The 60,005-nt window shown below is 50.8% G+C and overlaps 4 protein-coding genes and 1 pseudogene across 6 annotated transcripts in view; 2 read left to right on the top strand and 3 right to left on the bottom strand.

Annotated features, from left to right (window-relative positions):
- Positions 1 to 7,558, top strand: part of YBX1 (Y-box binding protein 1) — a 21,207-nt gene extending 13,649 nt beyond the window's left edge. Inside the window, exons 4-8 of one of the 2 annotated variants that reach the window (XM_026498342.4) lie at positions 1,413 to 1,502; positions 1,802 to 2,104; positions 2,374 to 2,456; positions 6,164 to 6,429; positions 7,172 to 7,558. In XM_026498342.4, coding sequence (XP_026354127.1) covers positions 1,413 to 1,502; positions 1,802 to 2,104; positions 2,374 to 2,456; positions 6,164 to 6,398 — 711 coding nt within the window. In that variant the 3' untranslated portion in view covers positions 6,399 to 6,429; positions 7,172 to 7,558. The remainder of the gene's footprint in view (positions 1 to 1,412; positions 1,503 to 1,801; positions 2,105 to 2,373; positions 2,457 to 6,163; positions 6,430 to 7,171) is intronic. The other variant, XM_026498343.4, reaches the window with a different exon arrangement.
- Positions 7,559 to 9,258: 1,700 nt separating this feature from the next.
- LOC113254868 (U6 spliceosomal RNA) lies at positions 9,259 to 9,358 on the bottom strand (annotated as a pseudogene).
- A 14,541-nt stretch (positions 9,359 to 23,899) lies between these two features.
- Positions 23,900 to 32,966, bottom strand: CLDN19 (claudin 19). The gene is made up of 5 exons (XM_026498341.4): positions 28,033 to 32,966; positions 26,671 to 26,835; positions 26,476 to 26,560; positions 24,702 to 24,854; positions 23,900 to 24,037 (listed from the first exon to the last, which is right to left on the bottom strand). Exons 1-5 carry the CDS (start codon positions 28,253 to 28,255, stop codon positions 23,989 to 23,991), a joined length of 675 nt encoding a protein of 224 aa, XP_026354126.1. The 5' UTR covers positions 28,256 to 32,966; the 3' UTR covers positions 23,900 to 23,988.
- A 92-nt stretch (positions 32,967 to 33,058) lies between these two features.
- P3H1 (prolyl 3-hydroxylase 1) lies at positions 33,059 to 50,183 on the bottom strand. Its single transcript, XM_048220482.2, has 15 exons — positions 49,664 to 50,183; positions 46,648 to 46,800; positions 45,082 to 45,271; positions 44,687 to 44,818; positions 43,853 to 43,992; positions 39,546 to 39,635; positions 39,210 to 39,262; positions 38,911 to 39,032; positions 37,278 to 37,405; positions 37,030 to 37,125; positions 36,517 to 36,667; positions 34,718 to 34,835; positions 34,284 to 34,359; positions 33,927 to 34,067; positions 33,059 to 33,544 (listed from the first exon to the last, which is right to left on the bottom strand). The coding sequence occupies exons 1-15, from the start codon at positions 50,126 to 50,128 to the stop codon at positions 33,389 to 33,391; spliced, it is 2,211 nt and encodes a 736-aa protein (XP_048076439.1). The 5' UTR covers positions 50,129 to 50,183; the 3' UTR covers positions 33,059 to 33,388.
- Positions 50,184 to 50,440: 257 nt separating this feature from the next.
- Positions 50,441 to 58,556, top strand: CUNH1orf50 (chromosome unknown C1orf50 homolog). 2 transcript variants are annotated; one of them, XM_026498334.4, is made up of 5 exons: positions 50,441 to 50,546; positions 50,675 to 50,790; positions 55,215 to 55,301; positions 55,817 to 55,948; positions 57,461 to 58,556. In XM_026498334.4, the coding sequence occupies exons 1-5, from the start codon at positions 50,477 to 50,479 to the stop codon at positions 57,656 to 57,658; spliced, it is 603 nt and encodes a 200-aa protein (XP_026354119.1). In that variant the 5' UTR covers positions 50,441 to 50,476; the 3' UTR covers positions 57,659 to 58,556. The 2 variants fall into 2 exon arrangements, with proteins under 2 accessions (XP_026354119.1, XP_026354120.1); XM_026498335.4 differs by lacking the exon at positions 55,817 to 55,948.
- The last annotated feature ends 1,449 nt before the right edge of the window (positions 58,557 to 60,005 follow it).

The following is a 60,005-nucleotide window of genomic DNA, read 5'->3' as shown; positions in this document are numbered from 1 at the left end:
AAAATTGAATGCCAACTCCTTTGTGTTCCTTACTTCTGCATGTTCAAAGGAATGCACATTTAGGAACAGGAGACAGCAAGGCTGGTCAGTCTTGTTACTTGTCAGCAGCACAGAAGGGTTTGGGGAGATTGGGGTGTTCTGAAGATGCTGACTGAAATAAGTTTTGAGATTGTAATTATCCATACTTCTGCTATCCCCTATGACTGCAGGTAATTGAGAGTTGGCTATATATGGAAGGTATGAAAACTTTGTGAGAGTTTAGATGACAGATGAGATCAATTATTTGGCTGAACGCATGTCACCCACTTGGTACTGACCCACAGGTGTCACCAATATGCTTTCCTCTTTATTTTGGAAGTGGTTCAACATTTAGTTGTTTCTTGGGACTTTGGATGCTCAGGTCTTAGTGTATCAAGGAGACTGCAGTTCTGGGCAACTTAGCTTAATTGGCTTCAGCTTTGTTGGTTGTCCTGCCTCCTATGGAATGGAAATGCATGAGTGATCCTGTAATGGATACCGCTGTGATGTAGAATGAACATGGTATTTGGAGTCCCAAGACCTGGATTTAGAAAAGTCCGTACTGTGCCACTTGAGCTGTGTGACCTTGGGCAAGTCACCTAACTTTTAAAAGCCTGTTTGTAAAAAAGGAGTAATAATACCTCATGTCATTTGTCGTAATGAGATTGACAAGTTAATGCATGGGAGAACTTTACTGTATTACACTCAAAACGTGAGGTGTTATTCTTCCCCTTTTACTTAGTGGTAGCAGTCTAGAGAACAAGTAACAATGTGAGATTTATTGTATTCTGAGGAGGTAATGACCTACTATCCCATGTGGTCAGATAATGTTAAGAGTGGCGCACGGTCAATACATGTGAATTGCATTTCCATTGAAGTATTACCATGGACCAGTTGGAAGGGATTTTGGTTGACATTTGTAACTGAGTTTGATATGGTTGACACAGGGACAAAGTTGGTTTGGTCAACTTTGAAGCATGCAAAACTAAACTCGCCTGTCATCTAAACTGGCCCTGTGTGGGGCTAGCTTCTACTATTAAGTGCAGTCTTTGGGGGATAGATGGATATCCTCATTTTGTTAAAGCTACATATGATGCTTTTTTGCAAAAGGCATTTTTAAAAAATACATATTGTTGTGTCTTGAGTGTTAAATTATTTGTTTTAGTTTGGAAAATAGTGGTAAAATGCTGGGGCCTTGTAAGATTAGAGCATTTCGGTTGAGGTTGGGGGTAGCATTGGTCCCTGTTTTCCTAAACTTATTGACAGTTTGGTGTTATTTAAAGCTAATTTTAAGTGTATATCCAAGCTAAAATGATATTGACTCTGGTACATTTTGAATGAAAAAGCACATTATTCTCCCCTGTTAATCTATTTTTGGAATGTGATATTACTAGACTGCCATAAAGAAGAATAACCCCAGGAAGTACCTTCGCAGTGTAGGAGATGGAGAGACTGTGGAGTTTGATGTTGTTGAAGGAGAAAAGGTGAGGATGCTTTTTGTGTCAAGGTTTGACTTCAGTATGGAAATGTTTTGGAGATCTCATCCGTTAGGATGGTGGCTCTAATGTGGATGGATGGGTCAGGTGACCACATGAACACAGGCGCATCAAGCCTAATGTGCTGGCTGCAGTTAGAGGGCAATCTCTTCAGAACAGTGAGGAACTGATTCTTAATCATTTCTATGCACCCCTGGCCACAGAGACCCTTTTTTATTTGTTTCGTGAAAACTTTGTGAAGTGTACTTAATTCTGTTGTCACTGTCAATATATGATGGCTTTTGTAGGGTGCGGAGGCAGCAAATGTGACAGGCCCTGGTGGAGTTCCAGTGCAAGGCAGTAAATACGCAGCAGACCGTAACCATTATAGACGCTATCCACGTCGCAGGGGTCCTCCACGCAATTACCAGCAGAATTACCAGAATAGTGAGAGTGGGGAAAAGAACGAGGGATCGGAAAGTGCTCCCGAAGGCCAGGCCCAACAGCGCCGGCCCTACCGCAGGCGACGGTTCCCACCTTACTACATGCGGAGACCCTATGGGCGTCGACCACAGTATTCCAACCCTCCCGTGCAGGGAGAAGTGATGGAAGTAAGTTCACCAAAAAGTAAAAGAATCAACAGTATGCGATAACTTTAAATAGGACTGCATTTTAAGCATTTTCTGGGTGTCTTCCCATGTATTGGAGCAATTAATCTTAATGGGAAGCATTTGTTTTTTATTTCTAAAAGATTAATTTATAGTGTAATAATAGTTGCTTGATTGATTGATTGATTTTTAACTCCTGTGTGCAGACTTTGGCTTTGTCTGATTGGGTTTTTACTCTGTTACTGATTCAGTCAGCTTGGTTTTCTTTTCAGGGTGCTGACAACCAGGGTGCAGGAGAACAAGGTAGACCAGTGAGACAGAATGTGTATCGGGGTTATAGACCACGATTCCGCAGGTATGGTTTGTATTAAATTTCTCGAGCACATGCTAGGACTCAGCAGCATCATGCTTCTCCTGCAGCCTTTTGGAGTCATTTTATTTATTAACACTTAACATTTTCTTTCGTCAGATGCCAAAGAGGTGAACCCGAATTGAGTTATCTTTGAGAATGTGTTCTTTGCTGGCACTGGTTAAAAACAGCTTGTATAGATGAGGTCTACTTATACAGTTGTGGGTTCTGTCCTTCCCCCCCCCCCCCCATGAGGTTATGGAATTTCAGTTTTTCTGTCCTTGAACAGGTAAGAGAATAGTATACATGTTTAAGACCTGCTTCATCGGGAGGGAGAAAGGTAAAGGTAAGCATTGCCCTTAAAGCATTAGGAGTATGTGAACTGTACCTTAATCATAAATGAAGAATCTATGGTGTCACCTCTGAGATGGCATAATTTTCCATTAATCACGTCTCAATTTAGGGATTTTTTTAATCACCCCTAAGTTGCAAAATGAAATCACTCCGGTAAAGTATGGTGAAGAGTTCCATGAGCCAGATGTGTTTAGTATATAAATGTGTGGTATATTTGAGGCAGTATACCCAGTCTGTCCCACAGTGGTTGGACAGAATGGCGTAATAGCTATTTTTTTAAGGGTCTTTTTATATTAAAGTGTTGAGTCTCCAGATGTGATTCCTAAAACTGTTAAGTTGTATACTTAAGGCAATACAGTGTGTAATAACTTTTAACTAATCACTTATGTAAGAGCTTTAACTCTGCGTTTCCAATTAAGTTGTAAGAAATTCCTTACTGTAGAAGTATCCAAAATGCAATATAAAAGTCTTCAAGATACATTGTGACTCTATGAGAGAGGTTTCTGGACACACACACCCATGTTTAAAATACTTAAAGGAAGATGGAGCAGTGAAACTTTAGGAACTAGCTGAGATTACACTATACATCAGTATATATGCATTGAGAGTTTTGTCATAGCCAGTGTCTATATTTTATTCTTTTCTCATTTCCACTGATGGTGTGTTGTGTCCTGAGTTTTTATTTCATGAAAATGGCCTGGAGTTCCAGCCCTGGTCCATTAAAATCTCCACCAGGAGATTGTGTTGCCATGTGCTGGATGTTGGAGATCATTGGGTTTTCTGTGTTGAGTGGGGGAGATGAGTTTTGATGCTGACGGATGAGCTTTGTTGATCCCGAACTGAAGTATTGTTCAAACTAGTTTGAAACCTAGACAAAGATAACTCGTTGAAACATTCCAAATAATACAACATCATTTTTTATAGTGATTGGTGTTTTTAAAATTGGTCCAAAATAGGCTATCATGGCAGTCTATACATTATATCCATGGGTGCCAACAGCAGAAAATTTGGTTTACCTTTTTGTTAAACTATAAGGCTGATTAAATGTTTTGTCTAGCTTCATTGGTGTCTTTAACAAATAGCACGTGAATTTTTGTTAAGTGCTTCAGTTTTGTTGTTTGTCTTTTAAGTTAGACGTAATAGTCTCATTTGAATGGATAGGTTGACAGTGCTAGATACAAAGCATAAGGGAGGAATGGTGTTAAAAGTATTTTTGTTTGAGAAACAGCATATTTGTAGGCTGAAAATGGTAGCAGAAGACAGTTGGCAGAGGGGCGCCTGGGTGGCTCAGTCATTAAGCGTCTGCCTTCGGCTCAGGGCGTGATCCTGGTGTTCTGGGATCGAGCCCCGCATTGGGCTCTTCCGCTGGGAGCCTGCTTCTTCCTCTCCCACTCCCCCTACTTGTGTTCCCTCTCTTGCTGGCTGTCTCTGTGTCAAATAAATAAAATCTTCAAAAAAAAAAAAAAAAAACAGTTGGCAGAAAGCAACTGCTAGAATTGTCTTCAGATAGGATAGGATTTTGTCCTTAAGTGAGTGGTGGACCTTTTGCTAAGAATCCTGGGTGTTTTGTGTGTAAGAAGCCAGAGTTTGTGGGCATTGGTGTGCTAGTGGAGTCAGAAGGGGAGGGAGAGGTAAGAGAACAGGTGTGGGGAATTTGGGACAAAGATGGGGAATGATCTCTAGAAGAGCAATAAGGGAAATCAAACAATAGAATAACGATCACAAGGTCCACCCAGTGTGGCTGTATTTTCCAGCCATTTTTTTAGCGGCAGGCTCAGATTGAGCAGAGTTGGAATAGTCCAGCATTTGTCCATCCAAATGAAAGATCCTGGGGTTGGGATTGGTCATAATTAATGGTGGGCTTTATACTTGGGTAAGAAGGGAGAAAAATACTAAGGGAGAATAAAGTGATAGGATCACTGGATTATAAGCCCTAATGGAAGTAGAGAATGGGAGAACAAGAAGGAATTAAATTTAGGAGAATAAGAAAAAGAGTGTTGGGAGAGTGGAATGCTTAAAATCGGGAGAACCCAGGTGGAAAACAACTGGATAGGAGGTAAAGAATTTAAATGCCCAGGTTGTTTGGGGTTGTTAGGATAACTACAACAGGAAGAGGATAGTAAATGGAACATAGCCTAACGTAAGATTTGAAAAGCTTGGGAGTTTTAGAAGGTAATGGGGAAAATTGACTTAGAAGCCACAATGGTGGGGTGAAGAATTCACACTTGAAGGCTTCAGGGAAAAGCATTTATAGTCACTAGCAGAAGCAGTTCTAATCTTTTCCTTGGTGATAGAAATCTTGATACTTTCTTTGGTCCTGATATCTTTAATTTCAGGCTGTTGAACATAATACTGCTAGAATGTAGATTTGAACTTTTTTCTAAGTGTACAACTCTGGATTTTAGCATTCACAGTTAAGTAACCATTACCACTATCTCTAATTCCAGACATTTTCACTCCCCCACCCTGAGCCAGAAAAATACCCTTGTATCCATTAACAGTCACTCATTTCCCTGTACCCCAGACCCTGGCTACTACCAGTCTACTTTTTCATGGGTGAATCAGAGTCCATTGCATGGATGTCCTATTTTGTTTCTTCGTTAGTCAGCTAATGGGCACTTGGATTGTTCCCACATTTTTGTTATTGGTAATCATGAAGTGGATACTTCTTGGGTGTATAGACCTCTGAGTGGAGTTGCTGGGTCACATAGTGACTCCTTAACATTTTGAGGAATTGCCAGGCTGCTTTCCAAAGCTGCTGCACTGTTGTTATAATCCCACCAGCAATATATGAGGGTTCCAATTTTCCATATCCTCACCAACACTGGTGGTTTTCTGATCTTTTGATTAGGCCATCTTGGTATGAAGTGGTCTCTTCGTTTTGATTTGCATTTCCTTAATGACTAATGGTTGCTGTGTATTTTGATTTATAGAGAGAGAGCGTCTTTTCTTTGTTTTTGGTATCCTGCCTTTTTAGCAAGTGCTCATCTGTCTGTAAAAGATTAGTGACACTTGTTCCCAAACATGGTTACCATGAAGACCATTTAAAATGACATCAGAGTGTGTGGTGGTGTGCCACTTCTAGTCATTTCGTGATTAATTTTTTAATAGGTTATGCTGTGAGTAAAAGTTCAGTGGTCCGTTAAAACCAGTTTAAAATGCTCATCTTCTAGTTTACACTTCCAAATCTTGCAGTCATCCCCATTCAGTTTGTGAAATAGGAACCAAGTTTGTGTTTTTCATTTTTTGATAAATAGGCTAGATACGTTGTTTAGTGGACTGACCCAAGCGAGAACACTGGTGGGTGGCTTAAAGAATGAAGGTTTTGTTGTTGCAACTTTGCACAATATTCATTCCAGGGGTCCTCCTCGCCAAAGACAGCCTAGAGAGGATGGCAATGAGGAAGATAAGGAAAATCAAGGAGATGAGACCCAAGGTCAGCAGCCACCTCAACGTCGGTACCGCCGCAACTTCAATTACCGACGCAGACGCCCAGAAAACCCTAAACCACAAGATGGCAAAGAGACAAAAGCAGCCGATCCACCAGCTGAGAATTCGTCCGCTCCCGAGGCTGAGCAGGGCGGGGCTGAGTAAATGCCGGCTTACCATCTCTACCATCATCCGGGTAAGTAGGCGTAGGTGGCCTTCTGGCCTCTGAGCGGTCGTGAGTGGTGTCTGTTTCCAGGTTCATCAGGTAAGATGAGCCATTGTTATTTAGGGTGTCTTTCAGCCATGGTCCTCTTCAAATAACCTAAAATCCAGTTTGAGTAATAGCAAGTGTCAAGGCCATACTTGGCCTATCTAAATATTTCTTGAATTAGAGCCTTTTTTGTCACCTGTTCTGAATGAAATCTGTGATTTCACCAGTCTTGGTATAACTTCACCCTCAGAAGTATGATGATTACATTGTGTTTATTTTCACGAAGAGATGGGGTAACTTACTAGATTTAATAACCTGCATGGTAATGAGCAATGTAGTCTCTTTGGGGGAAGTGGCAGCTTTGACATTATATCATTTCTAAAGTTAAGGGATACCTTTGCATTCAGCTTTTTACTTGATACGGAGAAGCATGTAATTGTCTCTGTTTGGCTCTGGGATTGTCATTTCCAGCCAGTGATATTTTCGGGTTTTTCTCCTCTATTATTTTCTGGGTGGCAAAAGGTCATCCAGAGCCTAGCAGCAGCCGTTCTTGTCACAGCATTATCCACCCATGTTGGAAATCAGTGTCTTGGAATAAAGAAATAGATTCGTGAATGCCTTCCCTACTTAGCTGATGTGGTCTGGAGCAGTTTGCTGTATACTAAAAGAACATTGGAGCCAGTTGTGCAAGATAATCTTAAATTTTTTTATTTTTATTTTTTTACAGTTTAGTCATCCAACACGAAGAAATGAAGATGAAATTCCAGCAATAAGAAATGAACAAAAGATTGGAGCTGAAGACCTTAAGTGCTTGCTTTTTGCCCATTGACCAGATAAATAGAACTATCTGCATTATCTATGCAGCATGGGGTTTTTATTATTTTTACCTAAAGACGTCTCTTTTTGGTAATGACAAACGTGTTTTTTAAGAAAAAAAAAAAAAGCCTGGTTTTTCTCAATACACCTTTAAAGGTTTTTAAATTGTTTCATATCTGGTCAAGTTGAGATTTTTAAGAACCTCATTTTTAATTTGTAATAAAAGTTTACAACTTGATTTTTTCAAAAAAGTCAACAAACGGCAAGCACCCGTTAATAAAGGTCTTAAATAATTGTCTTTGTGTATATTTCTGTCTTGTTTTGATTTTAGTTTGTAAGTCCTTAAGCTGGCCATAGGACCCTTAGCTTAAACCTAGCTACAAATAGATGGTACTCACTGGATTACTTGGAAATTTCCTAATAATGTGTAATTCTTAAAGTGACATACCTATGGGCTCACCCTAAACGTGAGAAAACATTTACTATGATAATTTGGCCGTGTAAGTTTTTGCTGAGAGACAGTGGTAAAGGGGAGAGGGCATGCTCTAGCGTGTACTAACTGGATTCTAATCCCTGCAAGCCACTTACTTCTGCCCTTGTGGAAGCGTCCTTCAGCGTGCTACAGAGCCTGATTGGGCTCCGTATACAGGCTCACTCCTGTGTGTGGTTCATCCGAGATGGTGACAACAAATGGAATGCCTGTAGGAAGACTTGGTAAAGAATATGGAGGAGGGTAAAAATAATTTTGTGGTCTTGACTCCCTTCTAACCTAAACCTGTTCTGGTTATTCTTGTGCTATGTGTTGCTAGACGTTCATGTGGGATCATCCTGGCCAGTTTTGGGGCCCAGGGGGAACAGTGGTGGGGATTTAGAGAACTTCCAGGAGTCTTGCAGTTCTGTGTATGTCCAGGTGGTGGTGCCCCTTTCCTGAACGAGCTCAGAATTCACAGCCGAGATTGCATTGCACTGGTACCTTTAATTCTGAGGGACTGGTGAATGAGATGGGAAAATAATGGTCAAGTAAGCTAGTGTCTTGCAAACTCCTCTTACGAACTTGGGGCCAATTTTTTTTTTTTGCCTTTTATGAAGGTACTCTGTGCTGGCAAGAGTACAGTGGAACAGGCTTGAATACTATTGATGGTATGTATTTTTTTACAATTGCATACCTAGGATATGCATGTATCCTGGAAATAACAGCATTGGTTAAATATCCAATACAGGTATTCCTCACTTTTCAAAAGTTTGCATTATCCCATATCACTTTCCTTTTAGGAGAGACCTACATTGTTTTTGCTAACCAAGAAATTCGAAGAGCATTTTCACTTTTATGAAAATAGCATTCGGTGTTTGTTTTGCTGCAGTGAACTATTTACAGAAGCAATGCACTCACTGAGCAGCAAGAGTGGGGCCACCAAGCTCCTTCCCTAAGAAGTAACACTCATCAAGTTGCCGTAGTTTGGAACTGGGTAAGCATCTGTGCTCTTTTTGAATTCAAGTTAGTGTAGTATTGGTTTCAGGAGCAGAATTTAGTGATTCATCACGCATAGTAAATACCCAGTGCTCCCCCCCCCCCCCCAGCAAGTTGCCTCCTTAATGCCTATCACCCATTTAGCCCACCCTCCCTCTAGCAACCCTCAATTTTCTATATTTAAGAATCTTAACAGTGGTTTGCCTCCCTCTCGTTTTTTTCTTTCCTTTCACTTGCGTTCATCTGTTTTGTTTCTTAAATTACACATATGCAGGAAATACTTGTCTTTCTCTGATTTATTTTGCTTAGTATAATATACTCTAGTTCATCCATGTTGCAGGTGACAAGATTTCATTCTTGATCGCCAAGTAATACTCCATTGTGTGTGTGTGTATATACATAACACACCTTTATCCATTCATCTGGACATTTGGACTCTTTCCATAATTTGGCTTTTGATAGTGCTGGTATAAACATTGGGGTGCATGTGCCCCTTCAAATCAGGATTTTTTTAATCCTTTGGATAAGTAAAAAATATGGAACATTTCATGAATTTGCATATCATTGTGCAGGGGCCATGCTAATATTCACTTATTCCAATTTTAGTATGTGTGCTGCCAAAGGAAGCGCTCTCTATCGTACATCCATTAGCAAAGATATCCCAAAGTACCAGAAGCCTTAAGAGATTATTGTTTGTTTCTGAGAACACTTAAGTCTTTCCATATAAGTTAGTGGTGATTGCTGCTTCACTACGCTGTTCAGCTTACAGAGGGTTCCGTAGGAATGCGGTGCTTTCAGAGAGCAGGGGAGACCTATAGTGTTAAATGTGATTTTGCAAACCGCAGCAAGGAAGAAAATTTCTTGCAGTACAGTCTTGATGCCAGTATTGCAAACAAAACAACCTATGCATTTTTTCATGTGTTTTGTGTTGCCCAGCATTTTTATGAATGCCTTCATCATGTGTAAGGATTAGATAGCCTGAGTCTCTAAGGGAACCCAGAGAATGCATTCTTTCTGCGGCTAGGCTGCAGAGAAAGAACCTGGCCTGGCAGTCACGTGGTGCAAGCGTGAGACCTGGGAGAAGTCAGCACTTTGCTACAGGGGAGGGTGGATGCGGTGTTTTGCCAAAGCAGCAGCAGCAGGTTCCTCATCAGATCACTCCGCCTTAGTTCTTGACACTTAGCTTTGAGCCTGGTGCTCCAGCCGTAACAATTGCAAGTATCTCATCCCTTTATAAAAATATGTGGCTGTAACAGGAAGCACAGGAGAGTAGTAAGAAATTAGGTACCATGTGTCAGGCATGTGGTATGTTCTATTCAAAATGAGGAACAAGGCAAGGATGCTTGTCGTGATTTCTGTTAAAAACCTTGTACTAAAGGGCCTAGGCAGTGCATGGAGATGGAAATACGTAAAGGTTGGAAAGGAAACAGTGGCAGGCAGCATGGATGATACCGGTAACAAAAAACTTGCAGTCAGTTTAAGGATGGATAATGTGTGACTAAATGGCTAAAACTTGTTTATGTATAATAGTAAAATATTTTTACTTCGGGGCAGCTGGGTGGCTCAGATGGAACCGGTTAAGCGTCTGCCTTCAGCTCAGGTCATGATCTCCAGGTCCCGGGATCAAGCCCTGTGTCAGGCTCCCAGCTCGGTGGGGAGTCTGCTTCTCCCTCTCCTGCCTCCCCACCCTGCTTGTGCTCTCTCTGTCTCTTTCTCTTAAATAAAATGAATAAATGAATAAATCTTTTTTTTAGAAAATGTATTCAGAACTGTACCATTTGGGGGGTGCCTGGCTGACTCACTTGGCAGAATGTGTAACTCTTTTGATTTCTGAGTTGTGAGTTCAAGCCCAGGTTAAGTGTAGAGATTACTCAATAATAAAGGGTTTTTTTTTTTAATTTTTATTTGAGCGAGAGCATGGGCAGGGGGAGAGGGGGAGGGGCAAGTAGACCTCTCACTGAGCACAGAGCCCGACATGGGGCTCAATCCCAGGACCCCTGAGATGACCTGGACCGAAGGGCAGACACTTAACCGTCTGAGCTACTCAGGCACCCCATTTAATAATAAAATCTTATGTACCGTTTTCAAAATCTGGGCAGAAGCAAAACTATTAAAACGTATTAAGAGAAAATGGAGCTTTTCATGTTAATGGATATTGAGGCTTGTCAATTTGTTCAAATTAAGTTCAGTAAAAATTGAAAGGTTTGCGGGTTTTTGTTTTGGGGTTTTTTTTTTGATGGATCTTAGAAAAGAGAGAAGAGATATTAGCGGTTTGATGAAAGAAAAATGTAGGGGCGTCTAGCTGGCTAAGTCGGTGGAGTGTGTGACTCTTCATCTCGGGTTGTGAGTTTGAGCCCCATGTTGGGTGTAGAGATTACTGAAAGACTTTAAAAAAAAGAAGAAAATGTAAAATAATTGTCTTGGAGAATGGGAAAACAAATGTACCAGGGAAATAGAATTGCTGGGAAGTAGAGCGTTGGGTTTAACCAGGACTTTGCCAGCTAAATTCAACAGAAGAAAAGTGCAAAGGTATTAAAAGTGGGTACAAAGTTACAGATGACAGTAATATTCCCAACATCCTCTCCCTCATTCCCAGAGCCAGGCGTGGATCCTGATGAGCCAAAGCCAATAAGAGCGTAACATTCTCTGCTGAATGGAGTTGGTGCGTTCCACGTTGACTTGGAGTAAAAGTATTAACTTAGGGAGCTGGGAGAAGGTGAAGTGTGGTGCGCCCAGACATGCTTAACCTTGAGATGTGCAGTGACTGGTAATGACAAAGTTTTTAGGTGATGGTCATGTAGGTGGAAGATGGGAGGAGAAAGAAAACATTACTGGAAGTGAAAATGTCAAGAACAGACCATGATGTTCAAAGGATTTCTGTGGGTGTTGGAAGTTGCTGCAAGTGACAGTAGGAGGTAGTGGGCATGAGAAGCGGGTGCTGGTGATGCTGGAGTTAAAAGTCTGAAACATGCTGCTGGATAGTGGATTTAGTCTAAAAGCACAGGCTTCAAGGAAGGTTGAGCTTTTGAGGGCTTAATGGAGGAGGAAGATGGTTTAGAAGAGGCAGTGGTTTGATCTAGAGGAAACTTAGCCCACCACCAGGAACCCTGCTGCTTCAGGTGTCAGGGAAGAAAAGAAGCCTCTGAAAGGACTCCCAGGGAAGTCTGTTCTAGAGGCAAGTCTGCTTAGATGCAGAGTAAGAAAGTGAATGCACATGTTCTGAGAAGAGTCCGGCGAGGCTGGGCACAGAGGTGCAGACGGCACAGTGAAAGGTTTGGGGAGGGAGCAAACCTGGGTCAGATCTGGAGTTGAAGGGAGCGAATTGGGGAGCTTGAACATTGAGAGAGACAGCTAAATCAGAAAGTGTCACACAGGACAGGTGTAGTGCTGAGGTTCTGCTGGTGGAAAGGTTAGCCCGACCCTCCAGGGGTTAGGTTGACCTGGGGCTGGGAAGCGGCAGTCTGATAAGGAGCTCTGCCTCTCCCCCTTCTCTGAGTGGTGCTTCAGGTAGAGGAGGGCTTGGTATGTACCTTCAGTCCGGCCGCCTGTTTATGGGCTACAAACAAGAGTGAGTAGACTGTTACCTTGTACCATCTTCACATCTTGAGTGACGTGCTAACCCCTCTTCTAGGTTGGGGCACCGTCCTGCGCTTTAATTCCTCTGGGCTGAGGAGCTGATAGGGAACCTGGATTATCTTTAGAATGATTTTCATTTTAGAAATAATACTTTGGGGGGAAAAAACAGTTGGACCAGAAAAGAAGTGGCCAATGTGGGCATTGTTGCGGAAGTCCAGTTAAAAGATGAAACCCGTATCCTAGATCTGGCAGGAGGAAAGAAGGTCAAGTTGGAGATGTTTGCAGAAACGGAATTGATCTAGATGACTAGCTGAATGTGGGGTGAGGAAGAGGGGAGAACCCAGCATGACTGCAGAACGCTGATGGAGAGGGTGCCGTTGCTGGGCTAGAGAATGCACAGAGGGGAGGGGTCTTTTCAGTTTGAAATACATGGTGTTTGAGGTGCTACGGGGAGTTTGTTTGGGAAGCCGACTTGGAACTAAGGAGTGAGGTGTAGGGTGAGGTGAATGCTTGACACCCAGGTGGCTTTTGAAAGCTGCGGTCGTGGATGAAATCCCATCACTCAAGGAGCATCTGTGAACAGAGGGTAGAGGCCCAAACTTCTGGAATAAGACCAAGGATGTAAAAGTGATGGCCAGAAAGAGAAGTGAGAAGTCAGAAAGGGAGGACATCGCAGAATCCTAGAGCACAAAATAGGAAATGATTCATTTGGCATCAAAACCAAGAGGTCCAAGAAGGTGACGGTGGGAAAATGTCCACCGGGCTCAGCAGCAAGGGGACCGCTAGCGAGAGCAGCAGTGGAAGTGGAGGGGGCCCCAGGCCGCAGCAGCAGCAGGGTGAGGGCTGATGCTCCCACAGCCCTCCATCCCAGTAACAGCCAGCCCAGCCTCCTAGGTCCCAGCCAGAACCCTAAGAGCCCATCCTGACTTCATCTTTTTTTCTCACACTCCACATCCAGTGAGTCTGCAAATGCTGTTGATTCTGCCTTTGGAACATCCAGAACCTACTTCTCACCACCTCCCCCAACATGGGTCTAGGCCTCCACATCTCACCTGAATCATCAGTCTCCTAGATCAACTCCCTGCTGCCTTCCTTCCCATCCTCCACCTCTCTGCTGTCGTCAGTTTTCAATGTAGCGGCCAGGGTCACTCGAGTAGAAGCCTCCAGAGGCTTCTAGTCTCACTGAAGCAGAAGCCAGCTTCCTACAGGAAGCTTCACAGTGTACCCTGACCTGTCTCCCATTTTCTCTGCTCTACGCCTGGTTCACTCCGACCTCACAAGCTGCGTTTTCCAGACATACCCCAATCTCAAGGCTTTCCCCTCTTGATAGGAAGACTGTGTCCCCCAGTGAAACAAATGGCTCTCTCTCAGCTCTTTCAGGTCTTTAACTAGGAAGGCCTTCCATGACCACTGTTTAAAAGAGCAGAACCTCCCCATGGCCTCATCTCCCATCCTCTTTACCCTGCTTGATTTTTCTCCAGTGCGTATCCTCACCTGCTAGTTCTGTATTTCTTGGTCTACTCTTCGTGTTTGAGATTTTTGTTTTGTTCACTGCTGCTGTTCCCGGCATCTGCAGCAGAGCTAAAAGAGGAAAGTAAAAGCTCAAAAAATATGTTGAAATGGGATGAGGAAAGTGAAGTCTGCCTCTGGAAGGGCAGGTTTGTTAGTGTGACCAGGTAATTTACATATTAGCCAGATAGGATGCTCTGGTTGTCAGTTACGCTGGAGCCGAGGGGACTACCTTGGGCAACAGGGGAGTTCTGGTCACTCTAAAGATAGATTGGAGGGAAGGGTTTTTTAGGACAGAACATGTTTAGAAGAGGGAAAGAGGAGCGAAGCAAGAAGAGAGCTTTAGGATTATAAAACCTGTGTAACAAAGGGCCTCATTTTATCATGTGCATAAAATGTAATTTTCATAAGTCACTTGAGACACTGGGAGTAGTTGGGAGTCAAAAACCTGAGTTCGAGTTCTGTCAATGAGACTTGACCTTCCAGAGCCTTGGGGTGGGGCCGCCCCAGAAAAGGCAGCACTGAACTCCAAAGTAGCTCTTAAAGGAAGGTCTGTAGGACCGTCTACAGGAAACGGACAGGCTTTCTTGGATCCCGCCTTCAAACTGCTAAGGCCAGATGCTTGGGAAGAGCCTCAGAATGAGCATTTTGTATCTTTAGCAATAACAAAAATTATTTCTTGAAGTTCTTGTGAGGATTAGGTGAGACCTGACGTTTGGTTAGTGCTCAGTAAATGTCTTATTATTACTGGAATATTGTAAGGACCAACTGAGATAATAGTCGTGAACACTGTAAACTGAAGTGATGGGGAGCCTGCTTCTCGCTCTGCCTGCTGCTACCCTTGCTTGTGCTCGCTCTCCCTGACAGATAAATAAAATCTTAAAAAAAAAAGTGCTAAGAAAAAACCATAAACCAAAAATCCTATGTCTGGAAAATCACAAAAATAAATTCTGTATGATTCTACTTAACGTGAGGTACTTAGATTAGTCAAACCAGAAGCAGAGAATAGAATGGTGGAAATGGGGAGTTATCATTTAATGGATATATAGAGTTTCAGTTTTGTAAGAAAAAATTCTGGAGAGTAATGGGAGTGATGGTTGCACAGCAGTATTAATGTACTTAATGTCACTGGACTGTATGCTTTAAAGTGGTTAAGATGGAAAATTTTATGTATATTTTACCACATTAAAAAAAATTGGGGAAAAATGATGGGAAAGATGTTGAATAAAGATGTAAGAAAGAAAGAGTACATAGGAAACAAAACATTTTAGGGGCTTGTAGTGACTGTCAGTTTTTTATAAAAGAGAATTTAGATGGCCTGTCCAAGGAAGGGAAACTAGTAGAAACAACTGATATTTAAAGGCCATTTTATGAGGCTTTGTCATCTGTACATCATCTTTCCCATTTTTGTAAAAATGTCATATAACAAGGTTCATGTGCTCATAATTCTTGGAATGCATATTTAAATTAAAACCTTTGGGGCGCCTGGGTGGCTCAGTCAGTTAAGCATCTGCCTTCAGCTCGGGTCAGGATCTCAGGGTCCTGGGATGGAGCCCCAAGTCGGGCTCTCTGCTCATCAGGGAGCCTGCTTCCTCTCCCTCTGCCGCTCGCCCTGCTTGTGCTCGCTCACTCTCTCCCTCTGTCTCGCAAATAAATAAGATTTTAAACAAATTAATTAAAAACTTTGATGGGGCACCTGGGTGGCTAGTCGGTTAAGCCTCTGCCTTAGGCTCAGGTCATGATCCTACAGTCCCGGGATCAAGTCTCGCGTCGGGCTCCCTGTGCAGCAGAGAGCCTGCTTCTCCTCATGTGTGTGCTCTTTTCAAATAAATAAATAAAGCTTTAAAAAAAAACAAGAACTTTTAGGGACTCCTGGCTGGCTTAGTTGGTGGATCATGTGACTCTTGATCTTGCGGTTGTGAGTTTGAGCCCCACATTGGTTGTAGAGATTACTAAAAAAAATTTTTTTTTAATTTACACTTTAAAAAATGAGGTGACGGTTTTACACCAATTCTGGTACATATTTTGACATCTAATAATTCTTTTGTTAATTTGGATTGGTCATGAACAATCACTTTCACAGAAGAAAAAATAAAAATGTTCTACTTTAAGTTATAAGGTTTAAATGTGCTCTAAAATGATACAATAGCCTTTGGAAAGATGACTCTTGGCTTCCACTTGTAGTAACGTTGGTTCAAGTCTTCTGCTGAAGACAATATTTTCTAAAATCTTTCTAAAAGCAACAAAACACAGGGGTTGCCAGGCTGGGTCCAGGAAGAGGATGGTAATGGAGGAAAGTTAGTCCGATGCTCAGGGCTACTGTTTCCCTGGATATGTTTGCAAATCTGGAAGAGGCCCCTCAGGCTGAGTGCTGATCTGCACGTGTGTTTGCTGGTCTGGAAGAGGCAGTTGTGCTGGGCTGGAGGGAAAAACTTACAAAGTGCAGCCCCACCAACCGTGGGGACCCTTGTAAACTATGTTATGCTTTGAGTTGGGGGCCTCGAACGGTTGTACCATGGTAGCTAACTAGACCAACCGTCACAGATTGCAGCCTTCCTTGGAGTCACGTGGGGACCCAGAAATCTCAAGTCCTGAACTTGGATAAATGTGGTCCAGGAGAGCTAGTGCCCCCGGCGCGCGCTAAAGCAAATAAGCCTTGGCCTTAAATGATTTGTGCACGTGTTTAACATGCCACCTCGGGACCATACTCACAGATAACTAGGCTGACAAGGAGACGAGGAGCCGTGATGAACAAGGTTGAAACAGACAATCCAAAGGGCCCCCAGGAACCCCAGATGCTAAAGATAACACGCAGAATGCGAGGCAATTATGTTTGCAGTTACCTTTATGCAAGGAGAAGCTTGAAAATTTTAGGTGTTATGAGCTGAATTGTGTCACTCTCCCACCCAAATTCATATATTGAAATCCTAACCTCCAATACCTCAAAATGGGACTATTTGTACGTAGGGTATTTAAAGAGGTAATGAAGGTTACATGAGGTCATCGAGGTAGGGTTTAAGCCAACATGACTGGTGTCCTTATAAAACATGGACAGATACACCGCTGAAGGACCACTGAAGACACAAGAAGACAGCCTTCTACGAGCTCAGGAGAGAAGCCTCAAGATGAAACTACCTCTGCTGACCCCTAGATCTTGGACTTGTGGCCTTCAGGGATGTGAGGAAGTACATTCCTGTTGTTTCATCCACCCAGTCTGTGGTACTTTGTCACAGCAGTGCTAGCAAACTAATAAAGAAGGGAACCTGAAGCTATAATTGACCCAGCAGATTTTTTTTTTAATCAGGTGGGAATCTGAAAACAAAAATAATACCTCAGAGAAATCAATGGATATATTTGGAAGCAGATTAAACACAACTGAAGATAAAATTAGTTAACTGGGAGATAGTTGAAGGAAACCACTCATAATGAAGTACAGAGAATTTAAAAATTGGAAAACAGAAGAAAAGCTAAGAGAGAATATAGTAAGAAAATCAAGCAGACTATAATTAGAGCCACAGGAGAAAGGAAAAGGAGGACTGAAGAGAGAATGGCTGAGATTTACGCAGAACTGATTAGAGGGAAGGAGACACCAAAAGAGTCAAGAAGCCCAAAAACTTACATAAAAAATCCACATCTAAACACAATTTTTAGAAGACAAGAGAGGAGTTTGGGGAGAAAGATTACTTTGAAAGGAAGGACATTAAAGCTGACACTTGATTTCACAACAGAAAGAACGGTTGCCATAAAACCGTAGAATGATATCTTCAGTGACCTCAGAGAAAATAACTGCCAGCCTACGGTTCCTATACACAGTAGCATAGAAAGGTGAGAAAAAGACATTTTGAGATGAAAATGGGGAGCATCAACAAGCGAGCAGCAGACTTGCACTAATGAGCAAAGAAAATGATCCTATTGGAATTTTAGGAGATACGAAAGCAATGAAAAAGAAAGACTTAAGTCCCAAACAGACTGCCTACTTCTGAGGTAAGTAGAAGGAATTGCTGCCTGCCACCAGCAGAAAGTAGCAAACCCTTTCAGGACCAGGATCTTTTTCTTTTTTAAAGATTTTATTTATTTGAGACAGAGATCGAGAGAGAGAATGAGTGGGGGGAGGGGCGGGGGGAAGAAGCAGACTCCCCACTGAGCAGGGAGCCTGACTCGGGGCTCGATCCCAGGACCCCGGGATCATGACTTGAGCCAAAGGCAGACGCTTAACTGACTGAGCCCCCCAGTCCACCCCCTCAGGACTAGGATCTTGCATTGATACAAAACAGAAATTTGTGCCTGGTGGGAGGGCAGGAAACTCACTGCCACCCAAGACCCACCACCATTACATGCAGAGGGCAGATGCTATGTGGGGAGGACAAAGCCCTACCCCTGAGGCTCAGGTGCACAGGACCTGCCTACAACTAAGGCTGGAGCAGGAGAAAGGAGAAAACTCTCCTGCCACCAACATAAGGCTTGCATCATAATGGCAAGCTACTGCTGGGGAAGGGGCAGGAGTTTGGAGAGGGAGTCCCGCTGTGGTGCAGGATGCAGGGACTGTTGAATGCCGAGGTGCTCCCAAACCCCCTGGATTCCAGGTCTAGACCAGGCACAAGGTAACAGCAGCCCACTCAGAAAGGAGGCCAAGCTTCGATGTGCTTATCATATCAAGGACAGAGCAGAGGAAAGAATTCATGAACTTGATGACAGGTCAGTAGAAATCAATCCAACTGAAACAGGAAAACACGGAAACAATAAAACAGGGCAGAATATTTAAGAGCTGTGCCACAGTATCAGGCATGTAGCAGGTGAGGACAGGAAATACGGCAGAAGCACTGGAAAAATAACAGCTGAAGGCTTTCCAAAATCAATATAAGATAACAAACCACAGATCCAGGAAGCTCCGAACACTCACCCCCAAAGAGAATAGAGAGAAAACAACATACGCAGGCACTTCATGGTCAAACTTCTGAAAACCAATGATGGAGGAAGTCTGGAAAACACTGAGAGAAAACAAAGGACAAACAACAACAAAAAGAATTAAGCAGGCTTTTCATTTAAAATTATGTAAGCTAGAAGACACTAGGATGACCTCTATAAAGGACTGAAAAGGGGAGAGTCATCCCAGAACTCTATACCCAGCGAAAACATCTTTTAAAAATGGCGAGGGGCGCCTGGGTGGCACAGCGGTTGGGCGTCTGCCTTCGGCTCAGGGCGTGATCCCGGCGTTCTGGGATCGAGCCCCACATTGGGCTCCTCCGCTATGAGCCTGGTTCTTCCTCTCCCACTCCCCCTGCTTGTGTTCCCTCTCTCGCTGGCTGTCTCTATCTCTGTTGAATAAATAAATAAAATCTTTAAAAAAAAAAAAAAGGCAAAATAACGATTTCTGCTTGTGTCCACCAGAGGTGAGTCCCAAGCTTTCCCCTCCACCGCCGTCTTGAAAATCGTCTGTCTGCCTGGGGTTTCAAGTGCCTTCTGAGAAAATCAGTGTCTCCATGTTCTAGCTTTTGCTTAGACTTTAAAAACAAAACAAAACCTCTGTCTTGAAATCATTTCAAACTTCAGAGAAAAGTTGCAAGAAAGGTTCAAAGAACTCCAGGCTGCCCTTCACTGAGGTTCCCGGTCAACACCGTACCGCAGGTACTCGCCTGGTGACGCTTCACGGGTCTCTGTGCAGATTTCTTTTCCGATGCCTCATTCCCTCTTAGCACTTCAGTGTGTATTTCCTAAAATACAAGAGCACTGTCCTACGAGACTGCAGGAAACTATCAAATCCGGGAAATTAACTGAGAAACGGTACTACCCATCTACACCACAGACACGCTTCAAATGTCACTGGTTGTCTCAGGAACGTCCTTTCTGGGTCCGGGACGGCTCACGGCGTTTACTGTCCTGTCTTCTCAGTCTCGTCAGTCTTGTCTTCCGGAACGTGTTTTGAGGAGCCCAGCAGTTACTTGTAGAATAACCTCCATGCAGACTTTTTTGTCTTGTCGTAAGTCGGGTCAGTTGGTCCACCTTTAGCAGGAATGTCACAGCAATGACGCTGTGTTCTTTTCGGTGCGCTGTATCGAGAGACACGAATTTTGCCTTGCCCTGTTGCTGGTGGTGTGAACTCGTCACTTGATGAAGATACGTCTGCATGTTAAATATCTTATGCTGACTAGTTAATAAAGAGTTGCCATTATATTAGTTGCCATTTTACTGTAGAGCTTTTCCCTCCCCCAGCTGTTTAATTATTTGTACCAGTATGGACTAACGGATTCTTTCTTTTACTCACGGAGTTAAAATCCATTACTCTCATTATTTATTTTGATACTGAACTCGTCCCAGATAAAGCGAGTGGGAATCTCTTTTCATCTGGTTTCTGCATCCTTTGGTCGTGTCTCCGTTATTCCTCAAGCACTGTCTTACTTTCTGGAACATCGGGGTGTTCGGGCTTATTATTTCCTTTCCTCCGCAGAGTGCTGGTACCTGTTTGTGGCGAACGGTATTCCGAAGTCACGGTATGGTCTTGCCACTGGGTTGTCATTGCTTCTAGGCTTTTCTAGGAGGCAGAACTCCTAGGTATGTGGACGTAGGTATCTCGCACACACGCGTGTACACACATGCCGCTAGGGCTACTTCAGTATTCATCTCAGTATATACTAAGGCCACGTACCTCCAGTTCCAATCCAGCACCGCAGGGTTCATTCGAGTCGCCCCATTTCATCTTTGTAGGTGTGTCCTCCGGCGGTGGAGAGCCTGGCTCCCGTTATCTCCAACATTTTACTCATTTGTTCAATTCCCTTATATGTAACTCAGCTTCGGCACTGGCGGCCGTGGATGACTCAGTTTTGTGGTCACCACGTGGGCCTCTGTGTGGACGAAAGGCAGTCCTTCTTGGGTGTCGACTTGGTGATTTCATAGCATTGTGTCAGCCCTTCCCTTTGATGCCCTGTAAAGAATTCTTTGCCCAACATTTTTAGTTGTTCTGCACAGCAGCGTTGTCGAGAATAAAACCGCCTGTAACGTGCTCATAAATTGATCCAAATATTATTTTTATGTGCTCTATGAGGGGAGTCGGGAAGCACTACTTTGGGCATTGTCTTTCTTCATTTCCACTTTCCCCTGGATCGGGTTTAGCCGCGGCTTCCTATCATCATGCCAACTCTAGACAAAGTTATACCCTGACTTCTTTCCTTGTATCTGGAATTCAAATGATGGAGGAAGACAACGCACCACACAGCTCTTCCCTCACTAGCCTAGATCGGCGTTTCCCAAACACGTGTCCACCAGTCACCCGGAGATCTCCTTAAAATGCCGCGCCCGTGTCACCTGGTGCAGGGTGGAGCCCGAGAGTCTGTGTTTCTACCAAGTTTCCAGGTAGCAGGAGTCCCTAGAGCGTGTGTCACCTCTGTCCCAGGGGTCAGTGAGGGGTGGTTACATTGCACAACCTGCAAAACTTACAGGCATTTGTAACTTTTTGTTTTTTCATTTGCAAACCCACACACAAATGAAGAGAACAGAGTGAACGCCCAAGTATCACTGGCATTCACCGACCTTCCCTTGCCCCTGACCTTTTTGTTCTTAAGGCTATTTTAAAGCAAACCCAGCCTCCTATCATTTCAGCGTGCACCTCTAACACGCAGGGATTCACAAAACCCCAAACGAACCACGGTGTCATTATCCCACAGAATTAACAGTACATACAACACAAAAACAGTTCCCGGACACCATGTGCCACTCAGTCCCCGTCCATGTTCTCCGCGGCGGGCACCGGATGGGCCCCCAGGTCGCCCGCCCCACGGCCCCAGGCTCCTCCCTCTGCTGAGCACCGTCTCTGCTTATGCTACTTGGGTTTTCATCACTGGCTGAGAACACAGGTATTCTCCTCCCCACACTATTTTTATGGCCTGCCGGTTTCATTCTCGGGAGAACTCTGTTAATGAACATCAGCAAAAGCTTGCGGTTCGTGCCCTTTGACCCCCTCCCTGGGTCTCTGCCCAGTCCTCTAGCCCCGAGGCTGGGACAGTAAACAGCAGCGCGGTCAGGAGGCCTGGAAAGTTGGCCCTGTCGCACGTTGGCCGCACAGGTGACCTTGATGTAGACACTTGAAAACGGCTGCTTCAGGAGAGGCCTGGCGGATCAGGGTTCCCAAACTCTTCCACGCTTGAACTCCTCTAATTTTCCCCTGGGCATCTTTCCATGGCCAGGATCCCGCTGTGCTGTTAACCAGCTCACGGGGCTACGTGCAGCGATCTGACTCTCCACCCCTCCAGTCCCTGGTTAGAGGCAGAAGGGCACCCCCACGAAGGACCAGAGGGAAGCTTGTTCCCGCAGTGGTCAGGCCCCCCCAGTGGCATGGAGCTCACCTCTCTTGCAGCCTCTCCCCGAAACTCACGGGCAGCAGCCAGCACATTCTATCCCAATGTTGTCCTACCGAGGCCCAAGCCTCTGGTGGACGCTGAACCTCAGGAGAACGCACACGGTGTCCCGGCCACCGCTTTGTGACCAGAGAGCTAGGCTGCCAGATCCCCAGCTGGGGACAGGAGGGAGGTCCTGCACGACCCGCAGAGGTCGAGCCTCTGGACCCCACATCCCCCCCTGCTCAGCCGGTACCCGGCACAGGAGCCCTCACCCAGACACTCACTTTCCAGGTTCCAAATTCGGTGGTGTCCGTCGGGGCTCTTTTGGCTCTACGTGACAGAAGTCAGACTCAAAACTGTTCCAGCAAAAAGATGGGTATTTACTGGGGGGATGTGAGGACCTCACGGAGCAGCCCGGTCTCAGGAAAGGCAGAAGGAGACGGGCCTTCCTCTCATCCTTCCTCAGCTCTCCTCGTCACGAAGGTGCCTTTCTCCCTCCCCGACGCCCGCAGAGTGGCAAGAAATGTGGCCCCCACGGCCCCGAGCTGTAGGCCTCACAGAGGTGCCCACACATCGTGGTCCCTCAGGAGGTGACTGAGCTCGATGCCGGGTCCACCCCGGGCCGATTCGGTCGGCATGTCCGGGGCGGAGCCCGGGCACCGGAGCCCCGGGTGACTTGAAAGCTCGGGTAGGAGCAAGAACCGCTGCATTATGGCTTCTGGGACCCAGAGAGACTCTTCTGTAGTCTCATTCATAACTCGAGGGGCAGCGCTCCGGAAGCCCCTGAAGCGTCAGGCACCCACCCCTGTAGCCAGAGGCTGGCCAGGCTGCAGGAAACGGCCACTCCTGAGGCGCCCCCGTGGACGTGCGGCAGCTGCCAGGCCCGGGCCCTGCGCCCACAATCCCACAGCTGCTCCACCATTTGCGCCTCTCCTCCCATCCCTGACCTCCAAGGGGGCGTCGTGACAGTCATCCTGACTCCACTTCCCTGGAGCCACTCTCGGGAGAGAAGGCCCAGCCACCTCCTGGGGATTCAGTGAGTCGGTGAGAGCTGTGGTCACCAGACGGGTGTTGGAGGAAGCCAGACAGAGCTGGCCGAGGAGGGCTGAGGAAGGCGGGGACAGTTATGGTCAGCTCTTTCCAGATGGGAGACAGAGGGCAGTCGGTGGCCAGAGACTCGGGGCCAGGGAGGATGTCTGGGGCGGGCGAGGCCTGAGCATGAGGGGAGGTGCTGATGGGGGTTCATCTTCCCTACATCTCTCTGAGGACGGCTCCTCCTTCCATACTAAGGTGTATCTTACTTCACGACTGAAAGCCCCTCCAGCGGGGACCTCACCCTTCTGCCTAAGGACGGGGCGCTGGCCACAGGCAGGCAGCCTGAGGCCGCCCCTCTCTACGAGATCCAGAGCAGGGATGGAGGGGGATCTCGGCAGACTGGAGAGGAGGAAGGGTGGGTGTGGAGGAAGGGGCAGCATTAGGGACTTGCAACCTTGCTCAGGACAATCGGAGTGGCTGAAAGGCCCTACGGTCCTTCTCCATGTGGTGAGCTTCTCCCGTGTGCCCCCACCCCGGCTCTGAGGTAAGAATCAGGCTAGGGAGGTCACCGGAGCCCCGATCAGCATGGGGTGTGCCGTGTAACCCACCCTGCAGGTCTGTCTCCCCATCTTTACGCCCGAAGACCCCAGGGACCAGCTCTGGCCTCTCCAAGCCAGGACCCACTGTAGCCATGCCAGGGACACATCAAATGACACCACACTTGGGGCTGGATGTTCACTTCTCTTTCCAAAAAATAACAAACACACAGTCCAGGTGTGGCAGGGGACAGTCAAATTGGGGACCTGGACATTACACACCCAGGGGGCCCTTGGTGGAGGCGGACAACTTAACAACTGGTCTGAAAGTCAAAAGAGAGGAGAGCTGGTTAGTGGGGTGAGCAGGGGGGGGGGGCAGGGGCTGTGCGGTGTGGGTCCAGACGCAGGGACTGACCGGCGCAGTCACACCCAGGCCCCCACGGCAGCCCTCCCTGGGGCCCATTCCTGGGGGCAGGTGTGATGCGTGCTGGCCTAGCCATGCCTGTGGGTGTCCACAAGGTGCTGGGCAGACCGGCAGAGCCTGAGACCTGAACTCAGAAACAGTGGGCCAAGCCTCTTGGTCTCCCCGAACCTGTTTCCTCGCATGTAAGGGGGACATTCATCATCCTGGCACTGCCCCCTGCATGAGGTTGCTGTGAGGAGCCTGTCAGCCTGCGGAGGGGAAAGGCTCCGGCCACCCCAGGGCATGGGGCACCAAGGGTCGTCTTCGTGGCTGTGATCCCAGGGCCCAGCACAGAGCAGACACTCGTGTCGCCCTGCGGGGAGTAAATAAGCCGTCCTGGGAAAGCGACGGCACCTGGACAGGAAACGTGCTGGTGCCCGTGCGCTGTGCAGACGGGTCCACTCCTGTACCGGGACACGCGTGTGCACCTACGGGCTGGGAACCGAGCTCGCGGGGCGCGCTGTGCCCTACTGGCCCTGGCCAGGGTGCTGCAGGGGCCGGAGGAGTGCGGGGCTCAGACGTACTCTCGGGCCGCAGCCGAGGGGCCAGGCCGGTAGGGCTGCGGGCTGCTGTTGGCTCTCTCAGGCTCCGGGCAGGTGCAGCAGAGGAAGGAGCCCCCCAGTATGGCCAGGCCGGCGGACGCCCAGCCCACGAACAGGGCCGAGCCAAACTCGTACCTGCAAGGGGTAGGGAGGACAGCATCAGGTGTGGCTGCAAGCCCACCCTCCCCAGGGACCCCCACGTGGGGGCGGGGGGCGTGCAGGCTGTGGGGAGCGGGGACTGGGGGCCTCCCAAGGCTCCTGGGTCCCTCCGGTAAGTTCGGCGGCACGCCCATCGCTCCTCCCGCCTTCCACCCAGCACATCACCACCACCCAGGGGTCCCTGCAGTGGGCCTGCTCCGCACAGACTTGGGCCCCTTTCCCCCTCCGGCCGGAGGCGGGGGTCCCGGAGGGCTGCCGAGTCCCGTGGGGAGGGGCAGGGCAGTCGCTGCCACCTTTGTCTCAGTCCGCCTCCGGCCCACGGAACTCCCCGCGGCCACCGCCAGCCTGCACACCCCCACTGCCTCTCTGCGGCACCCCGCCCCCCACCCGGGCTCCCCGCCTCCGTGCCTTTGCTGGAGGCGCCCCCTCCCGGAGCGTCCCCCCTTCTGCGCCTCCTCCGCTCCTCCGCTTTCAGGGCCCACCCCAGCGGCCGCGTCCCACCCGGGGCTTTCCCTGACCCCTCCTGCTGTGCCTCCCGCTGACTCTTCCTGGGGGGCCTTCAGCTCCTCGCTTGCCTGGCTCCCTCGGGAGCGCCTCGAGGGTGGACAGCACGGATTGGGCCGTGTCCCCAGGGCCCAGCACGGGCCTGCATACCAGGTGCCTGGGGGAGGGAGGGACAGGGAGGAGGGCCAGCCCGCATCTGTCTCTGAGTTGAGCTGCCTCGTGCTTGGAGATCTTTGTGGCGAGAGCCACCAGCCCCAGGGAACGCTCGCCATGCCCGTGGCCTCCTTTTCTTCCCCCGCCACACCTCTGTCTTCTCCAGCCGGCCCTCCTGACTGCGATAGCCCTTCTCCCTCCAACCCAGGGCCCAAGGTCTGTTGGGATATCTGGGGTTGAGACTGTCCCATCCTCTGCTCCTGCACAGCTGAGAGGTCGGGGGTGGAGCCAGGTGGGCCCAGGCTCTTCACAGACCCCCTATCCCGCCCTCCCACCCTCATCCTTACAGTCCCTTCTAGTCTCGGCCATTCTAGCTCCTAAATATCTCTGAACCTCTCCCCACCATGCTGCATGCCACAGCCAGGAGGATTGTTGGCTGCCTCCCACCCCAGGATGGGGACCAAATCCTCCTCTGGCTGTAAGGCCCCCATCTGCCCCTGTCAAGTCTCCATCTCCCAGCCCAATGCACCTGCCGCCTTGGGCAGGAGTCACAGCGAGGGGCTTACTGAGTGCTCTCTGGGGCTCTGGCATTGTGCCGAGTCCTCCCTGCAACATCTCACTGAGCCCTCACAACCACGTCAGCTGGGTCCTTGGGTCCCAGCTCCATTTGACAGGAACTCGCCCTTCCCACAGCCAGCACACACGGAGCTGGGATTTCAACCCGGATCCAGGGTGCTGAGCTCCTGCGGTGTCTTCCACAGGACGCTCGCCTCTTCAGAGGGCTCGGCCACGCCCTGCCTGGCTCCCCACTCCAGCAGCTTCTCAGGGACAGCACCCGCGGCTCCCCGCCCCTCCATCTCCCTCCACATGCCCCACTGCACAAAGGCAGCAGAGCGGGAGGCCCAGCTCGCTCCGGTACAAGCCACGCCCTGGCACTCACCTGGCATTGACAGGTGTGCTGGGGTTGAAGAACTCCTGGGTCACTAGGGTGGCGTACCACGAGACGGCTGTCAGAGTGCAGAGGCCTAAGGACGGAGGAGGGAGCGCTCAGCTCTGCTCTGGCCCCCGGCTGGCCACCCAGAGCGGGGCCACCTGCCATGACCAAGATGGCGGACAGGGAGCCAGGAACACTGACCTGCCAGGAGGAAGAGGACACCCCCAGAGATGGCGATGCGGCCCTTGGCGATGGGGTTGCTGTCTCCAACCCGAGTGCACTTCATGCCGACCACACTGAGGACCATGGCCACAAAGCCCAGGAGCACGGCCACCACCATCAGGGCTCGCGCTGACTGGATGTGACCTGGGCAGAGCAGGGGGCACTGAGCAGGCGCTGGGAGAAGTGGGTGGGTGGGAGGAGCCCGGCAGGGAAGGGGCTGGGGCAGGGGCCGGAAGCTCCTCCTGGGCAGCTGCCTGCAGCAGGTGTGAGGGGACCGTGAGGACAGGGTGTGGGGCTGAGCTTCACCTCTACTCCCGCTGGTCACTACCCCTGCAGGTTCCTCCAGGTGGTGTGTACGGTGCCAGGGTAGTGTTACTTCTCCCGTCCACAGCTCTCCGGCGGTGGGACTCCCTTTGGGGCCCGGCCCACCCCCCCAAGCAGCGGGGTCAGTTCCTCCCAGGGCCTGGCCGATTCAGCAGGAGGGAGCGAGGGTGTTTGAGGCCCGGCTCAGCCCCAAGTTGGCTCTCAGGCAGGGACCCCTTCCCCATCAGCCATTCTGGCTCCTGGTCACTTTCCCCTCTGCCTCTGGGTCACCCATGGCAGCCGTACACCTGATCAGTCCTGGGCCGCGGGCAGCTCAGGGGAGCTGGGTTCCTGAAGGAGACCAGATGACCGGCCTGGACGGTGTTGTGGGGGAGGGTCGTGTGATAGCGGCCCGGCTCAGGCCTGCGCCGCCCTGGGCAGGGGGTGGGTGGGTCGGCCCTGAGCCGGGGACGGAGCTGCAGTGGTTCCTGTTTACAAGCCAACTTGTCAAGTTCAAATGCACACCCCAGGAGAAGGAGAGGGACCTATGTGCCCAAGCACCTGTGTGCACAGGCGTGTGTGTGTGTGTGTGTGTGTGTGTGTGGGCACACCCAAATGGAGGCATGTTGTCTAGGTGGCAGGCCTGGCCTGGAGGTGTGTGTGCACAGCTGTCTGCATACAGAGTATGGGGAGAGGTGGAGGGGACCTGAGTGCCAGGCACTCCTCTACCTCATCTAAGCCTCCACAGTCCTGTAAAGTCCTAGTGCCCCCCTCTGCAGATGAGGACGTTAGGACACAGAGAGGGGTAGCGACTCCTCGAGGGTGATAGTGGCAGAGCCAGGATCTGGACCGTGGCTGCCAGAGCCTAGAGCACCTGCCCTCCACGGAGCGCCAGGCTGGCCTGGATTTTCAAAAGCGCACGGGCGCAGGGGGCTGGAGAATGGAGCCCAGTGCAGGTGGCCGGCTGTGGGCAAGCTTGCTCTGGACCTCCCCTTCCCCGACATCCCACCTTCCCAACCCAGCTGGAGGGAGGCCTACCTTCCAGGGCGAGCAGTGAGTCATAGAGTTTGCACTGCACCTGCCCGGTGCTCTGGGAGGCGCAGGACATCCAGAGCCCTTCGTAGAGGCCCACGGCCGTGATGATGGCGTCGCCCGCATAGGAGGACTGCTTCCACTGCGGGAGGGCTGTGCTGGCGATGATGCCCACCCAGCCACCCAGGGCCAGGAAGTAGCCCAGGAGCTGGAGGCCTGAGTTGGCCATGGCCCAGGGGAGGCGGCTGGAGGTTCCAGGGCTCAGGGCTGGGCCAGGGTCCCTGGGGCGGCGGGGATCATGGCCAGGTAAGAGGAACTGCTGGGTGGGGGTTGGGGGAGCAGCGAGTAGCCAGAGGCTGAGAAGGAGAGGTGGCAGCCCAGCAGCGGCAGCAGCAGCAGCAAAGGCAGCGGCTCTGGGCTCTAGAATGCAGGGGGAGGCCCAGGGGCTGGAAAGGCCAGGGGCCCGCCCACAGCAGCTGCCTAAGCCAGGGCAGGGTCCCCAGCAGAGCTCCTGGGGGCGGGGGGCGGGGCCACGGCCCAGGTGGGTGCCCTTGCCCCACCTCCCAGGGATAGGGAGGGGGAGGGGCTGGGAGGAGTGACCCTGTTTGCCCTCAGGGCCTTCCTGCCAGGGAACCCCCTTTAGGAACCATGCAAGTGTCCTGCAATTCTAATTCCTGCTCAAGCGCCAGCCCTGAGAGGATGGATTTTGCTATTGCATGGCTGACCTGCCCTTTGGGGTGTTCTGTCCTCTGACTGTAGGACAGAAAGAAAATGGAATTCTACTTTGCAGCAGGTAAGACTAGAGTTAGACATCAGGGAGAACTTTTTGGAGAGGGCTCTGAGGCCAGATGTGGAGAGAGTGGGCTGGATGTTGGGGAGAGGGAGTCCCGGGTTCTGGGCGGCCATATGCATCAAAAGCAGAGGAGGCCAGGCCAGGGAATATGCACTGTGGGGTCTGTTTGAGATCTGAGGAGGGCAGAAGAGGGACCGCATCAAGGCTGGGCCAGACCTGGCTGCCAGCCAGCAAGGGGCCTGAACAGGGAGGTGGGAGACAGCCCTGACCTTCTGGCGTCGACCTGAAGGAAGGCAGACTGTTCAGCGCCGTTAATCCCCTTGCTGGCTGGCTTAGCAGCTCCTGCTGGGGCTGGAGGCCCCGGGCCCTGGCCCCCAGCTCCAGAACGGCCTGATGGGGAGCCGTGGCCTCTGCACATTCCTAGGGTTCAAGCGGCCCCTCCTAGCGCCCCGCCTTCCCCTTCTCGCTCCCATCCCAGCTCAGCCCTCTGGAGCAGGGGAATATTTAACTCTCCTCGAGCTCATTAGCAATCCCCTCACGTTCAGTTTGGCCCCATGGGCTCCACCGGGCGTGGGTGCAGAGGGAATGTCACAGTCCTGCTCCCACTCCGGCCAGCCCCTGGCTGCCCCCTCCATCCCCAGCGGCCCACCTGCCTTTCCTGGACCACAGTGGGGGAAAGCAGGGTCTGGCGGCTGACCCCCCACCCTCACCCGTAGGCTTCCTCCCCCACAGCCCGGGCCCCCCTCTGCAGAGACTCCGTCCCCAGCCTGCTCCCTTGCATTCTTCACGTGGCTATGCAAACGAGAGTGTGCCAGGCACTGCACGGACAATGGCTGCCCTGTGCACCCGCCCAGGGCGTGGGCCCCTGGTATGGCCTGCAGCTCCAGCAGCCGGGGGCAGGGGTGGGCGCTGTTTGGCCTGCGGTTCCGCACAAGGGGCAAACACTGGGCCCCCTCTGCGCTGGGAAAGCCCGAGCCACGTGGATCCATGGACACACAGACCTGCTTCCTGGGATGGCCCCAGGGTCCCCAAATTCAAAGGGGGCCTAGAACAGTTGTCTGAGAAGTCAGTCCTGAGTATGGATCCCTCTTCTATCACAGGCCATTCGGAGACCTACAATCAGGGGGAAGAGAGGACATGGCCGGAGCCCAGAGCGGAGACTCCTAGGAACGCGGTGCACACCCTTTCTGCGCACGAACCGTGCGGTCCTCAAGGCAGCCGTTGGTGGTGGGCAGGCCGAGAGGTAACCTACCTGGGCAGAGGACGCAGCAGATCTGTGCCCTAGCGCCACATTCATCCACACCCTGCTTTCCGAGGAGGCCTCTGACGAATGAGGGGGCTGAGAGCCAAAGAGGGGAAGGGAGCCACTTAAGGTCACACAGCTGCCCCCAGGAGCAAAGTCTGGGGGCGCTGAGACCTTAGAGATGTCAGGATGCCTGACGTCCCTCCGTCCAGGGCATCCCTCCCTCGCACTGGGGCCCCAGAGCCACTTTATGGCCCAGAATGGGGCTCATGTCCCCTCTGAAGCTTTTCTGGGTAACCCTCGTCTTTGTTATTTGAGGTTTCCAGCCTGTTCTGTCAAAATATCCTCTCCTACCCTGAGGGGCCTTCCCTCACCAAGATTCCAAAGCCTTTTGGAATTCAGATCTCGCTTCTGGGGGGAGCTCCCTACTGCCCCTGCGGTCCCCTGCAGTCCAGTGACTCCCAGGCATGTGGGGAGAGCAGGACAGCCCAGGCACCCAGCCCAGCCTCCGTTTGGAGCTGACGGGAACCACGTGGGACCGCCGCACTTCTGGTTTGACAAGTGCCTTCGCGTGTGTTGCAAGCAGCTTCTAGCTGTGACATCAGGCAAGTCCCTTAGCCTCTCTGAGGTAAAAGAGGGATAATGGCACTGGCCCTGTCTGGGTCATGAGGGAGTTACAGGATCAAATAATGGGTTCAAGTGCTTTTGGAAGCATACTGTGCCTGAGGCAATGTGGCTGGCAATGAAGGCTCTTCCGCAAAGACTCCCTCCTGGGCGAGACCCCTGTGCCCTCGGCTCCCGGGTGCGGGCGCGCTGCCTGTGGCTGGAGACCCGCAGCCCCTTCCTGCCCAGCAGCTCCCGGCAGAGAGCCAGGCTCAGCCACGTGTGCCGAGCATCGACCGGTTTGGGGATGCCATGTTTTTGCCCCCGTCCCAGTGAAGTCCTGGAGCTGTCTCCCCGGCCGCTCCCACTGCCCGCTGGGAGGGTCTGACGCCGTTGGGGACCATCCGGCACGCTGCAGCCACCGCCTGAAACACTGGGGGCTCGGGGGCGGTGCTGGTCTTACCGCCCTGCAACTCAGGCTCACGCTCCTGTGGAACCACAGGCGGGGAATGGAGAGGACTTGCCTCAGGCCACAGCCGGGAAGCCGTGCCAGCAGCCACCCGCGGTGTCCAGGCGGGGCCAGGCGCCCTGAGCTGCCGCCCCGTAATGCTCTGCGCCTCTTTCCGCTCGCTCGCTCGTAGCATTCGGCGTGTTTGCGTCCTTCGCCGGGACTGTAAGCACCTCCAGGCCCGATGACCAGCCTCACTTTTGGGTCCCCCACGTCACCTGGCGCGGGGGTGCAGCTGCTGGGGATGCCCCCTCCTCCCCAAACACCCCTGCCGAGAGCCTGCCAGCAGCCTGGACGACTAGCCGGCCCTCATTACGTGCACTTACCCAGCCCCGGGGACACGGAGAATGTTTGGCCTTTCATGAGTTCAGCTGAGACAGCGGGGCAGCTCTGTGCGGTTAGCATACGTTGAAATTGTAAAGGTCGTCTGCCTGGATTGGAAGCTTCTGGAGGACCAGCATCAGGCTGACGTAGTTTTCTGTTCTGTGGCGTAGCTGGTGCGTGCTGAGCACTGTGCCCGTGCTTTCCGAGCATTCCCTCGTTACTACAGTCGGGCGTCCTGGGCCGTAAGGACCAGAATCCCACATGGCGGGGAGGACACGCACTCCGGCCTCACAGACCCGAGGGTGGAAGTGAGCTTCGCCCAGTTCAGCCTGGGGGCAGAGCTCACGCCCTCTCCAGCGCTGCGTCTTCTCTCCCTACGGCAAGCGCGTCACCAAACACGACACGATGGCCGGTGACTAGCAAAGGAGTGACCGTCCCCGTGGGGTCCTGCCCTTGAGCGTGCTCACACACTGCTGTCTCCAGCTTCAGAGCGGCTGCTCCCCTACTTCTCATCTCCCTCCAGCGTGTCCTTCTGTCCCCACGGAGGGCTGAGCTCCTGGGACGAGCCCCTACCTCCACGGCCAGCACCCCGCTCCGCCCACCTTCCTCTCCCCCTGGGGACCGCAGCAGCCTCGCCCGCCGCTGCTCGACTTGTGCTTGCCCCAGAGCCCCTTCTCCACACACACCCTTCACCGAGGCTGTCACTCCGCTGCTGTCTCACCGAGGCGGAGCCCACGTGCCCACGGTGACGGACGAGGCCCCCGAGACCCCGACCACACTGGCTGTCCCCTTCCTGCCCACTCCGTGCCACGTCAGCCTCGTTGCTGCTCCGCCCCTCCTCAGGGCCTGACTGGCTTCCTTCTCCACCTCGCAGGCGTACCCACACGTGTGAGCACGCGCACACGCACAGACACGGACACACGTGTGCCTGTCCCCCTACTAAACAGCAGCTCTGGGACGGCAGGGACTCGCTCTGTTTGCTAGCGTGATCCCGCAGCAGGCACCGAGCTGGTGTGCAGTCAACCACTACTGACTAGGGGAGGACCCAGAGTGCAGGTTCCCGAACTCGGCACCCACAGCATCTCACGCCCAGGAGGGGAGATGGGCCTGTGGCCAGAGGGGCAGAATCTTCACTTGTGCTCGCTCTGTCTCCGAGAGGTGTGGTTCTCCTGGGGTCTAGGGCCTCCGAGGCCGGACGGCAGCGCAGGACGCACGCGGCTGACGCGGGGGCAATAGGCCAGAGCACTGCGGGCCGGCCGGTGGCTGCCGGACTCGGATTAGTCGTAATCCCCACCATTCATCCAGAGCTTTCCAGTTTACAAAGTGCTGTCATATCCGATACTGAATCCACCCAGAAGGCGGTCAGAGTGAGGCCTGGGATCCCCGCTCTACAGAGGACAAGTCCGAGGTGCCTGGGGTCCAGTGTCCGGCCCGAGGCTGCAGAGGCCGCGGCCACGCCGGCTCCCACTCCAGGCCTCCTCACGCCGCGCTGGGGCAGCGTTTACCAAGTGAGAGCAGGCAGCCGGGGGCCGTCCTCCTACTCTCCGCACGAACTCCCGGGTAAAAAAACACACATCATTTATTCTTTGGTTGTCTACACAGACACTTAAATACTGTAGTGCTGTCACACGGCTGCCCGTGCAGGCCCCGGGGGCGGCTCTGGGCCGGCGTCCTGAGCCCTCGGCCAGGTGCAGAGGCAAGGGGGCCGTCCCGCCATGTCCACTCCGAGAGCGGCAGCACCGTGCGGACGGCTGCGAGCAGGGTCCCGCTGGCTGGGCGGCAGACACCGGGTCCCCGCTGCTCCACAGCCCCCAGGGCCCGGCCGGGGGTGGGGGGGGACACAGTTCCTCCAGGTGGGTGCGCTCACCCGTCCACTGCGAGCCGGACACCGTCAGAGCTCATCCCTGTGTCCCACCTCACTGCCAGATAGAGACTCCCCTACAGGCTTGGGGGGCCCCTCCTGGGCTTCCTGGAGCTGCTCCTGGGAGAGGTCCACCTCCTCTGGGCTGAAGAGCATCTTCACCAGGTCATCCGCCTGCACCCGGTCCTGCGAGGACAAACCCCCCTACTCAGAGAGGCCTCTGGACCAGGCGCTCACCTCTCAGGGGCTGCTTCCTGGAGACGACAAGTTCTTCCTCCATGGCCTCTGAGCTCATCTGCTTCCCCGCAGGTCCAAACCTCTGGGCAGACAGCTGAGGTGCTGCCCAATCAGGCGAACACTCCCCATCTTGACACCCCAACCCGGAGCCCCATTTACAAGTACGGAAGAAGGGCCAGGGACGACAAGGCAAGGTGGCCAGGAGGAGTCTCTGTGGACACCAGGCCTGGTGTTCCTCTCCTGTCTAAGCCGCTGGCAGTGAGACTGGGGAAGGGCGAAGCAGAACCAGGGCCCCTGCAGGGACAGATCCCAGCGCCCCGAGTGCTCTCACCCGCTCACTGTGCCGCGCGTCCAGCGTGAACCACAGGGCAATGGCACAGCGCTGCCCTCTGGTGACAGCCTTCACTCCGTGCGGGTTCTCCGTGCCTGAAGAGAAGCCCACGGCCCTCCCGCACTGGGGCTGCACCTCGGCCTGCAGGAGACACAAGGTGACAGAGGCGACTGTGACTCCTTCAGAGGGGCCCAGGGTCACTCAGGGTCTGGAGAGAACAGGGGGCCTCAAGAGGAGTGAGCGACATATCTCAAAGCCCCCACCTGCCCCGGGGTTGAGGAGAGGAGCCCTGGCCACTCTGCCCACTGCGCCGTGAGGGTTTCTGTCTCCCAGGGACAGGCCCGAGGGCACACTCACCGTCACGGTCTTGGCGTCTAGTTCAGTGAAATAGAATGCGCCTCCATCGAAGTCCCCATTTAGATAAAGAATGGCGCTGCGAACGACAGACACGGTCTCGCCATGGGCCTCCTCCTCCCGCTCCCCCGACAGCCCGCAGCTCCAGTGCACCTCCAAGAGCTCTCAACCAGCAGCCGGAGGGGGCCTTCCCGGGGAGGGAGCCTCCCCACCCCGCCACCCTCACTCCAGAGAAGCCACTGTCCTCCTCCTCACACCACACCCGAATGACTCCCTTTCCCTCCGACTTCCCAGCCAGAGGGTGTGGGGATAAGGGACTAGATTCTGGGGACAGCTCTGTGTGTGTGTGTGTGTGTGTGTGTGTGTGTGTGTGTGTGTGTGTGTTGGGGATGGGGCAAGGCGCAGGGCACTGGGGGCCTCGGAGGGACAGCGGGCACCTGTAGTCCCGGAAGGTATAGGCAGGGGGCTCCTTGACGCACACGAGGGCCTCGGCGTTCAGGATGCAGTTGTCCACGTGGACCGGGTGGCTACTGTCCTTCCTCTCGGCCTGTGCCTCTGGGACCGAGGTAATGCACGTTAGCATGGGGACACCTCAGGAGACACTGCAGCTCTCCTGCTGGCACGGGGGGTGCTTCCCAACATGCCTCTGGGTCTATGGGAATGGCCAGTGAACTAGGGGTCTCTGGCTAAGCCATCAGCCCGGGGGTTAGCTGCAAGCTTCCCAGGAAGGTTCTGGGTGGGGAAGCAGGTGCAGCAAGCAGGGCTGGGAGGCTCTAACCCAGGGAGGGTTCTCGGCTGACTGGCACGACCTGGCTTTCGGGCTCGAATTTACAAAACAGGAGTCCCCAGGGAGGTGAAAACGAGGAGGCAGGAAGGTGGCAGGATGCAGGGCACAGCGAGACTCGCTATGCAGCGGGAGGCGAGGTGCGGACGGCGTGGAGGGGAACAGACAGGAGGAAACAGACAGTTAGCTTGCGCGGGGCTCTGCGGGGGGAGAAGCCGCGCAGGAGGAAGGCCGTGAAAGGGCCCAGACAGCGCGAACTGTAAAATGCCAGGCAAGCCCATTCGTGACATGGAACCGTCGCCCCTAGCGCAAACCCTGGGCACGCCCGCAGCGGGCTGCTGGCACCCTCAGGTCACGGTAGATCCCTCGTGTTTGTCCCCACCTGTCCGGCCAGTCGCCAGGCCCTGTCTCTCCACCTCCTCCAGCTCCCTCACCTGCTCTCCTCTCTACTCCCACCCCGCTGGCCGGGTCCCGGCTTTTGTCCTTGCCCAACCGCTCACTGCTGCCCAGCTTCCCTCCTCTGGTTTGAGCCACGTTCTCCAAATCTCTCGCCACAAAGCGGCAAAACTAACCTTGTAAAGACAAAGGTCTCACCGAGTCCTTCATGTTGGAGGACTCCTCCTGGTTCCCACTGCCCGGCCCCCACCTGAGAGGCCGGGACACATACAGTTGTATGTCTGACACAGTCCTCTGGGCGTGTCCAGATTTCAAGAAAACTCTAAACCTTCCGGGGGGAGGAAAGCCCTCTCAGCTCTGCCACCGAGCGGCGCATCAGTGCCGGGGCCTCTGAAGGTGGCGGCACGACCGGTCCGGCTGTGGGCCACGTGTGACCCCCAGGGCACTGGCCACACCTCATGCCTCCTCAGGACAGGAAAAGGAAGGCAAGAGAGGGAGGGCGGACGAGGAACAACCTCAAATCTGCTCTGCCTGTGGAAGTCCATCTCTCATGGATTTGGTAGTGAACGGTTTGTGACATGGCCCTTGCAACACGGCTCGCGACCATCTACAACCTGGATGCCCAGCAGCATTGCTGAGACCCCACGGCCTCCAGGATGAAAACAAACTCCTGGATGGAGCTCTCCAGAGCTGGGCTTCTGAAAGCCTTCCCAAGCCTTACCTGACTGCCCCCCAGCCCCACGCCCCAGAAACGGCCACTTTCTTAGTCCCCACTGCCAGGCTGCACGTCTCTGCACGGGCTGCTCTTTCTGGCTCGAGCATCCTCTCATCACCTGGGCACTCCACCACTCCTATTCATCCTGCACCACTGTCATCCCCTCCTCCGGGAAGTCCTCCCGACTCCCTGGTGGGCTGACTAGAACTTCCTCCGCTGCACTGACCGCACGGGGTGGCCACATTTTGTGCTGGCTCCCCAGCTAGGATGAAGAGGACCATATCCCGTTTCTGTCCGTGTCCCCAGCACCCGCGCCAGGCCACAGCGTGTGCTCAGCTCACCTTCGATGGCGGTGCGGCACACCAGGTGGGAGTAGGAGAAGTAGAGGGGGGTGTCCAGGCGGAAGTAGGACTCCATGAGGCGCCGCACCTTCTCGGTCACGTTGTAGTACAGGTGGGCACTCTGCAGCGGAACTTTCCCTTCCTGTCCCAGCTGCCAAGGAGACCAGCGCTCAGCTGCCCTGAACTCCCGGCCGTGGGCCGGCAGAACCCGCTCCGCTCCCACGCAGGACAGCCCTCCTGCGTTACACCGGCCCCGCTTCCACCCTTCTCTTTGCAGACAGAAAGCACTCTCGCAGCTCTGCACACCAGTCTTGTCTCGCCCGCCTCACTTCGACCCCACTTGCTTCACCAGCAGGGACTCAACCTCCCTCAACTTAATTCATCCTCCATGGTGACCGCGGGAATGCGACAGGCAGACACCTTCACTCCCCCCCGACTACCCCCCAAAGCCTGAGCCTCCCCTCTCCCCGTTCCCCGTTCCCCACACTCTAGAATGCTGAGTATCGATTCTACCTTGAGGGCTTTGAAGACCGTGACACCATAGAACTTTTCACTGGGGGTGTGTGGGGAGGTCTGACCCCGGTAGCCATCTCCCGAGGTCGCCGCTGCCTGCAAGGCCCAAAACACAGGGGGGCTTAGCCGGGGCGGCTGAGGGTCCGCGAAGAGGTGGTCCCCAGTGCGCAGCGAGGGGCAAGGGAGCTCAGCGCTCGGAGGCACTTGGCGCAGGGCCCTTGGGGAGAAGGTCACGGGGTTTCCCGTACGTTGGTCAGTCTCTGCAGCTCCCGGCACTCGTCAGCAGAGATTACACCATCCATCACCACCCTCTGCGAACCATTCAAGACTTTGGAGTTCATGGTGAGACTGATGCCTTCGTAGACCAGGGGGCCACCTGCAAAGCAACGACAAGATGGGCTGAGTCCAGCGGCAGCTCTGCTCAGACACTCTCCATTGGATGGGATAGAAATTCCAGTTATTTCCAGGCCACCAGAGAAACCTCCTATTTGGTCACTTCCAAAGGTGGCGGGCGTGGCCCAGCGGACAGCACTTGGAGCTGACAAGACGGGAGAGCTGAGCCCTAGGCCTAGCTCCCCTGCCGAACAGCTGCTGGCTCCTGGGCCTTTGCCAACTGTTGAGGAAACATCACCAACAGATTCTTAAACCCCTGAGCTCCAGCATCAGAAAGAAGTGGGTTTGACTCCTGAATCCTCCACCGATTAGCTGTGTGACCCCAGCAAGTTACTTAACATCCCTGCGCTTTCATTCCCGCGTCTGTAAGACAGCACCACTCCTGAGACTGCTGCTTGTCTGATGTAAAGAACAAGAAGGCGAGTTAGATGGTCAGGACAATAGCGGGCACACAGGGGAGGCTCAGGGTCTTAGCTGCCATCACACCGGTCACCAGCAGCATTCAGTTGCCCAGCCCACCTCCCCCAGAGAAGAGAAACAACAAAACGAAAGCTTTCTGAACCCCAAGGAATGTGGGACAAATTCTTTCCACATGCTCATCTTGTTAGATTAACCACTGTTCATTTAAGCAACTGTAGAGCGAAGGCCAACCTTCTCTTCTATCTCTCACGGTGCCCTCCATGCTGGGGATCTGCTGGAGGAGACTCAGTTCAGCTCCGTCTACTTACTGAGGCCGCGGTGTGTGCCAGGCCCCGTGGGAGAGAGGCGAGGGTCTCACACCTGAAGACGGCACCTCTCCCAGCAATGATGCGAACGGGCAGACTTGGTACAAGCCCCCAGAAAGCTGCCGTGGAAGTTCCAAAGAGAGAGGGAGGGGATCCCCAGGACAGAGAGATTAAGCAAGGCCTCGTGGGCAGAGGCGATGGGAGGGTACTGGGAGGAGGGACAGGCATGAGCACAGCCGCGGGGGCAGAGAGGCCCGAGGAACAGGAGCAGCCCAGGGCAGACGAACAGAAGGTAGAAGCAGGTGGTTAGAGGGGCAGGCACAGTGGGTAGGGGCAGGGTCTGTGTGTTTGGAAGCCTGGTCTAGTCCCTGCAGGGGTAGGGGAAGCACAGATCAAGGAGGGCAGGAGTGCAGAGAGCAGGTGCAGGGGGCCTGTAGCAACGAGAAGAGGAGAGGCTTGGGGAGAGGCAAGGAAAAGCAGTCTCAGTGCAGCTTGGAGCAGGCGGACGGGGGGAAGAGACCTCAGACTTGGAGGCATGATAGAAGTGGGGAGACCAGGTGAGGTTTGCGCTATAAACACTGACTGCAGTGAGCTAAACGAGCGTTGCTGTGACCCAGGAGTCCTGATGCTTTGCCGAAGGCCAATCCTCAGTGCCTTCTGCGTGGGTCAGGAAGGGCGCCGGGCGAGGCTAAGCCCGGTCCCGGGGCAGGCCAGCTAGCGCGGGGACCCCTGGCTTGCAGACACTGGAGCTCTGTCCTCTCACCTTCCCGCGTCAGCCTGCTCACATCCAGCGACTCCTTGGTCTTCTCCTCCACCAGGGTCTCAATCTCCTTCATAAGGTCTCCGATCTCCTGGGAGATGCGGACGGCTGTTTCCCGTTCGGACCTGTGTGCAGAGCTGCTCTAAGGACTGTGTTCCGGGGCCAGCCTGGCTCCCACCCAGCTTCCCCGCGTGGACAGCCCCCCGCCCCCCACTTCCAGGAGGGCACATCTGCCTGGGCTCGGGAAGCCTCAAGTGCTTCATCGGGCCGCTCCAGCCATGCAGTCTCTCCAGGGTCCTCACTTTTGTTTCTCTTGCAATCTTTTGGGAATCACGTCTTCTGGAGTCCATGAATCCTAAGAGCAGATCAGGACAAATATCAACGCTGTAGGGTGACGTACTTCACCTTCTGGGTCTCCACGCACAGACTCGGGCCTCCGGGAGAAGCCACCTTATCAGCTGCCTCCTTGCGGGAGGTGAAGTGAGGTCTCTGAACCGAGTCACCCCGCTGCCCCGAATTCCCCTTTGTCTTCCTCTGTCTCTGGTCCTTCACGGGTTTCACGGTTCCCGTGCCTGGCCCAACCGCCTCAACAGAGTCGCACAGCCAGCCCCCCACCCCTCTCCCGCATCCCGGCTCACCGGATCCACAAAGGGAATTCCGAAGACATCGTAGGCAAAGAAGAGCAGTTCTTTCTCCAGCAGGCTGCGCTGTCGGTACTCCCGGGCACTCTGAGGGAGCAAAGTGGAAGGAACGCCCTGGAATTCAGCCCTGTTACCTGGGGGGGGGGGGGGGGGGCTAACCCCACATTCCACGCTCTTGCTCCCAGTGGGACCTGAGCTTCCTCTCCCACCACCACTACCGTGTCTGTTGTCCAGTTTGGGGCAGCAGGCTCACCCCCGTGCTAAGGGCTGCTCTGGCCTGGCACAAGCAATACCTCCGTGGGTGACATAACAACCACCCCCCCGGGCCCCCCATTAATCTCTGAGACAGGAAATCTGAGGATTCTCAGGAGATGTGGAAATATTCCTCAAAGAAGGAGAGTTCTTTCTTGACTTCCATAGGGGGTTCAACGCGGAGGCAGGAGACCTAGGTGTTGGGTGACCCACGTGTTATTCATTTAACCTTCACAGCCACCCTTCACGTTGATACTGTGCTCCTCGTTTTAGAGATGGAGACACTGAGGTGCAGGGGGTACACGGCTTGTTTAAGCTGACACTAGAGGAAAGAGAGCAGGCACCGACATTCAAACCCAGGTCTTCCAATCCCAAAGCCCAGGTGCTTTTTCGTTAGGCCCTCTCCTCCCCTGAGACTCTGAACAGACTGGATGGACCCCGCCTGGAGCCGGGCTGCAGCTGGAGCAGCTGGGTCGGGCTTTCTGGCCCCTCCCACCCGTGCTCACAGGTAGGGCTTACCCGGGGCAGGGAGACTAAGCACCTTCCGGGGCCACAAGTCTCCCTAGGTGCCCTGCTAGACTCCAAGCAGCAGGAGGAAGAAAGAAGAGAAAAAGAAGACATCATCAGTTGAAATAAAAGATGAAGGCAGTACGGAAAATGTTAGCAAGACCTCAGAGTCCTACGTCACCTAGCGTAGTTACCCAACAGGGAGATGGAAAGTTTCTCCTCAGGAGTTTAAGGGATTCACCAAGCGCTAGACACCACGCTCAGCGTGTTACTCCAGTTAAACCCTCTCCCACAGCCCGGAGGCTGCTCGGAAGCAAATCCCACGCCTCCGTTTATTCACTCGGCACTGATTCACCGAGTAGGCGCTACGAGCTGGGAACCGAGCCAGCACTGGGACAGCGCAGGGAGCGACCCAGGTCGCCACTCTCAGCCACAGGCCACCAGGCAAGCTAGCCCATCTCTTGGGGCCCAAAGGTTCTCATCTCTAAAATGGGAGAATAGCGCCCCCATCACGGCAGCTGTGGGAATTAAATGAGATGATGGGGATTGAAGCACACAGCGTGTGGACCAGGACAGGGCTCAACAAATGCTAGTTACTTGCTTTCCGGAAGGAGAGTTCTAGTTAAAAGTGGTTTATTTTTCCTCCCTGCCTCAAACTCACTAATATGACCATAAAGTGGGGGGCTGGGGGAGAAGGAGGGAAGGAAGGGTCTTAACTCAGCAAGACAAAGAGACCTGAAGTGCCTTCTCAAAGGCAGACTGTCACCACCTAGTGGCCAAAGAGGACAACTACAAGGTAACATGCTCACAGACCAGGAGAGGGCAGGAGGATTGTTTCTACAGGACACTCAGGGTTCCCGAGCTAGGAAGGAAGAACCTGGGTTTTCCCCTTCAGGGCAGGCTGGCGGCCCCACCTCAGCAGGTTGTTGTGAGAATCGAATGAAATAAAAACAAAAGCTATGGAAGAATTTTGCAGACTAAATGCCCCACACATGTGAAGGGTGGCTATCCTCAATGCTGAGCGCCACGACCGCCCCGGGAAGCCGACTACTGCCTCATCGCCTACCTCCTTCTCTCGGCGACCAGAGGAGAACTCAGCACCCTGGAGCCAGAGTACAGGCAGGGCAGACCCGTGCGGAAAGCATCCTGCTGCACCTGTGCATTCCTGGTGGGATGCACCATGCCCACTAGGTGGGCAGCACCATGCCTGCGTCTCCCCAGCGGGAAGCTTGTGTCTAACTAGACGTGAAGAGGGAGCAGTGAACCCCCCACCATTCTGCCAACACCACCTCCAACTCCACCTGGCCAGTTCCCTCGTCCAGCCAGTGCCTCCCCTTCTGAGCCTTGCACAGCGGGTTGGGTTACTGCTTAAAACCCTTCAAGCATCCACCATTGTCTGCCCTATGGGACAGAGGCCAAGATCCTGGCAGGGCACTCAAGCCCCTTCCCAGTCTGACCCTCCCAGGCCTCATCTCCGGGAACTCCCCAGTATCATCTTGCATGTATGTGGGACAATTGTCCAGGGGTGTGCAGAAGCTGTCCCCATCTCCAAGGCCCTCCCTGCCGCATTCACCTCCCGAAGGCTTTTAAAACCAAATGTCAACAGCACTTCCCCTTGCAAAGCCTTCCACGGCTTTTGCCAGTCCATGGCTGACTTCCCTCCTCCAGGCCGGCTCGCATCCAAGGCCATGCTCGGATTTACTACAGTGTTCTCTAAGTTTGGATTATGTCATCTGTATCATCAGTGCCCTGAGGTGCGCTTTAGACGGCATTCCAAAAGACATGAAGGTAACGCACGTAAGCTAAAAGAGACCCACAAAGTATCGACAGACATGAACAGACACACAGGTCTCCCTCCCCACCCCTGACGCGTAGGCCCGTGCCTCACGGTAAACTGATGAACAGTTTCTTATCAATCTGCCCACAAAGTTGACGACTTAAAAAGTACATACGTATTTTTAAAAACATAAATAGGATACAACGTAATTATAGTTCTAGATCTTTTTTTTCTTTGCCTACCACAGAATCATGGAGACCATTTCGTACTGGTGCGTAGTAATCTACTCATGCAATAGAATAGTTGTCCCGTACACCACTGGATGGACCTACCGCGATTCATTTAACCAGCTCCCAAGTGGAGGGCATTTAGCTTGGTTTGGTTGGTTGCTTTCAGCAGCAGGGTTCTGACGTGTGTCCGGGCACATTTGCCTTCGCATCCTGGCGCGACACCACTGCGTGGCAGATCTCCGGTGGCAGAATTGCCGGTTAAACGAACGGTCCAATTCACAATCCCACCACAGCGTGGGAGCGCGCCTGCTCTGCACCCCCTACGTCCGTCCCATATATTTGCCGCATAAACAAATGAGCTGCCTCTAGAGTAATATTGCTATTTACCATATTTTTCCTCCGACAAAATGGAAAGCGGGTCCAAAGTGACATTTTTACGTAGAAGGTAGGTAGGGTTTGGGAAGAGCCGGCGGGACAGGGGTGACCGAGGCTGGCCTTCCTCTCACTCATGTTCTGTTCTGAAGTCAGGGATCACTGTGGCCATGATAGGCCACCCTCTGTTTCAGGAGGTGGCTGAGGTCAGAGGTGAGGAAACCAGCCCCTGGCTACTTGTGTACCATCAGCGAGACCCCCGGGATGCTGTCTGTCCACACAACTCTTGGGACACACTCATACCTCGCCTGTTGGCTTACAAAGTGCATTTCTACTCGGTATGTCACTTGACCCCCATTCTATAGAGGGAGAAACGGAGACTCAGAGGGGCAGGGCGGGTGCCTGAGACCCCACGCGACATGTGGAAGACCACACATCCTTGTAATCGCAGGAGCCACGGCTTGAGCCCAGACCAGTGACTCTGAATCCAACTCACCGTTCTGAGCTCAAGAAGGAGAGGGTTTAGGGTCTGTACCAGGTGTACGTACAAACGTCGAGGTTTGTAGTGTCCTATTTCACTAAGTTAAAAACAGAAGTTTTCACGTTTTTACTACAAAAAATAATTTGTAATTCCGCTGAAGGGAATTTAGAAAATATAAAAGGGCAAGATACAAAAAGAATCACCCATATTCCACCACCTAGAAATACCACTGTTAACATGTCAATGTGTTTCACTTTGGTCACTGTGTCTGCTTGGGAGCGAGCTGGGAATGATGCTGAGGGAGGGAGAGCTCCGAGCAGGGGCAGGGAGGAAACAGAGCCAAGAAAATGGGTGAGTGAAAAAAGAACTTAGCTGGAAGTAAGAAATGATAGATATTGGCCAAATGATGTCAAATCTCAAAGCAGAGGTGCCGAGAAAGGGGAAGAGGGGTGCCCGTGCTGCAGTTCTGCTTTTCTTTTATGACTCAGATGGCAGACTTCTGGGCCCTGATGGTGCTGAGTAAGGCCGCTCCCTGGTTCTTAAGTGACAAGCGCATCAGTGCACTTGCCTCCGGCCCAGGCCCCCGGCCCCTGCACGAGCACTGCCAGACCCTCACGCCCCCCGCTCTCCTGCCCTCGGGTCCGAGTTCAGCTGGCAGCTGCCCTAACAAACACAAGTCTCTCACCTCACGGGGACCAATGGATCTGGCTGGTTCTTCTCCAATCATGGCTGTATAGTAGGCCAGATTCTGGCTCATCACCTCATCGTTGGGGAAGAAGAGGAGATAGGTCTTGGCACATTCGATAGCCTGTGTATAATTCCCAACTGCAAAGCAAAAAAGAAATGGCTGAGAAGAAAGGGTCTGATCCTGGGCACCAGGAACCACTGGTCTTGAGTCTCAGCATAGCCCGAGGCAGTGATGACATGCCAGGTGGCCCTGCTACCTATCACAGCTGCCTGATCCGAGGGAGAAGTTCTAGAAGAATGAGAAGGATGGAAGTTACACAAACACAGAATGCAGAACTGATGTAAGGGGCTCAGGGTCCTCAGGCCTGCCTATTACCGAACGCCCAGCATGCCGTGATGCTTAGCCCACAGCAGGAACTCGGTAAGGGCCTGCTGACTCGTTGCTTGTTTGGATACTGGCGGTCCCCCGAGCATCAGTGCTATCCTACGGCGAAGGGCTGGAAAATGTCCCGGGAGCTGGTTTAAATGGCAGTACACCCCTGCCTTTGCTCTAACTGAACTTAGATGCAGAGTGAGATTACCAATATTCTAGAAGGGACAAGAGAGAGGTTTTACGTCTCCCTCTCCCAGCTTTTCGGGTTGCTGGCATCGGCTTCTGGGGCCAGTGGCTTGTCACAAAGCAGCCAGGGGTCACCTGGCACAGTGCCTCCCAGAGTGCCAGGTCACAGTGAAAAGCCAAACACGCTGAAGTGTGCAGTGGCCCTCATCCCTGCCTCCCTGGCTTCTGGCTTCCTACTGAAAAGCGGCAGAGAAGGAAGAAAGCAGGCCTTACTGTTATAGTAGGCAAACTGCAGATAATTATAATGTGAGGGGAGGAAGTCTTCAAAGGGCTTCTCTCGACTTGGGTGGGAAGCCAGCTCCGTGACGCAGTTCTGCTTACAGCTGAGGACCTGGATGTAATGGTCTGAAAGGAATCAAAGACAGGGAATAACCATCAGGTCGATCTTCAGGATGCGGATTCTGGAGAAGAGGAACAAATTCAAGGGCAAGGAATTTTCAGTCCGATTCCCAGACGTACTAAATTTAGGTTTGAGGCAGAAGTGGTTGTGCAGGTACTGTCCGCACGTGGCCCCGGGAGCCCAGGCCAGCTGGCGAGGGCAGGTGCAGGGGGGTGGGTGGGCAGGTGCAGGGGCCCGGCGGCAGTGCGTGGGGCAGGTAGGCGCTCACCTGCAATGGCCTGGAAGAGGTCTGCGTTGTACTCCAGGTAGTTGTAGCCGTCATAGTCATAGGGCCCTTCGCACAGGGCGCGGCACTCGGCGTCCGCCACCAAGTACTCTCGCAGCGCCGCCTCCAGGTGGGCCACAGCTTCCTGCGGCTGTTCCTCGGAGTAGAGCCGCACTCCCAGCCGGAACTCGTGCTACTGGGAGAAAGGGGGACTCAGCTGTCGGCCGGCACAGCCCTGGGCCCTCTCTCCCCCCGCCACCTGCACCTGCGTCTTCATGGCCTGTCTCAGGCTAGGGATGGAAAAGGGTAGCCACTACCTAGTGAAGGCCTTCTGTAAATGGTCTCCACAGGTTTCTCTGGAAACGCAAAAGCATTAAACTCAATCTAGATAAAAGATACACGGGAGTTCATTGCAACTTTCTTGCGCTTTTCTGTAGGGATAATAGTGTTCAAAATAAAAGTTTAATTAAAAAGAACTCCTAGATGTTAGAATGAGGTCTGTGCCGATGGGAGCAATCCTTCCAGCATAAGGGGGGGAGGGAATTAAGGCTGCCGCTGATTACAGAATGGGTTTTGCTATACGTGGACCACAGCCTCCATCCTTGTGACCATTTCCATTGGTCACAGAATCACTAAAAAAACCCCGTGTGTGTGACTGTATAATGTACTAGATGTACACAATCTTTTTTTTTTTAAGTAGTCTCCACCTCCATCACAGAGCCAAACAGGGGCCTGAACTCAGGACCCTGAGATTAAGACATGAGCTGAGATCAGGAGTCTGGCATTTAACAGACCGAGCCACCCAGGCACCCTTACACAATTTCCTTTTAAAAGCCTTTTTGATATTGTTGTTTCGAATATCTCTATTTCTAAACTATTAAAACTTAAGAGAACATAATAGGCTCTTTATAAAATGGTGTATCATCACAGACAATATCTTTCACGGGACACAGACTTCTGCTAAACAAACAGAATAAGAACATCGAGGAAAACTGTCCCACTTACAGTAGTTCGAGCATAAAATGGACTATCACACAGCCATTAAAAATTGTGTTTTCAGAGAAAATCTGAGACATGATAGAAGGCTCATGATATAGTGTTAGTTCAAAAAGGATGATGAAAAATACATACACAATATGACACCAAATTAGGGGAAAAATTAAGATCTAGAAGCGTTTTAAAAATAGGCCAAAATAGGGGCGCCTGGGTGGTTCAGTCATGAAGCGTCTGCCTTCAGCTCAGGTCGTGATCCCAGGATCCTGGGATCGAGCCCCTCATCGGGCTCCTTGCTCAGTGGGGAGCCTGCTTCTCCCTCTGCCTCTGCTCCCCTGCTCGTGCTCTCTCTCTCTCTCTGACAAATAAATAAATTCTTAAAAAAAAATAGGCCAAAATATGAACTACTGGTTTTCTTAAGGTGGCAGTGTCATCAATGATCACTCTGTTTTATACTTATCTGCATTTTTCTGTAATGTTGTACAATGAATGTCTACTACTTCTGTAATCAGAAAACAAGCCTAGTAAATATCACTTTAACAAAAAGAGAGAATGGGGGAACAAAGTTTTTTTCACCATATGTGGTTTGGCCTCAAGATCCTTGAAGTCGGCTTCCTTCACTCCAGACATGGTTTGGTAATAGTCTAGGTTCTGCCGCATCTCCGTGTGCTCAGGATTGCCCACGAAGAAGGTGTGTGCTGCTGCTACGGCCTTTTCCAACTTGTTGATCTAAGAGTAAAGCACAAGAACATGATCCTCGCCTCCAAACCCTGAAGGTTTGTGTCCAAATGCGCAGTCTGCAGTAAACAGGAAATCCCAGCCTCCCTGAGCCTTCCACTCCACAGCTTGCTCCAGACCTTGCCAGCCCCAGAACACACACCTACTGCAGGAACTCCATACCAGAAATCAGGAGCACAGGGTCCTGGGCAGAATTTCAGCCATTTCCCAAAGCAGGCTTAGCAATTCCCCAAATCATAGGAGGTAAACCTTCAAAGTGTAAACATTCTATTTTTAAAGAAAGGTCATATTGTTGGGAGGAATGCTATGGAAGACTGACTGCCCAAATAATATATGGTCAAGATTCAGAAGTGGCAACTGAGCTGAAAGAAGTCTAAGGCTTCAGGAATTTAGTAGCAGGGGAGAAAGAGCAGTTAACGGTTACACTGTGCCTAAGGATTTCCCTAGAAGATACTTTTTTTTTTGCATAAAATATAATCAAGTGTTTTTGACACATTCAAGGAAAAGATGGGTGATGAAAAAAATCCTAAAGTCTTATACAAAATCTGGATATGGCATCTTCTGACTCAAAGCCCAGGGCTCGTGAGGTTAAAACAAGTGGTTATGAAATCTGGGGAGAAAAAAATGTGCCGCACGCCACAATAATGCCCATAGCAATGGACTCCAGCATGTCATGGTTACACAGGTTCTTATGCGGAAGCCAGAATAAACCACTGATGATCTAATGATTAACACAGGCGTAAGTGTTAGAACTGTGACAAAGCTAGGTTTAATTAGTCACTTGCTGGGGCTTTCGATACTTAAAGTTTACTCTCTAAATTGAGTTCTCTAATCTGCCACCTGGAGATAGCACTCACTGTCTCACAGGCTTGTTGGTAATGTTAAAATGAGGTGGCGTACATGCGGCTTCTAACACCTGGTGCTGGGCACATACTAAGTGCTCGATAAATGTTAGCTGGTATTATTAATATGCTAAGAATGTTTTCCTTTTCCTTTTTTCATCAGTACTAGTAAATGCATGCTAAACAAGGGGTTGGCCCTGGCTCTGACCCTAAAACAGCTAGGTGACCCAAAGTCAATAATCCCCATCTCTGTACCTGTTTTGTTAACTGTACAATTAGAAATTCTCACAAGTCTGTCTCTTTCATGGATTTATTCTCCTGCCCTTATCTTTAGGCATTGCTCATGCATTTCCCTGTTCTCTCCCACCTTCTCTCTCCACTCCCAGCCCTTCTTTACTCCATAAGCACCAAGGCACCTAATTTCCTTCTCTCAAATGGACAACCAACTCATCTCCTAATGGTTAGCCCTGCCAACACTTTCTCCTTCTCCCTAGGCTTATTCCACATTCCAGAATTAGCATTCTAAAACCTGATTCTGACACTGGTTCCTGAAGCCTGCAGAACTCTCTTCCCAGCCTGGCCTCACTCTATCTGGAATGGCCATCTTTCCTCTCCTCTAGTTATCACTAGGACCGACTTCAATTTTCACTTCTTCTTTCAGTCTCCCTCATTTGTCTGAGATGAAGCTAGATCCTCCCTCGTTTGTGCTCCCATAGTCCTATGTACACACCCTTTTAATAGCCTTTTCTATAGTGATTCTCACTAGGGAAGTGATATAAAACAAAACAATATAAAGTCAAGCATTTTAATGACCTGTATAAGAATTGGAATGTAGCAGGTATTCAGGAAATGTTAATCAAAGAATCTGAGAGTGTGCTGTTAAATGACATGACCAAAGACGTGACCCACTTATTTTGGTTTCAAATACAGTATTTTTCTGAGTAACAAGGAGAAATGTAAGCAAACTGCGTAAGCAAAATGCTTGTGGAGAGGTGGAAGTCTGTGGTCCTCATGGTTCCCTAAGTCTCCTTCAGGTAGAACTGAAGGTCTGTTAAACTATGGATGTAACAATATGCAACACATGGGGCGCCTGGATGGCGCAGTAGTTAAGCGTCTGCCTTCGGCTGGGATTGAGCCCCACGTCAGGCTCTTCCGCTGGGAGCCTGCTTCTTCCTCTCCCACTCCCCCTGCTTGTGTTCCCTCTCTCGCTGGCTGTCTCTCTCTGTCAAATAAATAAATAAATAAAATCTTTAAAAAAATATATGCAACACAGCACCTTCTTCTTCCTTTTCCCCCAATAAAATGGGGCTAATAATAGCACTTACCTTACCTAGCAGGGACATTGACAGGATCTGGGCAAATAAATCAATAAACACAAAGTACTTAAAATAGTGCCTAGAAGTATGTGCCGGCTATCATCATCATCACCGCGCAAGTCAAGGGCCGTCCAAATCCATGTATGCACTTGGACTTAAGCCACTCTGGAATTCCTAAAAATACTCATTTTCTTTTGAAAACCTGACAACAGCCAGAGGGTCCCGCTACAGGGAGGGGCTAGACAGCCCCTACTGGCGACGTGGCAACCTCACGTCCTGAAAGAGCTGCTGGACTCGGGCAGCAGGAAAAGCATCACTGAACAGCGAACCGGAAGGAAGATAGTGTAGAAAGGTCCTAGCTTCTCACTCGGGCGCTTACAATGAAATCTGGATGAGAAACCCAAGCTGCCGCTTTAGTTCCCTTTAGGAAGCCTCCCGGGGAACATAAGGCCAAGCTTTGCTTGGTCCGTGCCTTAACCCCAGGCTGGACCTTTGGGGTTACCATCTGCCTAGGCGAACCGGGCGAAGCAGGTCTCCCGGCAGGGTCCCTGTTCTCCTTGGGTCCGAGGAGAGCTCCCCGGCCAGGAGGCTACCTTCCCTCTCCGCTGACACTTCCCCGGCCCCCCAAGTTCGCCCGGGCCATCTGCAACCACGCCCAGAAGGATCCCTGCCGCCCAGTCCCGGGCAGGTCTGCACCTTGAAGTAGGCGACCTGCAGGTAGTTGTAGGGGCTCCGCTTGCGGAACTCCAACTCCAGTTCCTCGCTGAGCGAGTGGGAGGCCGGCGGCCCGAGGCAGCGGCGCAGGCAGGCGGCGCGGCGCAGCAGGCCCCCAAAGAAGCGCAGGTCGTGCAGGGCGGCGGCGCCCGAGGCCTGCGCCAGGCTCGGGGACGAGTCGGGGTCCAGCTCCCACGGGAGGTCGGCGGCACAGCGGGTCCGGCAGCGCAGGCGGAGGGCGCGCAGGGCGGCCCGCGAGCGCAGCGCCCGCTCCATGCTCAGTACCACCCCCGCCCAGTCCCCGCGCGCGTAGGCCGCGGTCCCCTCCGCGAAGAGCAGGTCAGGCGCTGCCATGTCCCATCCCGCCTCGGACTCGACCTCAGCCCGGGAGGCGGCGGCGGCGACGGCCAGCAGTGTGGTCAGCAGCCTCAGAGTGCGTGCAGCCATTGCCTCCTCTGACCTAACGGGACCGCCGGCCACCCGCCACGGAGGCCGGAGTCCCACCCCCGAGGAGTCCCGCCCCGTCCCGCCCCGTCCCGCCCCTGAGTGGAACCCCGCCCCCAAAGCCAGGCAGCGCATGCCCAGGAAGCTTGCACCGCCTTTCTGGCTTTGACAGGCGTGGACCCCGCCCCTCAGCTGAGGCCTGTGCGACAGCCGGGGCCGCCCCCGGGTCAGGCTGCGCTCCTCCTCGGTGGTGTCCATTGGTGGAGAACACGGAAGCTCCGCCCACGGGCCATTATGCGCATGCTCTTCCAGCTCCTGACGCGAGCGCAGTAGGGAGGTGCAGGTGTTGTCATGGAGGCCGCTGCGAAGCTGGGGCAGGCGGAGGAGGTCCCCGAAAACCAAAGAGTTCAGCGGCTGACAGGTCGGGGAGGTTCGCGGGGAGGGAGTCCGGCCGGGGAAAGAAGCCCTCACGGAGCATCTAGTCTCCCGGGCTGCGCGGGAGGCCGAGGGCGGGCGCTCACGGGCGGTGTTCCTGGGTATGTGTCGCAGGAGCCCTGGTGGAGCGCACCTCGACCCCCGGCGGCGTGGCCCTGGTGAGCCCCTACCACACCCACCGGGCCGGGGACCCCTTAGACCTCGTGGCGCTCGCAGAGCAGGTGCAGAAGGTAAGGAGGTGCGGCTGTGGCAGTAAATAACCGTCTTCGTTCACGTTTGGCCCTGCGTCCTACGACTGGGACCTCACAACCACGTAGTGCGGGGTAACATTTTTGTCTGCATTTTACAACACGGGAAAACTGAGACCAAAGGCTCCTTCGGCTGCAGCATGTATAATCTCCTTTGCCGGGAGGTTTTGCACAGCGCTTTCAATATTCAGTATTTCATTTGGGCCCTCGGACAGCCCTGTAAGGTAGGCAGTGCCGAAGTTCTTCCTCCCATTTTACAGGTGAAGAGAAGTTTCCGTGGAAGTTTCAGGATTACTCTAACGCAGATTCTGCAGGGATGCATAGTCCACTTACTTTAAACTGCTTCTCATAAGATCTTTATCTGTGACCTGAATGCTTTTAGAATTTAACAACTTCTAGAAGAACAAGGGCTCTTAAGTTTTGTCTTGTGCTTTCATTCACTGGACACAACATTCCCAAGCCCAGTGCTTATTGCCAAAAGTAAAAAAAGGAGGAAATGCGAAATAACAGAAAAAGCACTGGAAGTTTGGACACATGCGTGTTAATCCGACTTTTTATTTTATTTTTTTTTTAAGTAGGCTCCACACCCAGCGTGGAGCCCAACGCAGCTTGAACTCACCACAGTGAGATTAAGACCTAAGCTGAGATCAAGAATCTTTCTCTTAGCCAACTGAGCCACCCAGGCGCCCTCACCCCCAACTTTTGATATTAACTTGCATGTGACTTGAGGCAAATTACTTTTCTCTGGACTTCAGCTTCTTTTTAAAGATTTATTTATTTGAGAGAGAGGGAGAGTGCACACAGAGGGGGGAGGAGCAGAGGAAGAGAGACAGAATCTTCAAGCAGACTCCCCGCTGAGTACATTGTGAGGCTCAAACCCAGGACCCTGAGATCATGGCCTGAGCCAAAAATCAAGTGTCTCATGCTTAACCTACTGAGCCACCCAGGCACCCTTTGACTTCAGTTTCTTTATCCATAAAATGCGGGGTTTCAACTCGGAGAGCTTCTAGAGCTAAAGCTGTGAAAAATTCCATCCATCTTTACCAAGACTTCCAGTTGTAGAACCCTCTTCAGTATGTAGTGATATAGGGCCCTGCTGCTTTAATGCTTCTGATATCCCTTCATCCTTGTATGTACTATGTCACATTTGGCCTTGGTTATATAAAGGTCTTTATTTTGCTTAATAAAAGGTCTTTATTTTGCTTAAAAATATTTAATTATTAATGTGCCCAAATTCCCTCACATATTTCTGTACTTCAGGGGTTTTTTGTTTTTTAAGATTTATTTATTTGAGAGAGAGAGAGAGAGCGCACGTGTGCGTGTGCATAAGCGGGTGGGGCAGAAGAAGAAGGAGAGAGAATCTCAAGCGGACTCCATGCTGAGCATGGAGCCCGAAGCAGGGCTTGATCTCATGACCCTGAGATCATGACCTCAGTTGAAACCAAGTTGGACGCTTAACTGACTGTGCCACTGAGGCACAACCCTGAGTTTTTTTTTTAATTAAGACATGTTTGAATGCTTAAGAAAGTGCCTTTGATTCAAACTTTGCGACTTCTCTTATCTATAGAGATGGGGAGCAAAGTACAACTTTTATGGATCAGGAGGATATGATGTGTCTGTTTAATTGGATCACTACTGGGAGAGAGGCACCCAGGCCCAAAGCTCAGGCATATATTTTCGTGGGTTACTGAACGACCATCATGTTTATTATGGTAGCCTGAAACAAAGACGGAACATTTTTGCCCTTCAGCATATAATCTAGGGCAATATAGAGGGTGCATTATTGTGCTCCTTTTTTCCACTATTATCAATATTGAGTAGCTGAAATAAAAACACTAGAGACAAAGATTGAATCAAGCATATTTACTGTGTCCTGAAATGTGCTTTCTAGCAGGACTGACTGCTGATATGCCATTTCAGTATTAATGTGTGTTGAGAAAGAGGTCTGGTATTAGGGCATGACATTTGGAATCAGACCGATCTCTGTTCACATCTTCAACTGCCACTTATTAGCTGTGAACGCTTGGACAGGTTGCTTCACCTCTCTGAGTATAGTTCCTAAAATGAGACTGAAGTTACTATCTCTAACTTCATAAGGTGTTATAAAGAACTAAATGAGATAATATATGTGAAGGGCCTCAGAGTGATTGGGGCCAGAGTTTGTGTTTAGTAACTGTAACTACTTTTCACCTCATTTCTGTTTGAATTAGGCTCTTTTGTTTACAAGGAAGAGATTTGCTGCTACCACCTTAAGAAAAAGACTAATAATGAAGCTACTCCACTCCTAACCTGGAACTGTCTTAGCTCTAGGAACCACGTAGTCTCTCCTTGGCTAGAAGGTGCCTCATTGTCTTCGGGACAAAATGCGGCACTTTCACCATGGGCCATAAGGCCTTGCGTGATCTGGTCCCTGCCCCCTTCTTTAACATCCAGCTCACTAACTACCATTCAGACGCTTCCTCAGTTTTGTGCCTGGTTGGCCCTTTCCTTTTGTTCAGACCCAAGTCAAATGTCACATCCTTGGTGAGGCCTTGTCTGTAGAAGGCTATACCCCACCCCAACCAAATGACAGTATTATTAAATTGAATTTGCCTCCAGGCTACACACATATTCCAATCCCTACAGTCCTCATCACTCCCTGTTATTAAACCATTTACTTCCCTCACTTGTTACCTTTGATCTCCTTCTACCACATAATTATGGTTATTTCCTTCATAATAGCACATCATTACCCTGAGTCCGTGTAATACTAGCTCTGTTGTCTTTCTTGTTGGTGTCTGTGTTACTCACCAGAGCTGTGCTGTTCATTGTGGGAGCCTCTAGCCACAGACGGTTGGTGAGCACTTGGAATGTACGGTTTGTGCAGCTGAGAAGCGGAATTTTAAATTTTATGTAATTTTAACTAACATTTTAAAACCTGATAATTGAGGCAATTATTGGACACTTTTAAGCATATTTGGAACAAGCTGAGTATGTGAATTGACTCAACTGTAAATTTTATGGAGTCCAAACACAGGTTGAGTGATCAAAATTCGGCATCCCAGTTGACAGTGTGGGGATATAAAATATACACTTACTATGAAATATAAAATATCTCATTAACATTGTTTTATACTCATTACATGTTGGAATGATAATGGTTTTTGATATATTGGGTTAAATATATTATTAGAATTAATTTCACTTACTTTTACTTTTAACACAACTGCTAGAAAATTAAAAATTACATATGTTCCTTGATGGTGTTCTAAAGGCCAGTGTACTAGGCTGTAATCGTGACAGAGGTAGGGGCCTCTTTCTCTGGTTTGCCGGCGCACCCCGGGCATGGCATGGTGTCTGACACAGTGGTTGCTCAGTCTGCATTTGTGGGACAGATAAATGATTGGCCTGTTTACCCAGCTGTTTATGTTTTCTCATGACACTGCCTTATACCTGACTTTCACCTTGAGCATCCTTAACTAACTCTCTTGATATTTCTTAGTTCAAGTTTAACCTCCTAATTTCTTTTCCTTAACTTAATTGTATACCACTGGACATTAATCAGCTTTTCTTGAAAGTAAACTGGAAGTCTTTGACAAATTTCTGATGCCTGGATGGTCATCCTTCCTAGTACCTAAGTTGGTCACACCAGTCTCTCTGGCTTTGAAAATTATTTGATTTATTTTAAGCTATTTCTGTTGCCTTCAACTGCATTTCCTAGCACATGACAGGTGGTCTTCTATGTACATTATAGCTTTGTTGCAGGTCTACATCCTAGTGCTGTCTTTAAAAATACATTTGATGTAGCAATTAGGAGTGCAAATATAAGTCAAAATATGACTTAGGTTTGATGTAAATAATTCAGCCAAAGTGATGGTGAGATTAATTGGTAGTTTCTGTATATAGCTAGATTCCTGCGTAACAGGTGATAAGAGCCATATCACAAGTATCTTTGGATTTTTATTGTAAGTCCTGTCCCTGATTTCTGAAATACTTAAACATGAGAAAGTAGATGAGGCCTGAGGAATGAGTGCGTTTACTCAGGCAAAGAGTAAGGCGGCGAACATGTTAAATCAAGGAGAAGGCGTGTTCGGTATATTTGGTGGCACGTGAGAGCAGGGCATGTAGGAGGCCTGAAGTTCAGTGTGACTAGAATGTAGAGTGAAGAGGGGAGAAAGCTATGGGACGCAGAAGAGAAGGAGGGCCTAGTTCTGTGCTGTGGGGCATGTCAGGGGAGGCTTCTCATAAGCGTGCTGTGGGGCTGAGTGGAAGATGAGGGAGAGGAGTGGGAGCTCACGGGGGATGGTGAGAAGAATTCTTTAGGCACAAGTGAAGATGCTGAGATGACTCTTCACACTGGGCTCTAAATGACACTGTAGAAGTCTTATCCTTTTTCCACCCACCCTTTGGTTTTGTCTTACCTTTAGGCTGATGAATTCATCCGAGCAAATGCCACCAATAAACTGATGGTCATAGCTGAGGAAATCCAACATTTACAAGAACAAGCCAGGAAGGTAAGGGGCAGCTTGTAGACAAGCATTCATTTGCCTCATTTAATGCACAGAATTGACTGATCTTGATCATAATCATTTAACTTATTTGTCTTCCGTACCTCCTAGAAATACAGGAGTGTTGAGTGAAATAGAGTAGGCCCAAGAGGTGGGGTAGCAGATAAGCTTTTTCACCAGAGACAGTTTCAGTGAGGTAAAGCATTTTGAGGGGAAAAATAGGTTCTCAGTTATAAAAGAAATGCACTTACTACAGAAAAATAGGAAAGAAATTTAAAAGCCATTCATAGCCAGTCGTGTTAGACATTTTGAAAGATAATCCTTTTGAAGGCATTTTTACAGCTTAGTAGCAGTCCTAAGTTTTGTCTCTTCAGAATCATCTGGATCCTCGTAGTGACTAATTGCTAAGGGGGAGTGATTCCTAAGCGTTGAGTAACTTCCAGATTTTGTCGGGGATAATCACTGAGTGTGAGCACCTGTTACACGTGGTGCTGAACTTGTTCCATCCCTGTGGGTCTTAGGTGTTGGAAGATGCTCGCAGAGACGCTGATTTGCATCGCGTAGCTTGTAATATAGTCAAAAAGCCTGGCAGCATTTACTACCTTTATAAACGGGAGAGCGGGCAGCAGTATTTTTCTATTATTTCTCCAAAGGTAAGAACGTCTATTTTTTACTGGTAGAAGTGGCTACAATTAGCTTTTGTTTATCACGGTCTTAACATACCATCGTGAAGAATTTGTCACTATTGAAACATCAACAAGTCCCCAGTGATATTTTATATTTCAGAGATGTTCTGCTAGATAGTAAGACAGTATTTAAGACAATTGATAAAATAAGTTGGGTTTGAATACTATTGAATTTTTTACTGAAGAATCCAGCTATTATTTTTTTCAAATGAATATGATACATCAAATTGAGGGCATAGTATGTTTCTTTTCTTCCTGTCTGTGAAAAAAATAAACCCTCGGTTGGTTATTTATTTATTCATTTTTTACAATAAATACTTTGGAACAACCAATAATAAGATTCTTTTACATTTGGACGAAATAAAGTACATTTTTACTTGACTATATATATTCTCAACTTTAGAAAATACCAGGCAGTGTTTCTGTTTGTAAAAAAATAATAGCTTCATCTTGCTAACTGGTGATGCTTCTGTTTGTTAAAAAAAAAAAAAAAAAGTCTTCATCTTGCTAACCAGTGATTGGAATATATAGAAAAATATCCAAAAGGAGGGACGCCTGGGTGGCTCAGTTGTTAAGCATCTACCTTCGGCTCAGGTCATGATCCCAGCATTCTGGGGTCAAGCCCTGCATCAGGCCCCCTGCTTACCAGGGAGTCTGCCTCTGCCTCTGCCTCTGCCTGCTGCTCTCACGCTCTTTCTCTGTCAAATAAATAAATAAATCTTTTTTTTTTTGAAGATTTTATTTATTTATTTGACGGAGAGCACAAGCAGGGGGAGCAGCAGGCAGAGGGAGAAGCAGGCTCCCTTCTGAGCAGGGAGCCTGATGTGGGGCTCGATCCCAGGACTCTGGGATTGTGACCTGAGCCGAAGCCAGAGGCCCAACAACTGAGCCACCCAGGCGCGCCAATAAGTAAATCTTAAAAAAAAAAAATCCAAAGGGTCACATGCCATATGAGTCTATGTATTTATAAAGTAATTTCAAAACTTTTCAATTGTGGTAATGAACATTATATAAAAATCTCATGTTTTCCTGCCAAATATATGAAATAATGTTTATAACTGAATGGTATATACTTTTGAAACAGAATATATCCAGGCCAACCAGTAATGACCATTAATTTCCTAATAAACAGAAATAAAATGAATTATTTAAGAGTTTTTAAAAAAAAATTATTTTTGCACAAAAATCTTCTCTGGTCTTTGAGAAAATGTAGGCATAAGAGTTGGTAAATGTTTTCTAGAAAATTGGAGGTGTTGTGAGCCCAGGCATGACTTAAAAAATACACATGAAAAATACACTTAAATTATTTCACAGCCCTATCTCTGTTAAGAGAGGTATCTGATGTGTGATGCAATGAGGATGATTCTGACTGGTCTCAAGCAAACAACCAAAAAAGAAATTCGTGGCATAAAATGAGGAAATGGACCCAATTTCTTTACCCCCTACCCTGATGAGAACTGACTCCTTTGCCTTCTCTAGGAATGGGGGACAGGTTGTCCACATGATTTCCTTGGTGCCTACAAGCTACAGCATGACTTGTCCTGGACTCCGTATGAGGACATTGAGAAGCACGATGCCAAAATCAACATAGTGAACAAGTTGCTAAGCCAGCCAGCGTCCTTGCCTCCAAGCATTGAACTCTCCTTCCAGGGACCGACTGAGAGTGGACACTTATAAATAGCTCTCACGGCAAGGACCTGTCACCTCCTTGTTGCCATCATTTTCTGCCTTGATGGGAGGTGGCCTGAGAATTGAGGTATTGTGGGTGAATCATGAACTTCTTGAATGGAGACCCTGTGTGGGGCACCTGGGTGGCTGGTTAAGCAGTTAAGCTTCTGCCTTTGGCTTTGGTCATGACCCTGAGGTCCTGGGATCGAGCCCCATGGCGGGCTCCCTGCTCAGTGGGGAGCCTGCTTCTCCCTCTGCCCCTCCCCCCACTAGTGCTTGCGTGCTCTCTCTCTCACCCTCTCACCTCTTCTCTCTCTCTCAAATAAATAAAATCTTTAAAAAAAAAAGAAAGAAAGAAAAGGAAAGAGACCCTGCGTGAATATAAATGCTGTCGTTACTACTTTTTAGTTAGGATAGTAATGAATCCTGTCAGTCTCTTGGATCCTCTGTGGGTCACAGGTACCCAGCCAGTCACTTTCAGAGTATTGGCCAGTGTACTTTCCTTCTCCTTTATCTCCGTCTGTTCTCCCCAAGTCAGAATATTAGAAAAAGAAGAGTTTCTTTTTCCCACATAAAAGTTAACGAGGCATATTCCAGAGAGGACTGTTTTTCATCTTTTGTACCTGAAAGTGTTTGAGATTACTTTGGGGTTGAACATGGGGGGGAAAAGGAGACAAAGCTTTAGAGAGACTCTTAACTGCAGAGAACAAACCGCAGGTTGCTGGAGGGAGGTGGGTGGGGGATGGGCTAGATGGGTGATGGGGATTAAGGAGGCACCTGTTGTGATGAGCACTGGGTATTGTACATAAGTGATAAATCACTTAATTCTACTCCTGAAACCAATATTGCACTACATGTTAACTAACTAGAATTTAAATAAAAACTTGAAACTTAAAAAAAAAAAAAAGATTGGGTTGAGGCTAGTTAGCAGTTAGTACGGCTCCAGCACAGGACGGGGCTGGAACCTGACAGGGTCACCCAGGTCGTACTTGGTCACTCGTTTCACAGGGGCTGCTCTGTGGAGTCAGCTGCAAGTCTCTGGTGGGGATGTCCTTGGAGACACACGCACACATTAGCGGTACAGTAGTTGATTCTGACCACAGAAAGTCTCCCAGGTTTTCACAAGCTTCTGACCCGCCTGCTAGTGACACATTTTGAGCAGGTGCTTATTAGTGGTCTGTTGCCGCACACATGACCAGAAATGTGGTTTAAAACAACACATGTTTATGATTCCATAGTTTCTCTGGGTCAGGAGTTGAGGCATGCTTCCCTGGGCCCTCTGCTTCAGGGTTTTCACAGGCTGCAGTCTGATGTTTGGCCAGGGCTGGGTTCTCATCTGAAGGCTGGAAAAGGATCTGTCTCCAAGCTCACGTAAGTTGTTGGCAGAATTTCAGTTCCTCAAGGGTGCTGGACTGAGGTTGTTGACTGTTTACTAACAGACTATTTGCCAAAAACTGACTTCAGTTCCTTGACACATGGGTCTCCCCGACATGGCAACTTGATGAAGGCCAACAAGGACGAGTCTGCCAGCAGGACGGAAGTTACGGTCTTGTGTAGGCTTCATCACGGTAGTGCCATCTCATCCTTTTGCTGTATTCTGTCAGTTAGAAGCAAGTCAGAGGCAAGTCCACACTCGAAGGAGGGAATTGCACAAGGGCATGAATACCAGAAGGCAGGAATCATTGAGCAGGTCTTGGAATCCCTGCCACAGTGCTCAGCTGAGAGGGAGAAAAGAAGGTCCTGGATAAAAGAGGCAGTACTACCAACTGGTTAAGCATGGTAGGGTTCAAGTCACAGATTGGACTTGACTCTCAGCTCTGACAAGATAACCTCCCCAGCTGGCATCCCCGCTTCCTCCTGGATCCCTTCTCCAGTCCATTCTGCATACAGTCATCAGCTTGATCTTTTTGTTTTATTTTAATTTTTTTAAAAGATTTTATTCATTTGACAGAGTGAGAGAGCACAGGCAGGGGGAGTGGCAGGCAGAGGGAGGAGGAGAACGGGCTCCTGCAGAGCAGGGGGAGCCTGATGTGGGACTTGATCCCAGGACCCCGGGATCATGAACTGAGCCGAAGGCAGTCGCCCAACCAACTGAGCCACCCGGGCGCCCCAGCTTGATCTTTTTAAAATACAAATCCCCCCTCACTCGACATTTCCTAACCACTGGAGCAAAAAAAAGAACAGTTCGAAAAAAAGTTCCTGCGGTTCAATAAGGTGCACTTCCCGCACTGACCACCAGGGAGTGCCATTGCTCTTTGCTTCTTCAGCCAAGCTTGGGGAAAGTCCGTGGCAATGCGGTGATTTTGGAGGTAGCATCTCAGAGTGGGGAACTAGGACCCATTGGTTATAGACAATA

Source organism: Ursus arctos, unplaced genomic scaffold, assembly GCF_023065955.2.
Source record: "Ursus arctos isolate Adak ecotype North America unplaced genomic scaffold, UrsArc2.0 scaffold_12, whole genome shotgun sequence".
NCBI classification, from domain to species: Eukaryota; Metazoa; Chordata; class Mammalia; order Carnivora; family Ursidae; genus Ursus; species Ursus arctos.
This window is presented reverse-complemented; position numbering and strand designations above follow the sequence as displayed.

Excerpts from the sequence above, each read along its gene's own strand:
- CLDN19 (XM_026498341.4), bottom strand. The coding sequence starts at position 28,255 with ATGGCCAACTCAGGCCTCCAGCTCCTGGGCTACTTCCTGGCCCTGGGT. Across the intron at positions 26,561-26,670 it reads TGTCCTCTTCCTCCTGGCAG|GCCTCTGCACTCTGACAGCC; the intron begins GTCAGTGTTCCT and ends CTCCGTCCTTAG. Across the intron at positions 24,038-24,701 it reads CCCTCGGCTGCGGCCCGAGA|ACCAGTTGTTAAGTTGTCCG; the intron begins GTACGTCTGAGC and ends TTTGACTTTCAG.
- P3H1 (XM_048220482.2), bottom strand. The coding sequence starts at position 50,128 with ATGGCTGCACGCACTCTGAGGCTGCTGACCACACTGCTGGCCGTCGCC. Across the intron at positions 44,819-45,081 it reads CCTCTTCCAGGCCATTGCAG|ACCATTACATCCAGGTCCTC; the intron begins GTGAGCGCCTAC and ends GATTCCTTTCAG. Across the intron at positions 34,836-36,516 it reads GTGCCGCACCGCCATCGAAG|AGGCACAGGCCGAGAGGAAG; the intron begins GTGAGCTGAGCA and ends CCTCGGTCCCAG.
- CUNH1orf50 (XM_026498334.4), top strand. The coding sequence starts at position 50,477 with ATGGAGGCCGCTGCGAAGCTGGGGCAGGCGGAGGAGGTCCCCGAAAAC. Across the intron at positions 50,791-55,214 it reads TCGCAGAGCAGGTGCAGAAG|GCTGATGAATTCATCCGAGC; the intron begins GTAAGGAGGTGC and ends TCTTACCTTTAG. Across the intron at positions 55,949-57,460 it reads TTTCTATTATTTCTCCAAAG|GAATGGGGGACAGGTTGTCC; the intron begins GTAAGAACGTCT and ends TGCCTTCTCTAG.